Here is a 71,580-nt window from a genome sequence, read left to right on the forward strand (position 1 = left end):
AGGGTGGCCAACCTGAGCCTGAGAAGGAGCCAGAATTTACCAATGTGCATTGCAAAGAGCCTCAGTAATACATCAGCAGCCCCGCCGATCAGCGCCTTCCCGATCAGGTGGGAAGGGGTGGAGTGGGGTCAGGGACTGTGGCAGAGCCAGGGGTTGAGCAGTGAGCACCCCCCAGCACATTGGAAAGATGGCACCGGTAGCTCCAGCCCCGGAGTCGGTGCCTATACAAGGAGCCGCATATAAACTTCTGACGAGCCGCATGTGGTTCCGGAGCCACAGGTTGGCCACTCCTGTCCTACTCACTGGGCCTCGCAACATCTATTTAGCCTACTCCGATCTTCCCCAACTTCCCCCTCACCTCCTTTTTCCTCTCCTCCATAACCCCCCTCCAGCAACAGAATAAAGGACTTGGGCTCCAGGCCCCACAGTCAGAGGGAGCCCGATAGAAGAGAGAGTCAGTGCCAGGGTAGCGGGTAAGCCACAGGTGCAAGCCAGCTCCTCTCTGATGTGGGCAGTTTCACCTGGGAGGAAGATGAATTGAGCAGGCAGAGAAGAACGGATCACTGCAGTGGTCCCCTGTCACTGGGCTCCCATTCAGTAGTAGACCCAGGTTTAGGTCCTTCACCTTCAAGGCTCTCAATATGCTCAGAAGCAACTGCTGGGGATCGCGTCTCCCTCTGCTCTACGTGATCAACAAGAATACTAATATCGATGGCACAGAGATGAGCTTCCTGAGCAGGGGACAAGGTCTCTCCTCTTCAGTAGGATTCTCTGCTGCACGTCAAGCTGTGCTCAGGTTGTCTCCCCTCCTTCAGCTCAGAAGCAAGACACGACCCTTTCTCCCAATGGAGGCAACACACTGATCAGTACCAAAACTGCACAGGGGAAAAGGAGAGACTTTATTCTAGACACCACTGCCAGAGGTGCACTAGACTACTGCATGGGACATGCAAGGAGGACTAGAAGAAATCCATCCTCCCGACTTTGGCTCTTATGTTGTGTTTGCTTCATAAAACATTGGGCATGTTGGGTTGTAAGTGAGGTGACATCTCTAGAGAGAAGCTAACAGCCAGAATTACCCTGGCTACAGCCAGGGAGGCAGAGACACTGGATCCTCAGCTTGCACCCTGTGCACGCTACAAGTTCCACATAATTTTCTGCCACCTGTGGATAACGTTTCCCCATCCTCCCTCACCCACCTCCCTTCCCCTTCATCCACTCTCCTCCTTCCCCCATCTCCCTTCACCCTCATCTACCCCCCTCTTCCACCCTCTCCCTTCCCACCCTCTCCACCCCTTCCACCATCTCCCTTTCCCTTCACCCACCCGCTCCACCCCTTCCACCGTCTCCCTGCACCCTCACCCACCCTCCCCTCCTCTTCCACCATCCCCCTCACCCACCCACCCTTCCACCATCACTCTCTCTCCCCTCCCTTCCACCATCTCCCTTCTCCCTCATCACCCTCCTTTCCTCTTCCATCTCCCTTCTCCTTCATCCACCCTCCTCCTTCCACCATCTCCCTTCACCCTCATCAACCCTCCATTCCTCTTCCACCATCTCCCTTCACCCTCACCCACCTCATCTCCCCTCCCATATCTCCCTTCCCCATCAGCCTCCTTCCCCTCCCCTTCCTTCCATCATCTCCCTTCCCCTTCATCCACCCTCCTCCTTCCACCCTCCCCTTCCACCCTCACCCACCCTCCTCTCCCCTCCCATCTCCCTTCCCCATCAGCCTCCTTCCCCTCCCCTCCCTTCCATCATCTCCCTTCCCCTTCATCCACCCTCCTCCTTCCACCATCTCCCTTCACCCTCATCCACCCTCCATTCCTCTTCCACCATCTCCCTTCACCCTCACCCACCCTCTTCTCCCCTCCCACCATCTCCCTTCTCCATCACCCTTCCTCCCCACCTCTCCCTTCCACCATCTCCCTTCCCCTTCATCCACCCTCCTCCTTCCACCGTCTCCCTGCACCCTCACCCACCCTCCCCTCCTCTTCCACCATCCCCCTCACCCACCCACCCTTCCACCATCACTCTCTCTCCCCTCCCTTCCACCATCTCCCTTCTCCCTCATCACCCTCCTTTCCTCTTCCATCTCCCTTCTCCTTCATCCACCCTCCTCCTTCCACCATCTCCCTTCACCCTCATCAATCCTCCATTCCTCTTCCACCATCTCCCTTCACCCTCACCCACCTCATCTCCCCTCCCATATCTCCCTTCCCCATCAGCCTCCTCCCCCTCCCCTTCCTTCCATCATCTCCCTTCCCCTTCATCCACCCTCCTCCTTCCACCCTCCCCTTCCACCCTCACCCACCCTCCTCTCCCCTCCCATCTCCCTTCCCCATCAGCCTCCTTCCCCTCCCCTCCCTTCCATCATCTCCCTTCTCCTTCCTCCCCACCTCTCCCTTCCACCATCTCCCTTCCCCTTCATCCACCCTCCATTCCTCTTCCACCATCTCCCTTCACCCTCACCCACCCTCCTCTCCCCTCCCACCATCTCCCTTCCCCATCACCCTCCCTCCCCTCCCTTCCAGCATCTTCCTTCACCCTCACCCACCCTCCTCTCCCCTCCCACCATCTCCCTTCCCCATCACCCTCCCTCCCCTCCCTTCCAGCATCTCCCTTCACCCTCACCCACCCTCCTCTCCCCTCCCACCATCTCCCTTCCCCATCACTCTCCCTCCCCTCCCTTCCAGCATCTCCCTTCCCCATCACCCTCCCTCCCCTCCCTTCCAACATCTCCCTTCCCCCTCACCCACCCTCCCCTTCCACCATCTCCCTTCCCCATCACCCTCCCTCCCCTCCCCTTCCACCCTCCCACTTCGCCCTCACCCACCCTCCCTTCCTCTTCTAGCATCTCCCTTCCCCTTCACCCCCCATCCCAGGTACGGGCCGGGGGGTGGGGGCCGAGGTCTCTCCTCCCCCTGCTGCTGCGGGGCCCCTGCCGTTTTGCCGCAGGGCAGGGAACGGCTGCCCCGGGGCTGCTGGGGAGCCGCGGCCCTGGCTGGGCGGTGCCTGGGACCCGGCGCTCCCTGCACACAAATCTCCGGAGCTGCCCGGCAAGCAGGACCCGCCCAGCATGGGGCCGGGGGCCGATCGGCAGGGGGAGAGCGGGGCGGGGTGCGGCTCCTCCACGTGAGACGCTGGGCAGTGACAGGAGCCGATCGCCGCCTGCACAGCGCCGGGGACCAGCTGGGCTGGGGCTGCCTGTCCGGACCTGCCCCGCGCCCGCCAGCGGGTCCCTCCCGGGCACGCACTGGAAGCAGGGAGAGGATGATCTTTGCTGCCCCGCCTGCCAGCAGCAGCTGCCTGTGAAGGAGAGAAAAACAAGCGCAGGGAGAGCTGGGTAAGACCATCCTCTCTTTCCCACTGACCCTGGGGGGCTGCTGCGGGAGACAAGAAAGAAAGTGTCAGCGGTGGCTTTTGATTTCTCAAGAGCCCGGGGCTGCAGAATCGTTTCTGGGCGGAGGCAGGCGAGCTCCGCACGCGTTCGGTATAGAACAGGGTCCCCTGCAGCAAAGCCCGCTGCATTCAGCTGGAGGAATTTGTTTTTCCTTTAAAAGAATTGTGAAAGATTTGATTGTCTCCGACTCCGCTACGCAAAGAATTTCAGAGTGGAGGGTAACAAAATCTGGGCTGGCCCATCCACCTTAATTCACGGCGGTGCGCCAAAAAAAAAAAAAAAAAAAAAAAATCGGATTGAGGGCTAGTCTGTACCTTCAGTCCTAGGCTGCTTTTTAGCAGAAATATGGTAAGAAAAACCAGTATTTTTAGACTTGAATGTGTATAGCAGGGGTGTTTTTGTAGGTATGTTTTGTAAAATATTACTATATAAAAGGCCAGATTCTGACACCCTACTCTTACTCTGCTGGGGTCCCACTGATTTCAGGTTAAAATGTCAGCATCTGCCCCTTACAAATGCCTTCATTAGCTGTGATGGGCTATAGTGTAATTACATGCTTTAAAATATTATCATAATTTACTTAGAATTGACCTATAAATTGATCTATAAACTGACTGATATGCTCTCTCTGAAAGATGCAGTCCTTCTGGATGAGGGTGAGGCACATTGGTAGTGGAGTATGGGGAAGTTTCTACTTCTGCTTACTGTGCTAGATCTAGAGACATACCACATCAACTACATGCTTTTAAAAATTGCTTTTGAAGTAAAAAAGAAAAGGAGGACGTGTGGCAGCTTAGAGACTAACAAATTTATTTGAGCATAAGCTTTCGTGAGCTACAGCTCACTTCATCGGATGCAGCTTATGCTCAAATAAATTTGTTAGTCTCTAAGGTGCCACAAGTACTCCTTTTCTTTTTGCGAATACAGACTAACACGGCTGCTACTCTGAAACCTGTCATTTTGAAGGAGAGTATCCTGTCTGGCATTTTTCAGCAAGGCTTCCCCATATCTTACCCCACCCATTCCTGTGTGCACACGGGTGCACACACCCACTGCCATTTCCCAGAGAGCATTTTCGCTGACATCCTAGCAGTGCTGTGAAGGGATAACCTCATCAGTGCATCAACAACCTCAGATGAGTTCCAGAGCCATGAGGAAAATCTAGGAGCTCTCCTGGCATCCTGGCCATAGTCTCAGGCAGGAGAAACTCTCCAAATCCTGCCTGAGGTTCTAATTCCCAGCACTGTACCCATTTTATGAGACACACAGTTCTTGCCCAGGTTCCTTGGACTCAGCATACATACATGCCAAATGATCTGACGTGGCAACTCCTCTGGGTGGGCAAACCCCAATTTGAGAAGCACATCAAACAGAATATTTTGTAACTTGCACCGTACTCAGGGGTCAGACTGTTGGCCAAATTCAAGCCTGGTGTAAAGGAACTGAACTGAAGTGAGTGGAGTTACACTAAGAATGAATTTAGCCTACTGCATTTGCCCGGACTTTAACTTCTGTTTCTCAATAGTCGGACTCAACCCTATTTGATCCTTGTTGACTTGATTTTCCATTATGCAGAGGAAATGTAGGTGCTGTCAAATAAGACCTAGAAAATATGGTATGCAGAAATTTATCAAGATATCTGAAAAGTTATTTCTGTCTTGTAATAAATGTTCTATCAGACTCTCATCAAAGGATCTCACTTTGCAAATGTTAATTTTAAAGTCTCACATGACCATTGTGTATAGGATAATAGATGAAGGATTTCTCCCACTGCTATATAATGGAGCCCTGTCTGCAGGAGAAGATGGGAGCTGTTGATAACTACACAATGGATCACATCAGGAATAAACAACTTATCCAGTTAAAGCTGGCCTGATGTTTTAGGAGGCCGAATGTAATTATCTGAGCTGCCGTTCAACTCTGGGACCGTGCTAGGGGGGAAAGTCCCAGAGCCCAACCTCCAGCCTGAGACCAAATGACTACAGTGCAATTTTATAGCCCTGTAGCCCAAGCCCTCCCGCCCACGCCAGCCCAAGTTAGCTGACATGGGCCAGCCACAGGTGATTTATTGCAGTGTTGACATACCACAGAGCCCTAGGAATTATCCATGCTTTTTTACATTTATGATCTTGTTACTTTTTACTTGATTGAGTAAAAATGTTAAATATATTGTAAATTCTAGCTGTAGTCTTACAATGTGATTTAACACTATTCTGACTTTGCCATGGCATGGGGCTCACCACTTAACTCTTAAAACATTATCAAAGTATTTTCCTAGTCATTTTCACAGCACACTTTATTAGGAGTCTCTAATTCCCAGCTAGAACCAGAACTCAGGTTTATTTACCTGTTTTATGGAATCACATACGTACAACAGATTATTATAGGGATGCTTATAAGTACTGTGCTCCCAACATTGACTTTGTCTTATAAGGTGAACAAATGAACACTGAAAGCACAAAGTACAACATGGATTTTGCAAACATTTATCTTTTTAAGATACTTGGGAGACACTCATGTACTACCGTGTAAAGGGCCATGCAAATACTTACATAAACGATTAGATCAAATGAAAGGTTGAAATTTAGACTATCATCCTTGATTATAGTTAATTTAGCTGGCATTGTTTCTGTTAGTTCTGCTGTGGATTTGGGCGTGGGCTCTGACGCAATGTTCTGGTAGTTCCAGTTTACGAGCTGTGCTGGAAGAATACTAAGGAAGGAACAATTAAAAGAATCTTGCAAAAGAAATGGACTGAATAGTTCTGTGCCTTAGCCAAGCAACTAAACTTTCTAATTAGAGGCTGGGCACTGTCTGTTTTCCCTGGAAAAGTGACTGCTGTATAACAGACAAATTTTGTAATTGCTTCCAGATGTTGACAGCTTGGATGGGTAGCCAATTTTATGCAGCTGAATGTGGAAATAAGTACAAAGAGGGTGTCTGTATTCATGTGCTGTTGAGTCACAGCGTATGCATATAAAGAGTTATTGCAGTTGAAAGTAACTAGTTGTATAATGTGGCAGCTGAATATTGGTTGTGATTTGTCAGCATAGTCTTTTATTCCCACAGAAAGTTTAAAGTCAGAGGGGTCTTTGTTGGTTAGCAGCACGATAACTTTTCCATTTGACATAATGATCAATATTGTTTCCAAGTTCAGCTATTTCCAACAGCCTGGCATCTTACCTGACATTTCAAAATGCTTCAAAATAGTGAAGTCAGAAATAAATGAAAACATAGGATTTCATGATATACTTAAAATGACCTTAGGAAAGTTGTGAATGAATAAAGGGCCTGACAACAAAGTCAGTGGAATTATACTGGGCAGGAATTGGACCCAAATGATAAAATCCTGGCTCCACTGAAGTCAAATGGAGTTTTGTCATTGACTTCAGTGGGATCAGGATTTCACCCAAAATGTTAAAACTGCCTTAAAAGTGAGAGCTGCCTTCAAAAGAGACATTAGACTAGGAATAATCCAGTTTAACAATAAGCAGCTGTAGATCTGTCAGATTTTGGAGTTGAAAGGGTCCCAAGTATGGTTCTGCTCACTATGGTTATAGTTATGGCAATTGTTCTGTGCCAGGAGACGGAGAGTTTGTTCTCTGCCTTGGTGTCCAATTAGAGTCATAGTCCTGGTCTACACTTAAAGTTAGGTCGAGATAGGTATGGTGCTTTGGGGTGTGAAAAATTAACACCGCTGAGTGCCGTCATTAAGCCAACCTACTCCCTGGCGGAGACACAGTTAGGTCTATGGAAGAATTCTTCTGTCAACCTAGCTACTTCCGCTCAGGGAGGTGGAGTTCCTGCATCGACTGAAAAACTCCTTCTATCGCTGTAGAAAGAGTCTACACTAAGGTGCTACAGCGGTATACTTGCAGCGTTGTAACTGTGTGGCTGTAGCACCCATGATGTAGACATGGCCATGGAGTTTAAGGCCAGAAAGGATCACAAGACCACCTACTCTGACCTCCTGTACATCACAGACACTTAAGGCCCACTCATTCACCCTTGTACTGAGCCCAATAACCTGGATTAGGCTCGAGTCCGTTCTTCAGGTAGAATTGCTCCCTGAGAACTGGGCGTTGGTGTTGGGATGAGATTCCTGAAAGAGAGGAATATAAAAGGGAAAGTCTGATATATGTGTAAATAAAGCAGTTACAGTTACACTTAGAAGATATCCAGATGTCACTTCATTGATTTTCTCCTCCACAGGGAAGCCAACCTGAAAGGCCCTAGACATCTGCTACTGCTTGGCAGAGGGGCAATGCTGTTATCAGAACAGGAGACTGGGGTCAGGAGAAGGGGCAACAATAAGTACCTCAAAGCATCCGAGCGCCACAGTGGTTTTGCTCACTTTAGTGTCTCTGGCTTGGAAAGCTGAACCATGTTTTAGTGAGCCAGGACATCAAAGTCCAAGGATAGAAGTCACGAGAGGAGAGTTGGGCAGAATGCAGTCCAGCTCCATCCCGTGCAATGCAGGATGCTCGATATACTGAGCAAGACTGTCCCCAGCCCTTGCACAGGTCACAATGGGTAAGAAGGGATGGAAGTAGACTTCCTTCCTTGGTAGAACCTGTGGCCAGAGCAGCACAGGAACTAATCCCTTCCTGTACTCCCAGGAATATATGCCACTTCCAAGGGGCCAGGGAGGAGGTGGGGCCATCATACCCCCTCTTTGTACTAGCCTTCCTAGCACACTAGCAGAACAAGTGGCATCTTCCTAAAGGATGTTCACCAAGGCGAGCCCAGGCCTGCTTGAAGCACATTCCTTCGCTGAGCTCCTGCGTTTACGTGCAGCCTTGTGTCTCTGCACCATTATCAATACAAGGCTGTGCAGAGACGCCCCAGCCCTCACAGCTGTCCAACAAAATGAATGAAGATGACATCATTTTTAACTTAGCTGAGCCGGGTCTGTTTGTCTTGATATAGCTGGGACATAACTTCGTTACAGTCCAATCATTGGCAATTAAACTACATTATTTTTAACAAGGCAGCTCTCTCTGTGCTTCTTATTCCACATTGGTTTTATCTATCTGCAAGCTGTCTTCTGCTTATCCGTTTGGATGGCATTCTCTTCTGTTAAGTCATGCACATCCAGCCCAAAAGGGGATGTGTTGTATTTTCTTTCGAAGATGTTTACACCATCCGTTCTTAGGGCCTCCAGATGGAAGCACAGGCTTATCTAATACAAGGTAGCTTAGTTTTGTAAATAGATTTTCTTCTATAGTTCAACACCCAAGGGCCTAATTTTCCATTGCCTTTGTGTGGTCATGCAGAGCAGCAGTAAAAAGCTACCATTCTGAGGCCTTGTGTACACACCAACTTGACCCTGTTTAATTCAACTGGATTAGTTAAACTGGTGCAAACCCCTGTGTGGACACTCTTATTTCAGGTTAAGAGTGTTTTATTTCAGTTCAGTTTAATCTTCATAATCAATTTAAGGTAAACCACAAAAATTCTGGATTACAGCAAAATTAGTGTCCACACAGCTTTTGCACTGGTTTAATTAAATTAATTTAAAATCTTACCTTAAATTGAACCAGTGCACCACTGTGTATAGACAAGCCCTGATTGGGCAGCATTTTACACCCATTTTTCACAGGTGTAAATGACTACAGAAGGTGCAGGGCATTGGAGAATCAGGCTTCTTTCCCTACCTGATCCAGACCAAAATTTTATCTTCCAGAAGGCCAGAATACTCCCAGATACTTTGCCTTGCATCTGCTTCCCAGATCACTATTTCATCTCTGTGAACTGTTATCTACTTGGTCGTCCCCCCCCCAGTAAATTATGAGAATTTATTTTGCTTTCAGTTGTCAGTAGCTTTCTCTTCTGTAAGCATGGCTCTCCCGTTCTCCAATGGCAGTATTCACCATGTTTATTTAATCATACCCAACAACTCCCACCCCCACCTTAGTTTCTCATGCAAAACCTCAGTATAAGAGCCAGTCAATGAACTGTACTTTTCTGATGTTTCTTCAGTAATGTGACACAACCCTTCATAGATTATAAAGCCATAAGCAACCACTATAATAATCTAATCTGGCCTCCTGTATAACACAGGCCATAAGACTTCCCTGAATTAATTGAGTATTCTAGAGAGGTGCCTGCCATTGTCTGTCACCGTTTGTATTTTAAAATGCAGGCTTTTGGGGTGGTAGCTAACTCCATAAGGCTTCCACACATCTAACTCCACCAATCTAATTTAACACTGTTTAGTGATTAGTCATGGCCAGGAGCCCATTGTGCTAGGGACAGAATCAAGATAACAAAAAGACAATCTCTGCCTCAAAGTGTTTTCAGTCTAGAAGATGCAGATTGTGTTTTTCAGCCAAGATATAATGCTGCAGCCCAAAACTGCACTGAGGTCCGTCCCGCTGTTCATAAATTATAGCTGCTACATAAAATATCCAGAGATTTCAGCTTTCTAGGCCAGATTGCGGAGCTTTCGCTTATATTGCTGAGCACATCCATAAGAAGTGCTATTGATTTCCGGAGGGCTGTTTGTGAGTGTAATTGTTCGCCATTGCAAATGCTCTACAATCTGTGCCTTTTGTGTATTCTTAGATCAAAAATGGCTGACAAAAATGAGTCACTCCATCAATTAGATTAATTACTTCTGCCATTAAAAACTTTAGAAATCATCGGTTTACGTTTCAGCCATATCTAGAATGTAGACGTAGTGGGAATAAAAAGCTTGTTGGGAGAAAGAAAAGTAGATTGCAATATTTTTACAGGATATTAGTGATTTACACTAAGATATTGTGAAGCAAACATTGACTTGCCTTGTTCGTGTGAGCTAATGCACTGTTGGGCACTGAATCAAACCTTCCCCTTGGCTAAACTGCAGGAATAAATACACCTAATGTTATAGACTAGAAATAGCTAAATCATTTCTCTCCATTTTAATTAGGGAAATGTGGTTTTTAGCTCATTCAGTTGCAGTTTCTATAAGTAGCAAGGTTGAATTACTCAATTTCTCTCTATTACATTGATTTCCTAAGGGCCAAAACCTGATCCCACTGAACAACGGGACTCCAAACTGCAGAACATAATGTCCAGTATTTGTGAGCTGTTTAGTGTTTATCCACCTCTGAAGAGCACTTGCTGCTTTTGAAAGTCTGGGGACAAATTCTACTCTTCTCAAATGTTACTATTATTCCTATCTAGATATTGGAGTTACATTGGATTTACACTACTGTAACTGAATGCTAAATGTGCCCCACAAGGTCTATAAAGGTATTTTTACACTGCAGTTAGACACCCATGGCTGGCCAGTGCCAGCTGACTCGGGCTTGCCAGGCTCAGGCTGCAAGGTTACTTAATTGTGGTGTAGACTGTTGGGCTTGGGCTGCAGCCTGGGTTCCGGGATCCTCCCACCTTGCAGGGTCCTAGATCCTGGGCTCCAGCGATTAAACAACCCCTTAACCCAAGCCCCACTAGCCTGAGTCAGCTGGCACGGGCCAGCCATGGGTGTCTAATTGCAGTGCAGACGTACCCTAAGACAGTGGTTCTCAACCAGGGATCCGGGGCCCCCTAGGGGACCTTGAGCAGGTTTCGAGGGGGCCTCCAAGGAGGGCCAGCATTAGACTCGATGAGGCCCAGAGCAGAAAGCCAAAGCCCCACCACATGGGGCTGAAGCCCAAGTCCCTGAGCCCTGCCACCCGGGGCTGAAGCTGAAGTCTGACCAATGTAGCTTCTTGGGGGCCCCTGTGGCATGGGGCCCCAGGCAATTGCCCTGCTTGCTACCCCTTAACGCCAGCCCTGGCTTTTATATGAAGAAACCCAGTTGCTATGGCACAGGTGGGCCGTGGAGTTTTTATAGCATGTTGGAGGGGCCTCAGAAGAAAAAGGTTGAGAACCCCTGCCCTAGGAGAGTGAAAGAAGCTCTATCACCTGGCCAAATTGCTTACACTTTCTCAGATTGATTGGAAGTCTGCAAGCCCCAAACTGTTGTTCTGGGTGCACTCATAAGAAAGCATTGGAGCAGTTCATATGTGTAGAGCTGGACTGCTTTAATAAAAAATGTCATTTTATTTATTCATTTAAAGATATTGGACAAGTCTAGTGTCTTCTATGTATTAGGACAGGCTGTGAGAGACAGCTCCTAAGCTGGTGTAAAGTGGTGCAGCTTCTTAAACTTCAGTGGAGCTTTGCTTGTTTACACCAGCTGAGGATCTGGCCAAGGTAACTTAACCCACTTTTCTATTTATTTGGAAAGACAGAGTAAAATAAAACTTAATGCCAACAAACTGTTTATGAAGTTCTTGAGATCCTTGCATAGAAAGCACTATGGAAGAGCAAGACATTATTACTACTAATGGAAACACACCGTATATAACTTTAAACAATCTTTATAGCAAAGGTGTTTTGCTACAAGCAGGAACATAAAAATTACTCATAAAACACTTTGCTTTCAATCCACCCTATCGCTTCAATTACAAGACATTGGACTAGATTTGAAAATAAAAGGTTTGAGAAACACAATTCTAGGCCCCCAAAACTGATGTCTGAAATAATTGATACCTCATTGGTACAAATTCTGGAGTAGAGCAATGGAAAGGTTAAAACTGGCCAAGATGTTTTAGAATTACAGAACTGCAACATGAATAAGTTTTTTAAACTGGCTTCAAACTTTTCTATCTGGCTCTAGAGCAGTGGTTCCCAAACTTGTTCCGCCACTTGTGCAGGGAAAGCCCCTGGTGGGCCGGGCCGGTTTGTTTACCTGCCGCATCCGCAGGTTCAGCCGATCGTGGCTCCCAGTGGCCGTGGTTCGCTGCTCCGCGAACCGCGGCCACTGGGAGCTGCGATGGGCCGACCCTGCGGCCGTGGCTTCCAGCAGCTCCCATTGGCCTGGAGCAGCGAACCGCGGCCACTGGGAGCCGCGATTGGCTGAACCTGCGGATGCGGCAGGTAAACAAACCGGCCCGGCCCACCAGGGGCTTTCCCTGCACAAGCGGCGGAACAAGTTTGGGAACCACTGCTCTAGAGAAAGTAATTGGATTAAATTTAAAAGCATTTCTGGAGGGGATTAGTTTCTAAAGCACACTAAGCCCCTTTTCTACTTTATACAAGAAATGATTTTAAACAGCTCAGATGCTTAACTTTTAAAATTAGTGATTGAACATGCTCAGTAGCAATTCCTCATAATGTTTGTATGCAAACAAAGCTTCCAATAAAGTGCAATAGAGAGGCACAGCCACAGATTGTAAGGTGGGGGAGGTAATAACTTTTATTGGACCAACTTCTGCTAGGGAAAGAGACAAGCTTTTGAGCTTACACAGAGCTGTTCTTCAGGTCTGTGTAAGTTCAATAGCTTGTCTCTTTCGTCAGCAGAAGTTGATCCAATAACAGATATTACCTCACCCACCTTGTCTCCCCAATATCCTGGGACCAACACGCTACAACCCTGCTGCAAGCAATAAAGTGTGTGGAAGAGAGAAAGGATCCAGTAACTTGAAAGAGTGGGTGTGTTATGGAAATCCCAGTTAAGGTTAGTTTTGTTAGAATAGGGGGTGTGTACATATCGGGTGTGTGTGTAATTAGGCCACTTGCTGTGTAAAATAACCAACTGACCTGGTTCAATATAATGCCCATAAATATTCATTCAAATTGTGAGTGGCTGTTTGGTTGAGCCCTGTTTTTGCCCCATTCATTTGTGAACATCCACACAAATATTTTTTGTTCTCACGGATGTTTGGGAAGTGGCTTTTCTCTGTATGAATGTCCATCTTCTTGTGTGAATATCCATCTTGTATTTGTGCACATACAAGAGTAGGACTGGTCCAAAAGTTTTGAATTAAACATTTTCCATCGAAAAATGCAGTTTCATTAACATCAAAACTTTCTGCTTGAGAAGATCAATTTTGGTGGAATTTTCTGTTGGTAAAATCAAAATGAATCTCTATCTTCCATGAGGCACAGCAGCAGTTCAGGCACAGGGAGAAACTTAGGTGCATCATGGGAGATGTAGTCCAGCCAAGAGTAGGGCCCATAGAGAAAAAGGGATACAGGAGAGGCCAAGAACTACATCTCCCATAAGGCACCATGGTGGCTGAGGCACACTGAGAAATGAGTGTCAACCTAACTCAAAATGAAACATTTCAATATTTCTGAATCAAATTTTTTCTGAACAATGTTTTGATATTTAGACTTGTCATCCAGATTCAGGAAGAAAACAAATATCAAAACATCACAATTTCCTGCAAGACAGAAATTTTATTTTGTATTAGCTTTATATTCTTTATCCTCCACCTGCCATTCACTTTGTTTGAGAAGTTTCAGGCTTCCAGTCAGGGGGCAGGAATAATACCATGTGATTTAGGTTTCAAATCACACACCAAAAGTAGCATGAAAAAAAAGTGAACAGTCCTTAAACAACCTGTAGCCTGAAAATTGTTCCACCAGACTCTTTGGTGAATACTCATGCACACGTTAGCAAGAAAGCTGGATTGACTTGCAAACAAGTTGTAAACACAACGAAGGGATACCTTGGATAATTTATTCACAGTAAATAATTTGGCCAGCTCTAACAGAAAAGCCCATTTTGTTACGCCAAAGTAACATTATTATTAATTGTTCATGTTACAGCAGCACCCAGAACGCCCTAGCAGGATCAGGGCCCCATTTTGTTAGGTTCTATTTAAACACATAGTAAGACAAGAAAGTGAAAGTGTGGGACCCTTACTGAATGGGGGAGGCAACCTAGTGACAGATGATGTGGAAAAATCTGACATACTCGGTGCTTTTTTTGCCTCGGTCTTCACAGACAACGTCAGCTCCCAGACTGCTGCACAGGGCAGCACAGTATGGGGAGGAGGTGAGCAGCCTTCAGTGGTAAAAGAACAGGTTAAGGACTATTTAGAAAAGCTGGACATGCACAAGTCCATGGGGCCGGATACAACGTATCCAAGAGTGCTGAGGGAGTTGGCCGATGTGATTGCAGAGCCATTGGCCATTATCTTTGAAAACTCGTTGGCGATCGGGGAAGGTCCCGGACAATTGGAAAAAGGCAAATATAGTGCCCATCTTTAAAAAAGGGAAGAAGCAGAATCCGGGGAACTACAGACCGGTCAGTCTTACCTCAGTCACTGGAAAAATCATGGAGCAGGTCCTCAAGGAATCCGTTTTGAAGCACTTGGACATGAGGAAGGTGATCAGGAACAGTCAACATGGATTCACCAAGGGCAAGTCATGCCTGACCAACCTGATTGCCTTCTATGATGAGATAACTGGCTCTGTGTATATGGGGAAAGTGGTGGAAGGGATATACCTTGACCTTAGCAAAGATTTTGTTATGGTCTCCCACAGTATTCTTGCCAGCAACTTAAAGTATGGATTGGATGAATGGACTATAAGGTGGATAGAAAGCTGGTTCAACGGGTAGTGATCAATGGCTCGATGTCTTGTTAGCAGCTGGTATCAAGTGTAGTGCCCCAGGGGTCGGTCCTGGGGCCGGTTTTGTTCAACATCTTCATTAATGATCTGGATGATGGGATGGATTGTATAGCTGTTTCTTTGAGAAGCTTTAGCCCCTTCATGGTTTTGAGCAGAGGCTTGAAATTTGGTAGGACTATTGCTTGGTGCCAAGCATGTGCCTTTTTTAGATCCCAGGGAAAAGGGACCAAATTTGGCCAAGCTATAAGCCTTTGCAAATCTCAGATCGCACACACTCATTAGAGACTAGTTAGAGCTTCGAAGCTAAGATCTCTGGAGATTCAGTCTGCACCGAGCATCCGCCAACCTAGGGCTGCAGGAGCCAAGCAGGACTTCCCTTGCAATTTGCACCTCCCAGCTGCTGTGGTATTGGGCACTGGAACTGTAAACAGGGAGACTGCTTTTCCTGTGCTCACAATAACTCCCATGCTGGGCCCAGACTATGTGCTGGAGGAAGAATAGCATGACTCAGATGCAGAGGGAAAAGACCTGGACCATAGGGAGTGATGAGAAGCTAAGATCAGATGAGGAACTGAGATAGGGAAAGACTGGAACTGGCTAGACATGGAGACTGGACCTGGGAGTTGAGGGTGGAGGGGACTGAGATCTGAGGAGGAAGGGACTTGAACTGACGAGTGGGCCAGGAGACTGGTACAAGGAGGACAGACCAGGATGAGTTGCCCAGAGATGGAAAGTAGGACAGGGCACTGGGTGAGAGGAAGACTGGGACTCAGATGGGCAGCCCAGAGTGGGAGACAGACTGGCTAGGCAACGAGACTGGGACAAGGAGCCCAGGGGTCGGGGAAGTGACAGGAGTAGGACAAGCATAGGCCAGAGGTGGCGGGGCAGAAGGATCTGTGACCACTAGCGAATAATCTCTTCCAGAACCTAGGGTGACCAGATGTCCCGATTTTATAGGACTATTTGGGGCTTTTTTTATATGGGCTGCTATTACCACCCACCCCCGTCCCAATTTTTCACACTTGCTATCTGGTCACCCTACCTGGAATAGAACCCAAAACTGCTGAGCTCAACGGTTCCTCTGCTGTCAGCACATGCCTATGAAATGCCAGAATTAAGGTTGCCTGTGCATTGTGATACAGTCTTTAATTACATGATCACATACCATTTTTTCCGGAGGATCCCTGCCTCATTTAGTGCACAGGATGGACATGCCTGGGGATAAATCAGGATTGTGCAGTGAAGGAGGCTGTGGTCTGTAGGACCCCTGTCTCATTTCTTGGAGTAGTTGGAAAGTGTGTAGTGAGTGAGAAAGGGGATTGAAAGAACAGAAAAGAGGATGGTCTCATGGTTTATTTAAGCAGTTGAATGCTGTCCTGCAGAATTAGATTCTATCACTACCTCAGCCACTCCTGTGTAATGCTGGGCAGCTCACTTGAACCAAACTTTTCACAGGTAGCCACTAACAGCGTGTTCTTCATTTCCTGAGTACCTAACTTGAGAGTCCAGGGGTCTGATGTACAGAAGTGCTGAGTCCTCACAACTGCAACTGAAGTCAGTGGAAGCTGTTTTTTGAACATTTAAAGTGCCATATAACGCTAAGTACTTTGAAAAATCAGGACCGAGGCTTCTCAAATCGGGCACGGAAAATTTTGGATGTAATATATATGTATTCAGAATAAATAAATAATAAATATCAGCACTACCCCACTGGTTCTCTGTATTGGCATTAGTAGTTGGCATAAGCACATCTGTTTGAAAGTAATTTGTAAATGTTTTCCGTCTATATTAGGATTACTGTGTTCATCACTCAATATGTAACCACTGATGCTGTTTTTTCTGGATACTTTTGTAATCTCCATTCCAAGCTGAACAAAGCCCAAAGTGTTGCACTGAAGCAGAAGATCCTTCTGTACTGCTGCATGTACCCTCCTGAAAACAGGATGTCTTCTCTCACAACGTTTTCCTAGTTAAAAAAAATGCTGATATTTTTAACTATGTATCACATTTAAAGCAGACATTAAATAGAAAACCTCTGCCAAGAAGCATGCATGTTCTGGCAGCAGTAAAGCCACTGCAGCTAGTCCTAATTATCCATCAGATAAAGAATTTTCCCAATTTGTTCTTAAAAGGTTCCATACATACAGAGTATATTTTACGCAAAGGTGGTAGGAGAAATAGTTGTGAGGAGGAGAGGGCTGTAGTGTTACCAAGGTACAAACACATCCAGAGGTCGGAATTTCCTTGCTTTTCATGGTTTTCATCTCCAAGGGAACTAGGGAAGTGAAAGTAGGTAGAGAGATTCAGGAAGTGGCACAGAGAAGAATTGGCTTTACAGCCCTATGTGTTCCTCCTTGAGACTTCCTATTCCTTATGTGTTCCGAATGCATTGTTAAGGCTACAGTTATGTCATGGAGGTTGCAGGAGTCATGGAATTCGTGACTTCCAGAGACCTCTGTGACATTGGGTCCCTGCAGCAGCCCAGCCACCGGATCCTCCCCCAGCTCCCAGGGGACCCAAGAGCTTTCCAGTCGCCACGGGCAGCAGGCCCCTTCCCCGCAGCTCCCATCTGCTGCAGGGGGATCCTGGAGCTCCCCAGCCACTGTAGACAGCAGGCTCCCCCCGCCAGCTCCCGCGGGCAGGGCGGGATCCCCCCAGCTCCCAACCACTGGGCAGGATTGAGAGAGGGGCTGTAGCTCCCAGCCGCTGCATGCCGTGGGGCAGGGTGCTGGACTCCATTTTGTCAGGGATGTTTTTAGTAAAAGTCTGAGACAGGTCACGGCATCCGTAAATTTTTGTTTATTGGCCATGACATATCCCTGACTTTTACTAAAAAATATCCATGACAAAATCATAGCCTTATGCATTGTTCATAAATGAAGAAACAAACCAGACTGATTTTAGATAGCCAGATATCAAACCTAGGAAATACCCCATCTTCACTATTGCCTCATAGGCCATTCCCCTCTGTCACCCAACCAACTACTCTAAGGAGTTTCCTGCCTCTTTGCCAAGTAGGCACTGTGCCAAGGAAACCATGTTCCTTCCCTTCTTTGCAGTTAGAAGGAGTTGTACCCCCTCAGTTTCCTCTCCATGCACATTTGGAGAGAGGACACTTAATTTAAATAGCTCCTCTAGTACCATGGTTGGCTCTGATTGCTGAGGCATTGGTTCAGCGCTCAGTCAGAGGGAAGACCTGACCATCTCCTGAAGCACCAAGGTTACTTCTTGCAACACCCTATAGCTTTTCCCTAGAACTCTCTTAAACAAGTACTGACTCAGTCTGACCTGGCTTACAGCTTAAGAAACACAGTGACTCACATTCCTGTGCCATTACTAAGGACTGGGTAGCTTACCACGGAGAGGGTTATGGAGATAAATATTACTTCTATAACTCTCTGGCGCTAGTCTGTTCCAGTGTTTCACAGCAGGTCAGTCTTCTGCCTAAATCACCCAAACAGAACACTGCTGTTGCATTTGCTGAGTTATTGGGCCTGTGCCAGCTGGCAATGTGTTGTGCATCTAGTTTCTAAAATTCTTAGCACTCGACCTACAAGAACAATCTGAACCACTTGGATGGTGCTGATTAGTCACGTAAATCTACAGTTGCAAGACGACACTGATTGCTAGAATTCAGAATAATCCAATTTTTAAAGGCAAAATTGGCTTTTTTATATTTAATTAGTTTATTTCATTTCATGTATCCATTGTGTAACCAGACAATACAGTAAATTATGAGGCAGCAGTGAAGATGCCATAGTTCAGTGGTTCTCAAAGCCGGTCCGCCACTTGTTCAGGGAAAGCCCCTGGTGGGCCGGGCTGGTTTGTTTACCTGCCGCGTCCGCAGGTTTGGCCGATCGCGGCTCCCACTGGCCACGGTTCACCGCTCCAGGCCAATAGGGGCTGCGGGAAGGGCGGCCAGCACGTCCTTCGGCCCATGCCGCTTTCTGCAGCCCCCATTGGCCTGGAGTGGCGAACCGCAGTCAGTGGGAGCCGCGATCGGCTGAACCTGTGGACACGGCAGGTAAACAAACTGGCCTGGCCCGCAAGGGGCTTTCCCTGAACTAGCGGGGTACCGGCTTTGAGAATCACTGCCATAGTTAAGGATTCACTGGGCTTTTTGCTTAAAGCAACATTAAAATCTCTCCGTTTCACACAGCAGTGATTGAATTAAATTACCAAAGCTTACCATAATTACTGCTCAGAGAGCAGGTACATTTTCTGCAAGAGCTTTTGTAAAAAATATTTGCTAACTATTCCCAAGACAACAATTAGAAATGAGTCACTCTTGAAATTTAGCCTTGATCGTCTCACATTTTTGGCTAAACAACCTCAAGTTCAAAAACTTCACATGCAGACACAGGTCCATCCTCATCATCACACAGTGGAAGAGACATCTGTAGCAGGCAAATTTGCCAGACAAACAGTTTGAGCAGCTTGCAATCAGGCCTGGTCTACACCTAAAACTTGATTGACTTGATTGACTTGACTTGATTGACTTATTTATGTAACTTAAGGCTGTGAAAAGTTCATGTCTGAGCACCGTACTTAGGTTGACCTAACCCCTGGAGTAGGCAAAAGAATTCTTCTGTCGATCCAGCTACTGCCTCTTGAGGAGGTGGATTAACGACGTCAACAGAAAATCTCCTTTCCATCAATGTAGGAAGTGTCTACATTACAGTGCTATAGACTGACTATGGGAGAACTGAAGGCACTAGGGCAGGGGTGGCCAACCTGAGCCTGAGAAGAAGCCAGAATTTACCAATGTACAGTGCCAAAGAGCCAGAGTAATACGTCAGCAGCCTCTCGTCAGCTCCCCCACGCACACACTCCCAGTGCCTCACACACACTGGCAGCCTCGCTGATAAGTGCCTCCCCCCTTCCTCCCCGCACCTCCCAATCAGCTGTTTCATGGCACGCAGGAGGCGGGGGGGGGTAAAGGAGCGAGGGCACCGCAGGCTATGGGTAGGGGGCGGGAAGGGGTGGAGTGAGGGGTAGGGCCTGTGGCAGAGCCAGGGGTTGAGCACTGGGCACCCCCTGGCACAGTGGAAAGTTGGTGCCTGTAGCTCCAGCCCTGGAGTTGGTGCCTGTACAACGAGCCACATATTAACCTATGAAGAGCCGCATGTGGCTCCGGAGCCACAGGTTGGCCACTCCTGCACTAGGGGTGTGTCTACATGTATGTCTATACTACAAGCCGTACCATGGCACAGCTAGACTGCTGTAGTGATGCAGTGTAGACACGTACTACTGCGACAGCAGGGCTTTTCCATCACTGTAGTAAATCCACCTGCTGGAGAGGTGGTAACTAGTGCGATGGAAGAATTCCTCCATTGACCTAGCTGCATCTACAGTGGAGGTTAGGTTGACCTAACTGCGTCACACAGGGTGCTGCTCCCAGCCCAGCTACCTCATTCGCAGGGTCAGGGAGTGGACGGAGTTCTACGCAACCAGTGGAGTTGGAGAACCAAGGCAGCAGCAATTTAATGTTGAGCTGAGGTTTTCTTCAGCAGCCGGAACATGGCATAGAATTCACCAGTAGGAGCAGGCCCCTTTGTAAGCAATGTTAATCTTGATGAGGTCCTGGCTTCAGTGTGATTTTGAGCAATGGGATCAGTGCACTGTGGGAGACTATTGCCTATCATTCTGACCAGTATTGTCTCATTGATGCCTTGTACGCTCTTATCTGTCTAGATCTATCTGTTGTCTCTTGCCTTGTCCTTGGACTGGAAGCCCCTTGGGCAAGGACTGTCTTTTTGTTGTATTTGTACAGCTGTCAGCACAGTGGAGTCCTGGTCCATAATGAGTGATCCTAGCCACTAAAAGAATACAAATAAATAATAAAATAATAATTATTATTATTATGTTGTGGAGCTGAGGCTTGCATAAGTTCAGGTAGCTATTATAATGCAAGGCCTGTACATTGAATTTGGTCTGGATTTTAATGTTGTCTCAACTGGTGATCTCTTTGACGACTGTTATTAGTATTTTTTTGTATTGCACTAGTGCATCAGGGACCCAGTGAAGAATCAGGGACCCACTGTGCTAGACTGTAAACACAGAAAAACAGTGCCTGCCCCAAAGAGCTTGGAAACCATGTATAAAACAAGAGACGAGAGGTGGCTACAACAGACAGATGGCGTAGCAATGAGATGACTATGATCAGTTCAATAAGCAGTGATCACAGCATACCAGCTGCCTCACCCTTATTGAGATTTTTGTAGGCATCCCAGCAAAGGCGAGTTTTAGAGGGAGATTTAATTGAGGACAGTAGGTGGCTTTGACTGTTAGGCCTTGTCTACACTAGAAAGGGGTTGCTGGTAGAGCTATGCCAGTTTTGCTATATCGCCAAACCCTCTTAGGGAGACATACCTTGTACTGTCAGAAGGGTTCGTTTGCCAGTATAGCTTATATCTGTTCTCTGAACAATAAGGCTTTTTTTTTTTTACAAGTATAACTGCATCTACAGCCAGGCGTTTGCTGCCACAGCTATGTCAGCTGGGGTGTGATTTTTCCAATCCCTTCATTGACAAAGCTATGCAGCAAAGCTTTGAAGTGTCGACCAGGCCTTAGTGGCTGTGCTGATAGGAAGTTCACTAGGGCAACTGTGATACATTGGGGGTAGGGGGGCAGTAGCTCCCTTTGATGGACACCCAGCCAGCCAGTTAGATGTAAAATCCCTCTTGGTAGCTGTTCTCTCCTTGCTTTACCTGTAAAGGGTTAAAAAAGTCCCCCAGGTAAAGAAAGAAAAGGTGGGTACCTGACCAAAAGAGCCAATGGGAAGGCAAGAACTTTTTAAAATTGGGAAAGAAACTTTCCCTTTGTCTATTTTCTCTGGGCTGCAGGGACACGAAGCAGGAATGCTATGTAAGGTTTGAACCAGGTATGAAAAAGTATCTTCCATACCTAGAAGAAATAATTTGGATAGGGAATGTTTAGTTAGACACAATCAGGTTTACTTCTTATTTTGGCTTGTGGATCTCCTCTGTGCTAACCCCGGATGCTTTTGTTTGCTTGTAACCGTTAAGCTGAACCCCCAAGAAAGCTAGTTTTGGTGCTTACTTTTTGGAATTGCTCTTTTAAAATCTAGCAAAAGCCTAAATTCCAGATGTATTTTCTTCCTTTTTGTTTTTAATAAAATTTACCTTTTTTAAGAACAGGATTGGATTTTTGGTGTCCTAAGAGGCTTGTGCATGTTGTTTGATTAGCTGGTAGCACAGTTAATTTCCTTTGTTTTCCTTCTCAGCTCTTGCCCAGAGTGGAGAATTCCCAAGTGTTCCTTCCTGGGTCCAAGGGTTGTTTTTTTTTTTGGATTGGGTGGTGGCAGCGTTTACCAAGCCAAGGTCAGAGAAAAGCTGTAACCTTGGGAGTTTAATAAAAGCCTGGAGTGGCACGTATTAATTTTTAGAATCCTTGCAGGCCCCCACCTTCTGCACTTGAAGTGCCAGAGTGGGGATTTAGCCTTGACAGCAACCTTAACTCCAAGCTAACTAAGGCCATGTCTACACTACAGCTGCTACCGTGGCATAAATACGGTACTACAGCTGTGCCACTGTAGTGTAGATGTTTCCTACATTGACAGAAGTGGTTTTTCTATCACTGTAGTTATTCCATCTCTCTGAGTAACAGTACCTGGATCGACAGAAGAATCCCTCCATCAACCTAGCCATGTCTATATCAGAGGCTAGGTCGACCTAACTATGTCAGGGGTGTGAGCTAGGTCAAACTAATTTTTAAGTGTAGACCAGAGTGGAAATTCCCCTGTTTCTTTTAAACAGGCAATACATAATACAAGTAAAAAAGGGATTGGGGTGTAAAGTCTGCAGATGAGAGGATTTTGCTACTTTTCCATCACAGATTAAAATAATGTTAAAAATGGAAGTTGCTTGAAACTGCCATCATAGACTCATCACAGCAGACAGAGCATGGTCAGTGTATTCGCAGCGAGCAGCCATACTGGCAGTGTTGGAGACACCTGGAAGGAACATGTCTGACTGAAGAGCCACAGGCTTGGTGTCAATTTTTTAACTCCTGCCCTGTCCCCTCCATGTCCCTTCATTGGCAACGTGTTCCTGGTGCAGGGAGAGAGAAATTGCAATCCATCCAGTGGCAGTATGTCAGCAGCCAAAGAGCTTTTGGATTAATTTGTTCCCCTCTGTGCCATTTGTTTTTGGCACGATCACACCAGTTCAGGATTAAACTGAGGTCTCCTGGCAGTTGATATCCCTTTAAATTTCTTCTTGCAGCAGTGAGGGATGGAATTTTAAACATCAATATTCTTTTCTGTGTCTTTTTTTTTGTCAACATAATCTACTGTGAAACTAATTCTGCTTTAAGAATCGGCTCAGCAGCCGACATTGTCAGGATTTGTGGATTACACCTCTGGAATGAGCCTAACATAAAACAAAAATGCATTTACTGATGTGAAATCCATCAGGGATTAACATTTCTCCTCTGTTATATAAATAAAGCCCCAGACTGTTTCCTACAGCAGGATGGAATGCTTTGCAAAGTCATTTCCCTGCACAGTGAATTATAAGGGTGAAACTGCTCATCTTAGAACGTGCCTGGGCCAAATTCAACTCTGGCTAAAATAGGCTGACTTTAGCCTAAAGGGCCAGTTCCTCAGCCAGTGTAAATTGGTGTGTTTCTATAAGTCATTTTATACCAGCTGAGGATCTGGTCCTTCATGGAATATGAGACAGATGTTTGCAGTATGAGATCAGCAGAATTTATACTATGCTCCAATTTCTGACTTTTATCATTCAGCGATACGGGTTAGATAGGGGCGCAGGGGGGAATAGCACTCAAACTACAGTCACAGTCCATAGCCCCAGAGTAGCTGGAGGCTTCTGCTACAATGATCAGTCAGTAGTGAAACAGTTAGTGTTACGTCCAGTGGCACCTTAAAGACTAACAGATTTAATTGGGCATAAGCTTTCATGGGTAAAAAACCCAAGAAGAAGTGGTTTTTTACTCACAAAAGCTTATGAAGTGGTTTTTTACCTATGAAAGCTTATGCCCAAATAAATCTGTTAGTCTTTAAAGTGCCACCAAACTTAACACTAACTGTTTTTGTGGATACAGACAAACAGGGCTACCCCTCTGATAGTTAGTGTTGACATTTAAATAGCCATTAGGCTTCAGTTAACTTGCAGTGAAATCATAGAATATCAGGGTTGGAAGGGACCTCAGGAGGTCATCTAGTCCAACCCCCTGCTCAAAGCAGGACCAATCCACAATTTTTTTCCCCTCAGATCCCTAAATGGCCCCCTCAGGGATTGAGCTCACAACCCTGGGTTTAAGAGGCCAATGCTCAAACCACTAAGCTATCCCTCCCCTCCAAAGAAGGAAATAAGAAACTTTTCAGTAATAGTGTGCTGTGACACTTTTGTATTTTTATGTCTGAAATGAATGGGTGCATTCCATACCTTTAAGAGCTATTGTTCCAGACTATCTCCAACTACACCTGCTCACATTTGAGAGGGTTTTTGTTCGCAGGCACAAGGGACTAGAAACTTTTTCTTTCAAAATTAGACATTAATTTCTGTAGAAGCTGATTCGACTACAAAAGAGATACGGGCATAAACGTTCAATGCATTCCAGCTCAGTCTGACTCCTATGTGCACAGAAATAACTGTAGGATTCCAATATTCATGTACCTGGCTAATATGCTCATTGTCTAAATGCTGGATATGTTTACATGATGTTTCTAGCTGCAGACTCCAGAGAAGGTGTCATAGTCAGCCATCATCATCACTATAATACTCTGCACATAAATAGAGCCATTCATCCAAAGATCTAAAAGCACTCTAAAACCTGGTCTACACCTAAAATTTGGGTCAACCCAAGACCCCTGAGAGATGTAGTTAAGCCGACCTAAGCCCCAGCGACCTAGATGTTACGTCTGAAGAGAGTGGATTTACTACAGGGACAGAAAAACCCCTTCTATCGCTGTATCAAGTGTCTACTCTACAGCGGTGTCATTGCAGCGCTGAAGCTGTGCTGCTGTATTGCTTGTCGCGTAGACAAAAACACCCCTGTATGGTAGGTATTATTTTTCGGATAGGGATGACGCAGAAAGGAATTTAAATGACATTCTGATGTGGATCAGAGAGCAAAACTGAGCCCTTCCTGTAGCTTACATGAAAGGCACGTGCTTTCTCTCATCAGAAGCTTTATAAGAATGGTATTTACATAAACATAAACACCGACATCCTGTCACGCTTTCTGATACAGCGCAACTTTCAGACACATTCAGGGATTAAGCCTTTATTAGCAAAAGGTTGCTTGGCACAGAGCAAGAATGATGGAGCTTTGGAAGTGAAAGTTTACACAGCTTTTTTAAAGGAAGCTGATTTGCTTCAGTGTAAGAAAAAGACCACAAAATGCTTTGGCTTCAGCTATTAGGCACATGAATTCCCTCCTCTCTGCCAATTTTACCATCCTCTTTTGCAAGGAGCAAAAATGCTACCAACGATGCTCTGTGGCACTAGTTTTCATAGCTGGTCCTGCAACAGCTTCCTGCTGAGATATTAATATAATTGTCTTAGAAAGTTACAAAAGCATTTTCCATGTTGCTGGGTAAAACAATTTCTGTTCTTCACGTGATCAAAAAATTAACTGTTAACAAGTTGCATCTTGAAATGCCAGATGGCTTAAACTTTCTTACGTGTAAATTAAAATTCTCCTGGGGGTGGGGGAGGAGAGAGAGAAGGAGTGTGCTGGGAAGAAAGGGGTGTGTGTGGAAAAGAAGGAAGGAATCAGATTATACCTAGTCGCTAGGGATAGAAGGAAGGAAGGAAGGAAGGAAGGAGTGTCTTAAGGAGTTAAGGGGTGTGTGTGCTAATGGGGCAAAGGGTGTGTGTTTCATTTGTGATCACTTTAGATAAGCTATTACCAACAGGAGAGTGGGTCTGTGTGTGGGGGGGGGGGGTGGAGAAAACCTGGATTTGTGCTGGAAATGGCCCAACTTGATTATCATGCACATTGTAAGGAGAGTGATCACTTTAGATAAGCTATTACCAGCAGGAGAGTGGCGTGGGGGGAGAGAAAACCTTTTGTAGTGGTAAACACCCATTTTTTCATGCTTTGTGTGTATAAAAAGATCTTCTATACTTTCCACAGTATGCATCCGATGAAGTGAGCTGTAGCTCACGAAAGCTTATGCTCAAATAAATTGGTTAGTCTCTAAGTACTCCTTTTCTTTTTGTTTCATTTGTGTTACTTCAATCATTATCATCTTCTCCTTCTTCCAACACCAAGGTTAAGTAGGGCCGAGCTTGTTCATTTTGTTGGTATCTTGGCTTGAGTAAGTACCTAGACTGCCAGACTCCTCAAGGGTTTGCAGTCCCCGCCTATTGACTACCCATTAAGGGTACCTGGGTTGCACTACAAGGAGGTTGGGATGGGATGTTGGGTTTGTGGACTGGTTGGCTGGTACCCTGCTCCCACTTAAGGTACCATGGGTTTGACCCTGCCAGTATTTGAGCCTCCAGCAAGATCAGCTAGCTGGAAATCCACTCACCCTTTGCAACCCTGCTCATTCAAGCGAGCTAGTTTAACACAAGCCCCTTCAAGATAACACATTTGAAGCCCTGTTAGCTAGCCAAGTTGCAGACAGACTCTTCCAAATAGAATGGGAGGAGATTCAGGTCCATCATAGAATCAAAGAAGATTAGGGTTGGAAGAGACCTCAAGAGGTCATCTAGTCCAACCCCCTGCTCAAAGCAGGACCAACACCATCATGCCTGCGGAAGTTGTTTTCAGAAAGCCTAGAGCCATAATTTATTTTCCTTTAAGTGACTAAGTAGTCTGGCATGCTGAAAAAGAAAAGGGCTCGGCCTGTTTTCTGTGGCTGGATGAGCATGGGGTTTGCATAGAAGAAAACCATATAATTAAAATTCACTTAGAGTAGTATTCTGAATGCTCTCAATACGCGCAGGAGGACTTAGAAGGAAAGATCTGTGCCTTTAAAAGGAGCTGCCACTGTTCTCAGTTCAGAACAAGAGGGAGCAGGAGTGCTCTGGACTGAGCAGGGAACAGAGCCAAGAAAAGCAGCACTTAGCACTAAAAAGCAGCACTAAAATCCACTGATCAAGACAAGTCAAACCTTGTGGATCTCAGTGCAGAGCTTCTCCTTCCCTGCTCACCTCCCAGTCCTCCAGCACAGGAAGCAGCATGGCTGGCAGTGTTTCTTTCTGTGCTGCCCTGGTTTTCTTAGCAGAGCACATGGCCCCTCCTCCCATGTGGTTCACAGATCCCCAGAGTGACAGTCACCATGGCGGGTAGTTAGAGCCGCCTGTAGCCACGGTGCTTTGGGCCAGCAATGTACCGGAGGAGGCTCTGATGGTTACAATGGCATAGTGCAGCACGTTACACCCAAGGGCCTGCTCCAGGTTGTGCTGTGCTGGCAAACTCCAGGCCCCTGGCTGTGGGGATTGTGGGTGGCTTGTGGGGTTGCATCCACACTCCTGTTAGTCTTTCTGACATGGGGGGTTCAGACCCGGCTTTCAGGGAATGAATCAGACCAAGAAACAAGTAGACCAAGTTCGGCCTATAACTTCCCATCCCCGTCAGTTGATAGGAGAGGTCCCAGCTGCCCTTCTACATGACTTTATTCAGCTGTGACACCCCTCCCCCCTTCAGCAAGACATGTAATTATTCAGAGCAGATCCTCTGCTATGTAGCTCCAGTCTCCCCAAGTTCAAAACCAGAAGGAAGTGTTTACTCCCCCACCCCAGTTACCTCCCATAGACAGTGATGAATAAACTCCCGGTCAGTCACTGGTTCATATTAAAGAGAATGTGTGTTAGCACAGTACACAGAGGATTCCTAAGTATTAGTCAGAGGGGAAGAACAACGGGGTAGTTGGTTCAACAAGCTGGGTTGGATGGATTCAGAGCACACTTAGCATCGCCTAATGGCTTTGCAGAGCCCACTGCTCAAGGACACCATCTGGCACCATGAACCACATCACCATCCTAGACAAGCGCAGGAGGAGGAGCACTGTGGTAGCTTGGCCTTTCCCAATGGAGGTTCTTTACATCCTAGTATTTCTGCACTGACACTTCCCCTGCGAGCTTCCTCTTGCATGCAAGCCTAACCAGCCTTACAGAGCAAGACGTGAGATCAGGACAACTGCATTGATCAGAATGGAATATTCTGGGGCTGGCTAGAGGTGCTCTGGAAGGGCAAAGACCCTAGGAGAATGCTTCCTGGAACTCAAGGGGCAGCCCACTGTATACAGCGTTCCTCACATCCCCAGGCACCTGCTGCCCGATGCTAGCAGTATGGAGTGTGGGCCTCTGGTGCACTAACCCTGCCCTGCCCGGCGCCCAGGAAGCACTACTGTCCTCATCCTGCCTGGGTCCACACTGTGAGGGGCAGGAAGGAAGAGATGAGCCTCCTCTCTCCTTCATCCCCTCCTCCACACAGAACAAGGCAGAACTGAGTCTGGTACATTGTCTCCTTTCACAGGGAATCTTCTTGATCCAACCAACACAGAGCTCAATTTCTTCTCCCTAGGACATGAAAAACATGTCCTGCCCTGTAAAGGGGCTAAGCCAGGGCTCGACCCTCTCTGGGGCGGCGGGGAGCCTCACCGGCTCGCTACACACAGTTAACTTTGGGGAATTTGTCCGACCACCGGAGTCTCCCTCAGCAGCCCTTGCAGTAACTGGACTGAGCACCGTAGGTCCGGGCCCTGAGTCAGGGCGGGGCACCAAATAGTCAGTAGCTCAGGCCCTCAGGCAGGGGCTGAGCAACACAGCATGTGTGAATTAGCCCAGGCCTCCACGGACCTGGAAGAGGCGGAGACTGCCACCCACGAGTTGGGTGGCAGGGGAGATGCAGGGGCCCACCCACTCCACTGCGTCCCAGCCCGGGGACCTAGCAGCAGCAAACGACCTGCTGCTGGGTCATTGGGGATCCTGACCACAACACACTGACATGGATTCTGGCAGAGTTACAGCCAGACTAGGGTCGGCTGCCCCCGGGCTACTTCCTAACTCCCCTCCTTCTGGTACCTGGCTCCCGGCAGTGTTCTCCAAGGGGTCCAGCACCATGGGTTCCTCGGGGCAGTGGACAAGCGGCCAGCCTTGTAACTCCCCTGGAGAGCTGGCGCAGGGCAGGTCCGGTAACTGCCCTGGAGAGCTGGCGCGGGGCAGGTCCGGTAACTGCCCTGGAGAGCTGGCGCGGGGCAGGTCCGGTAACTGCCCTGGAGAGCTGGCGCGGGGCAGGTCCGGTAACTGCCCTGGAGAGCTGGCGCGGGGCAGGTCCGGTAACTGCCCTGGAGAGCTGGCGCGGGGCAGGTCCGGCCAGTCTTGGCGTGGACCTGGGGCCACGGGGTTTTCCCAGTCACAGGCTAGGCTGCCTACGTCTGGCCTCCCCAGCAGCCGGTCCTCTAGTGAGCTCTGAGGCCCCCCCCATTATACTTCCGGGTCGCGCCTTTCTACTTCCGGGTCGCCGCCTGTCCCTCTGAGGGGCGGGCTCAGAGCTTCCTGGCTCCGCCCACTCTGGTGTCTGGAGGGGCTCGACCCTCTCCAGGGCGGCAGGGAGCCACAGCGGCTCGCTACACACACACACACCCCAAGTCCGGCTCCCGCTCGTCGGGGCCAGACTCTTCCATCCCTCCTAGGCGGGACAGGGCAAGTCTGCAGGGTCCTTACCAGCCCTGTGCCGGATGATTAAAGCATAGGGCTGTAAGGCCAGATACCACCGCAGTAATTGATTGTTGTCATTTTTCATTTTCGTTAACCATTGGAGGGGGACATGGTCCGTGACTAACGTAAATGGAGCCCCAAGGAGGTAATACCGCAGGGCATCACAGGCCCACTTCACGGCGAGTGCTTCCTTCTCGATCACGGCATAGTTCTTCTCGCGAGGGAACAGTTTTCAGTTGAGGTATATGACCAGGTGGCCATCTCCATCCACGTCCTGGGACAGGACAGCCCCGAGCCCCACGTCCGAGGCGTCGGTGTGGAGGATGAACCCCTGGTCAAAGTCTGGACTGTATAGGACTGGCTCCTGGCAGAGACATATCTGGAGTGTCTGGAAGGCATCTTCACAGTCTTGGGACCATTGCACCCGCCAGGGACTGTTCTTCGTCAAAAGTCCTGTTAAGGGGGCTGCGATGGAAGCAAACTATGGAATGAACCGCCAATAGTAGCCGGTGAGCCCCAGGAACTGTCGTACTTGGCATTTCGTAGTAGGTGGCAGACAGACTGCCAGGGCTTGCACTTTCCCCACGAGGGGTTTCACTCGTCTTTCCCCTATGGTGTACCCAAGGTACGTGGCCTCCTGCCACCCGATGCGACACTTTTTCGGGTTGGCTGTCAGTCCCACCTGCCGCAGTGATCTCAGGACCGCCGCTACACGTTCCAGGTGGTCCTCCCAGTGGTGGCTGTATATCACGACATCATCCAAATAGGCTACCGCATAGGCTTGATGGGGTCGCAACAGTCGATCCATCAGTCACTGGAATGTCGCCGGGGCCCCGTGGAGGCCGAAAGGCGTCCGGGTAAACTGGTAGAGTCCCAAGGGGGTCGCGAATGCCGTCTTCTCCTTAGAGGTGTAGTCGAGCAGGATCTGCCAGTACCCTTTACTGAGGTCGAGGGTGGTAATGAACTGGGCCTCCCCCAGGCAGCCAAGCAGTTCATCTACATGGGGCATAGGGTAGGCATCGAACCGTGAGATGGCGTTCACCCGCCAGAAGTCTATACAACCACCGGGTGCCATCGGGCTTGGGCACCAAGACCACTGGACTACGCCACTCACTCTGCGACGGCTCAATGACTCCTAAGGCTAGCATGGCCTGTACCTCTTCCTCCACATCCTGTCACATTCGGTATGGCAGCGGCCTGGTCGTCTCCCGGATTACCTTCCCCGGCTCGGTCTGGATGGAGTGATGGACCAGGGTCGTATAACCGGGTAGGGCCGTAAAAGTTCTCCGGAACGCCTGTAGGAGACATTGAGCCTGCTTGCGCTGTTCCTCCATGAGGGTATCGCCGAGCTGTGGGCTGGCAGGGTCCTCAGTCAGGGGCGCGCGGAGAGCCAACTCTGGCTCTAGCGGGCAAGGGTTAATCCGCAGACCCTCCCGCTCTCGCCACGGTTTCCACAAATTCACATGATACCGTTGGGTCTTCTTGCGCTAATCGGGCTGGTGGATCTCGTAGGTGACGGGCCCGATCTTCCGAGCCACCTCATAGGGTCCCTGCCAATGGGCTAGCAACTTCGACTCGCTCGATGGCAGGAGGAGCAGGACCCGATCCCCTGGTTCAAAGGCATGCACCTGCACGTCCTGGTTATAGGTTTGTTCCTGTATCTCCTGCGCGGCCTTCAAGTTCTCACGAGCTAGGACTCCAGCCTGAGCGAGGTACTCCTGCAGCTGGAGGACATACTTCAGGAGGCCTTGGGTTGGAGAAGGGGACTGCTCCCAAGTTTCCCATATGAGGTTCAACAGGCCCCATGGACGGCGTCCATATAGCAGCTCAAACAGGGAGAACTTTGTCAACGACTAGGGTACCTCTTGGATGGCTAGCAGCAAGGGAAGGAGCAGCTGGTCCCTTTGGGGGGCGTAGCTCCTTTGGGGGGGACTTCCGCAACATCTCCTTTAGGGTTGTATTGAACCGTTCCACCAGCCCGTCCATCTACGGGTGATAGACGGAGGTGCGTAATTGTTTCACCCCTAGGAGCTCGCATATCTGCTGCAACAACCGGGAGGTGAAATTGGTGCCTTGGTCCGTTAAGATTTCCCAGGGCAGGCCCACTCGGACAAAGGTTTTCACCAGTTCACCGACGATGGTCCGGGTGGTGGTGCTCCGCAATGGCACGGCCTCCGGGAACTGAGTGGCGTAGTCAACGATGACCAAGTCAACGATGACCTGAAGGACTTTTCGGGAGCGGACCCACCAGGCCCATGGCCACTTGCTTGAATGGCATCTCCACTATGGGCATGGGAACTAGAGGGGCCCTGGGTACTCGCGGGGGAGTGGCCAACTGGCACTCCAGGCAGGAGCTACAATAGTCTCTCACCTCCTGGTGAACACTGGGCCAGAAGAACCGCGTCAAAATCTGGGCAAGGGTCTTTGCATGGCCTAAGTGCCCAGCATTGGGGATGTCGTGCACAAGCTTCATCACGGCCCGTCGGTGACACCGCGGTACCAGCAACTGCGTTCGTGCTTCCTTCGTGCGGGGATCATTTACCTGCTAATCTATCCTTGTGGCCAGGAGATACAAGGAAAATGAGGAGCTCTTTAAAGATGAGGCTAAATGAACTTAAAGAACTACTGGTGCTTCACAGAAAATATGGAAAGACAGTCTATTTATAACATCTCACCAATGCTATCTGTATTAACACGTTTATCACATCATCGGTATAATGGTACCATCTTTTCCTCTCTGTTTGTTTTCTTCCCATTTATATAGCACATTTTTGGATATTTATTCCCTTCTTTTTATGACTAAAGATGTTTCCACAATAATAGGCACTTTCTTCCTTATGGAAAGAGTTTATTCTCCTGGTAATAAATTGCAGTTAAAGATGAGAGTTTATTTTAATCAATCCAGACTTTTCAGTCTAATGCACAACCACGAGCCTTTATTCTTTTCAGATGCACCTGTTTGGAGTTGTGCTGAGCACGTCTTTTCTGCAGATCTGTTTAACGCAGGTGGTGAGGAAGGCAAAGTGCTGATAAACAGGAAGCTGTAATCAGGATTTCCTGTCTGTGCCTGGAGCTGGTGTAGCTTCAGATATTAACTTGAAAATATACCAAAAAGGCAGCACAATTCTGTTATCTTCAGACTTTTATGGATGATTTTAAATTGATTTTATAACAACAATGTATTTTGATTAGGGCTGTCGATTAATTGCAGTTAACTCGCGATTAACTCAAAGAAATTAATCGCAGTTAAAAAATTAATTGTGATTAATCGCAGTTTTAATCACACTGTTAAACAATAGAATACCAATTGAAATTTATTAAATATTTTGGATGTTTTTCTACATTTTCATATATATTGTATTCTCTATTGTAATTGAAATCAAAGTGTATATTATTTTTTATTACAAATATTTGCACTGTAAAAATGATAAACAAAAGAAATAGTACTTTTCAATTCCCTCATACAAGTACTATAGTGCAATCTCTTTGTCGTGAACATGCAGTTTACAAATATAGATTTTTTTTTGTCACATAACTGCACTCAAAAACAAAACAATGTAAAACGTCAGTCTACAAGCCCACTCAGTCCTATTTCTTGTTCAGCCAATCGCTAAGACAAACAAGTTTGTTTACATTTACAGGAGATACTGCTGCCTGCTTCTTGTTTACAATGTTAACTGAAAGTGAGAACAGGCATTCATTTACATGGCCCTTTTGTAACTGGCATTGCAAGGTATTTACGTGCTAGATATGCTAAACATTCGTATGCCCCTTCGGCCACCATTCCAGAGGACATGCTTCCATGCTGATGACGCTTGTTTAAAAAATAATGCGTTAATTAAATTTCTGACTGAACTCCTTGGGGGAGAATTGTATGTCCCCTGCTCTGTTTTACCCGCATTCTGCCATGTCTTTCATGTTATAGCAGTCTCGGATAATGACCCAGCACATGTTGTTCATTTTAAGAACACTTTCACTGCAGATTTGACAAAACACAAAGAAGGTTATGAAGATAGCTACAGCACTCGACCCAAGGTTTAAGAATCTGAAGTGCCTTACAAAATCTGAGAGGGACAAGGTGTGGAGCTTGTTTTCAGAAGTCTTAAAAGAGCAACACTCCAATGCGGAAACTACAGAACCCAAACCACCAAAAAAGAAAATCAACCTTCTGCTGGTGGCATATGACTCAGATAATGAAAATGAACATGCATTGGTCTGCACTGCTTTGGATAGTTATCGAGCAGAACCCATCATCAGCATTGATGCATGTCCCCTGGAATGGTGGTTGAAGGGACAAATGAATCTTTAGCACATCTGGCACATAAATATCTTGTGATGCCAGCTACAACAGTGCCATGAGAACGCCTGTTCTCACTTTCAGGTGACATTGTAAACAAGAAGCGGGCAGCATTATCTCTTGCAAATGTAAATAAAATTGTTTGTCTGAGCAATTGGCTGAACAAGAAGTATGACTGAGTGGACTTGCAGGCACTAAAGTTTTACCTTCTTTTATTTTTGAATGCAGGTTTTTTTGTATATAATTCTACGTTTGTAAGTTCAACTTTCATGATAAAGAGATTGCACTACAGTACTTGTATTAGATTAATAGAAAAATACTATTATGTTTTTTCACAGTGCAAATGCTTGTAATCAAAAATAAATATAAAGTGAGCAATGTACACTTTGTATTCTGTGTTGTAATTGAAATCAATATATTTGAAAATGTAGGAAACATCCAAAAATATTTAAATAAATGAAAAGGAGTACTTGTGGCACCTTAGAGACTAACCAATTTATTTGACAGGTTTCAGAGTAACAGCCGTGTTAGTCTGTATTCGCAAAAAGAAAAGGAGGACTTGTGGCACCTTAGAGACTAACCAATTTATTTGAGCATGAGCTTTCGTGAGCTACAGCTCACTTCATCGGATGCATACTGTGGAAATTGCAGAAGACATCATATACACAGACACCATGAAACAATACCTCCTCCCACCCCACTCTCCTGCTGGTAATAGCTTATCTAAAGTGATCATCAAGTTGGGCCATTTCCAGCACAAATCCAGGTTTTCTCACCCTTCGCCCCCCCACAGACAAACTCACTCTCTTGCTGGTAATAGCCCATCCAAAGTGACCACTCTCTTCACAATGTGTATGATAATCAAGGTGGGCCATTTCCTGCAGAAATCCAGGTTCTCTCACCCTCTCACCCCCCTCCAAAAACCATGCTCTAATAAATTGGTTAGTCTCTAAGATGCCACAAGTACTCCTTTTCTTTTTGTGAATACAGACTAACACGGCTGTTACTCTGAAACCTGTCATTTAAATAAATGGTATTCTGTTATTGTTTAACAGTGTGATTAATCACAGGTTTCGGAGTAGCAGCCATGTGAGTCTGTATCCGCAAAAAGAACAGGAGTGCTTCTGGCACCTTAGAGACTAACCAATTTATTAGAGCATAATCTTTTGTGGCTACAGCCCACTTCATCGGATGCACAGAATGGAGCATATAGTAAGAAGATATATATATTCATACAGGTAAGTTGGAAGTTGCCATATAAACTGTGAGAGGCTAATTAGTTAAGATGAGCTATTATCAGCAGGAGAAAAAAACTTTTGTAGTGATAATCAAGATGGCTCATTTAGACAGTTGACAAGAAGGTGTGAGGATACTTAACTTAGGGAATAGATTCAATATGTGTAATGACCCAGCCACTCCCAGTCTCTATTCAAACCCAAGTTAATGGTATCTAGTTTGCATTTTCTTTGTTGGGCCTGTCCTGTAGTAGCTGACTTAGAACAATGCTTCCTTAGCTCTCGTCCCCTAACACCCCTGCTCTACTTGCGCTACATTGATGACATCTTCATCATCTGGACCCATGGAAAAGAAGCCCTTGAGGAATTCCACCATGATTTCAACAATTTCCATCCCACCATCAACTTCAGCCTAGACCAATCCACACAAGCGGTCCATTTCCTGGACACTACTGTGCTAATAAGCGATGATCACATAAACACCACACTATACCGGAAACCTACTGACCGCTATACTTACCTACATGCCTCCAGCTTCCATCTAGGACACACCACACAATCCATTGTCTACAGCCAAGCTCTAAGATACAACCGCATTTGCTCCAATCCCTCAGACAGAGACAAACACCTACAAGATCTCTATCAAGCATTCTAAAAACTACAATACCCACCTGCTGAAGTGAAAAAACAGATTGACAGAGCCAGAAGAGTACCCAGAAGTCACCTACTACAGGACAGGCCCAACAAAGAAAATAACAGAACGCCACTAGCCATCACCTTCAGCCCCCAACTAAAACCTCTCCAGCGCATCATCAAAGATTTACAACCTGTCCTGAAAAATGATCCCTCACTCTCACAGATCTTGGGAGACAGACCAATCCTCCCTTACGGACAGCCCCCCAACCTAAAGCAAATACTCTCCAGCAACCACACACCACACAACAAAAACACTAACCCAGGAACCTATCCTTGCAACAAAGCCCGATGCCAACTCTGTCCACATATTTATTCAAGTGACACCATCATAGGACCTAATCACATTAGCCACGCCATCAGGGGCTCATTCACCTGCACATCTACTTATGTGACATATGCCATTATATGCCAGCAATGCCCCTCTGCCATGTACATTGGCCAAACCAGACAGTCTCTACACAAAAGAATAAATGAACACAAATCTGATGTCAGGAACCATAACATTCAAAAACTGGTAGGAGAACACTTCAACCTCTCTGGCCACGCAGCAAAAAAATGTAAGGGTAGCGATTTTGCAACAGAAAAGCTTCAAAAACAGACTCCAGCGAGAAACTGCTGAACTTGAATTAATATGCAAACTAGATACCATTAACTTGGGTTTGAATAGAGACTGGGAGTGGCTGGGTCATTACACATATTGAATCTATTCCCTAAGTTAAGTATCCTCACACCTTCTTGTCAACTGTCTAAATGGGCCATCTTGATTATCACTATAAAAGTTTTTTCTCCTGCTGATAATAGTTCATCTTAACTAATTAGCCTCTCACAGTTTGTATGGCAACTTCCAACTTATCTGTATGTGTGTATATATATATATATATATATATATATATCTTTTTACTATATGTTTCATTCTATGCATCCGATGAAGTGGGCTGTAGCCCACAAAAGCTTATGCTCTAATAAATTGGTTAGTCTCTAAGGTGCCAGAAGTACTCCTTTTCTTTTAGTGTGATTAATCGTGATTAATTTTTTTAATCGCTTGACAGCCCTAATTGTGATAGCTAAAAGTAAAAATATAAAAAAATAACAGCATTAATTTCCAGGCTTACTATCAAAGGGTTTAGTGCTGTGCGAAGAACAGAAAAGCTATTTAGTCCTGCTCTAAAAGAAAGTAATATTAACAGAGAAAGAGGAGGGTGTAGAGAATCAGCGGTTGCTTCTGCTGCCTGGAGGCTGAACGGCACAGAACTGCAGTCAGCTCTTCTGTGGAGTCAGAGAAAGGATTTCATTCCCTCAGCCCTGTGGAGATCTCCAGTGCAAAGCTTATGTTCCAGGCTTTGCACAGTGTAGGAGCTTTGGCTCTGCACTGTATATACAGGGTTAAATCTTGAAGCCCTGGTTCAAGCAAAACTCCCATTAAAGTCAATGGCGCTGATTCTTCTCTCCTTTGAGAGCAGTTTTACCCCACTGTAATTTCATTGACTTCAGTGAAGGAATATGTTTTGATTTACACTGGAGTAAGGAAGAGGAGAGTCAGACTCTGTGAGTTAGGACAGAGGAAGGACTGTACAGTTTGAGCCTGCCCTACACATGTATGTTTGTCCTAAAAAAGGAAATTATCAATCACATTTTGTAAACATGCTGCATTTTACTGAAATATTTCAGAGTAACAGTCGTGTTAGTCTGTATTCGCAAAAAGAAAAGGAGTACTTGTGGCAGCTTAGAGACTAACCAATTTATTTAAGCATAAGCTTTCGTGAGCTACAGCTCACTTCATCGGATGCATACTGTGGAAAGTGTAGAAGATCTTTTTATACACACAAAGCATGAAAAAAATACCTCCCCCAACCCCACTCTCCTGCTGGTAGTAGCTTATCTAAAGTGATCACTCTCCTTACAATGTGTATGATAATCAAGTTGGGCCATTTCCAGCACAAATCCAGGTTTTTTCTCCCCACCCCCCACCCCCCCACACACAAACCCACTCTCCTGTTGGTAATAGCTTATCTAAAGTGACCACTCTCCTTACAATGTGTATGATAATCAAGGTGGGCCATTTCCAGCACAAATCCAGGGTTTAACAAGAACGTCGGGGGGGGGGGGTAGGAAAAAACAAGGGGAAATAGGTTACCTTGCGTAATGACTTAGCCACTCCCACTCTCTATTCAAGCCTAAGTTAACTGTATCCAATTTGCAAATGAATTCCAATTCAGCAGTCTCTCACTGGAGTCTGGATTTGAAGTTTTTTTGTTCTAATATCGCAACTTTCAGGTCTGTATTCGCGTGACCAGAGAGATTGAAGTGTTCTCCGACTGGTTTATGAATGTTATAATTCTTGACATCTGATTTGTGTCCATTTATTCTTTTACGTAGAGACTGTCCAGTTTGACCAATGTACATGGCAGAGGGGCATTGCTGGCACATGATGGCATATATCACATTGGTGGATGTGCAGGTGAACGAGCCTCTGATAGTGTGGCTGATGTTATTAGGCCCTGTGATGGTGTCCCCTGAATAGATATGTGGGCACAGTTGGCAACGGGCTTTGTTGCAAGGATAGGTTCCTGGGTTAGTGGTTCTGTTGTGTGGTATGTGGTTGCTGGTGAGTATTCGCTTCAGGTTGGGGGGCTGTCTGTAGGCAAGGACTGGCCTGTCTCCCAAGATTTGTGAGAGTGTTGGGTCATCCTTCAGGATAGGTTGTAGATCCTTAATAATGCGTTGGAGGGGTTTTAGTTGGGGGCTGAAGGTGACGGCTAGTGGCATTCTGTTATTTTCTTTGTTAGGCCTGTCCTGTAGTAGGTGACTTCTGGGAACTCTTCTGGCTCTATCAATCTGTTTCTTCACTTCTCAGGTGGGTATTGTAGTTGTAAGAATGCTTGATAGAGATCTTGTAGGTGTTTGTCTCTGTCTGAGGGATTGGAGCAAATGCGGTTGTATCTTAGAGCTTGGCTGTAGACAATGGATTGTGTGGTGTGTCCTAGATGGAAGCTGGAGGCATGTAGGTAAGTATAGCGGTCAGTAGGTTTCCGGTATAGTGTGGTGTTTATGTGATCATCGCTTATTAGCACAGTAGTGTCCAGGAAATGGACCGCTTGTGTGGATTGGTCTAGGCTGAAGTTGATGGTGGGATGGAAATTGTTGAAATCATGGTGGAATTCCTCAAGGGCTTCTTTTCCATGGGTCCAGATGATGAAGATGTCATCAATATAGCTCAAGTAGAGTAGGGGCATTAGGGGACGAGAGCTGAGGAAGCATTGTTCTAAGTCAGCCATAAAAATGTTGGCATACTGTGGGGCCATGCGGGTACCCATAGCAGTGCTGCTGATTTGAAGGTATACATTGTCCCCAAATGTAAAATAGTTATGGGTAAGGACAAAGTCACAAAGTTCAGCCACCAGGTTAGCCGTGACATTATCGTGGATAGTGTTCTTGACGGCTTGTAGTCCATCTTTGTGTGGAATGTTGGTGTAGAGGGCTTCTACATCCATAGTGGCCAGGATGGTGTTATCAGGAAGATCACCGATGGATTGTAGTTTCCTCAGGAAGTCAGTGGTGTCTCGAAGGTAGCTGGGAGTGCTGGTAGCGTAGGGCCTGAGGAAGGAGTCTACATAGCCAGACAATCCTGCTGTCAGGGTGCCAATGCCTGAGATGATAGGGCGCCCAGGATTTCCAGGTTTGTGGATCTTGGGTAGTAGATAGAATATCCCAGGTCGGGGTTCCAGGGGTGTGTCTGTGCGGATTTGATCTTGTGCTTTTTCAGGGAGTTTCTTGAGCAAATGCTGTAGTTTCTTTTGGTAACTCTCAGTGGGATCAGAGGGTAATGGCTTGTAGAAAGTGGTGTTGGAGAGCTGCCGAGCGGCCTCTTGTTCATATTCTGACCTATTCATGATGACAACAGCACCTCCTTTGTCAGCCTTTTTGATTATGATGTCAGAGTTGTTTCTGAGGCTGTGGATGGCATTGTGTTCTGCACGGCTGAGGTTGTGGGGCAAGTGATGCTGCTTTTCCACAATTTCAGCCCGTGCACGTCGGCAGAAGCACTCTATGTAGATGTCCAGTCTGCTGTCTCGACCTTCAGGAGGAGTCCACCTAGAATCCTTCTTTTTGTAGTGTTGGTAGGGAGGTCTCTGTGGATTAGTATGTTGTTCAGAGGTGTGCTGGAAATATTCCTTGAGTCGGAGACGTCGAAAATAAGATTCTAGGTTACCACAGAACTGTATCATGTTCGTGGGGGTGGAGGGGCAGAAGGAGAGGCCCCGAGACAGGACAGCTGCTTCTGCTGGGCTAAGAGTATAGTTGGATAGGTCAAACTGGACAGTCTCTACGTAAAAGAATAAATGGACACAAATCAGATGTCAAGAATTATAACATTCATAAACCAGTCGGAGAACACTTCAATCTCTCTGGTCACGCGATTACAGACATGAAAGTTGCGATATTACAAGAAAAAAACTTCAAATCCAGACTCCAACGAGAGACTGCTGGAGACATTTTTATGGCTGACTTAGAACAACGCTTCCTCAGCTCTCGTCCCCTAACGCCCCTACTCTACTTGCGCTATATTGATGACATCTTCATCATCTGGACCCATGGAAAAGAAGCCCTTGAGGATTTCCACCATGATTTCTACAATTTCCATCCCACCATCAACCTCAGCCTGGTCCAGTCCACACAAGAGATCCACTTCCTGGACACTACAGTGCTAATAAACGATGGTCACATAAACACCACCCTATACCGGAAACCTACTGACCGCTATTCCTACCTACATGCCTACAGACAGCCCCCCAACCTGAAGCAAATACTCACCAGTAACCACATACCACACAACAGAACCACTAACCCAGGAACCTATCCTTGCAACAAAGCCCGTTGCCAACTGTGCCCACATATCTATTCAGGGGACACCATCACAGGGCCTAATAGCATCGGCCACACTATCAGAGGCTCATTCACCTGAACATCCACCAATGTGATATATGCCATCATGTGCCAGCAATGCCCCTCTGCCATGTACATTGGTCAAACTGGACAGTCTCTACATAAAAGAATAAATGGACACAAATCAGATGTCAAGAATTATAACATTCATAAACCAGTCGGAGAAGACTTCAATCTCTCTGGTCACGCGATTACAGACATGAAAGTTGCGATATTACAACAGAAAAACTTCAAATCCAGACTCCAGTGAGAGACTGCTGAATTGGAATTCATTTGCAAATTGGATACAATTAACTTAGGCTTGAATAGAGACTGGGAGTGGCTAAGTCATTATGCAAGGTAACCTATTTCCCCTTGTTTTTTCTAACCCCCTCCCCCCCTCAGACGTTCTTGTTAAACCCTGGATTTGTGCTGGAAATGGCCCACCTTGATTATCATACACATTGTAAGGAGAGTGATCACTTTAGATAAGCTATTACCAGCAGGAGAGTGGGGTTGGGGGAGGTATTTTTTCATGCTTTGTGTGTATAAAAAGATCTTCTACACTTTCCACAGTATGCATCCGATGAAGTGAGCTGTAGCTCACGAAAGCTTATGCTCAAATAAATTGGTTAGTCTCTAAGGTGCCACAAGTACTCCTTTTCTTTTTACTGAAATATAGGAATGAGAATACAATACGAGTTTTCACTTTCAGCTGAGGATCTCAAAGCACTTTACAGATGCTTAGGAATTAAATCTCAAAACACCCCAATGAGTTAGGAACGTATTATGGTCATTTTACAGGAAGAGAAACTGAGAATCAGAAAGATCACTGACTCAGCCACAGACACACAGAGCAAGGAACAGGACTCCTTATTGCTAGCCTCTGCTTTGGTCATTAGACCATTCTTTCCTCCCAGGAGAAATGCTATGTGCAGAACTAGACGTAGACAAACATTAAGGTGTGGGTAGCAATTACTGGTGCCAAGACAAAGTTGCACACATAACAGTTTGAATTCTTCCAATGGTTTCACACACCTTAGCTCCAAAGCCATTCCTCACGCCCTTCCCCACCCAAAGAGACACTGCAGCAGGAAATGTGCTTGAGGAAAACAATTGCCCATTAACATTGCTCTGCAGGCAGAGGAGGCAGTCTTGCTTTTATCTGCTTCGATATAAAACACTGACATCATCTGGCAATAGGGAGAGGTGCTTTTATTTATTTACTTCCCTTAGCCGCCTCCTCCTCCTGTAAAGCTAGAGGGCCCTGCCTGCAGTGAGCACCTGGTCTAGAGCTCATTGAAGTCAGCCAGCTGGATCTGGCCTTCTCATGGGCTTGGCATCAGACCCTAGAAGGAGTGTGGTTTTCATGCAGAGCATAGGGCAGGATTTGAGGCACATGGGAAATGGGTTTGCTGCATCCCTGCCTGCATCAGAGCCCTGCTTCCTGGGGAGTTCCTTTGCAGGAAGAGAACAGGCAGTGACAATAAATCCACTGTGCAGCAACGCCACTGGTAAGAGGGCTACTTCTGCCTCAGGGCTCTAGCAGGGACTGCATATAGCTCCACAGCTTTTGGGGTGGGGGAGGATTTTTTTTCTTCCCCTCCCCCACAGATCACTGCTTTGTGCCAAGCCCAGCTTCTTGTACTTAGTACAGCGGGAGAGAAGCTTCATCCCAGTGAATTTAATGAGGCTTTTGCCCAAGTTAGGGCTACTGCAGAATTCAGTTGTTAATGGCAGATCATAAAAGTCTGGCTACACTTGGAATGGATTTTTGGTTTGTGTATTTTTTAGCTATCCAGTACATGCCTAAATGGCTCATTCGCTGCTTCACATTTTCCATTGTTACTGTAATTTTTTCAGTCAAACAGAATTGAGAGTGAAGGGGACGCAGACTAAGTGGTGCTGAAATTTCCTCTGTAGCTTCAATAAACATTTGATATCCGGAACTTTTTCTGTAAAACTCCCCACAGTGACACCACCCCTTTTGACCCCTCACCCAGTTTTAAAGTGGTACCCATTGACTTTAGTGTGGCTGGCAAACCTGCATGATCAGAGCTATTTTCTTTTTGAAAATAGCGGTCAATCCAAATGCAAAAGTTCTGAAAAGCTAAAGCAGTTACAAGTCTAGTACATTCCATTCCGATGAGACATCCGTACTGCAAGGAGACACACTTTAAAGCAACAGCTCCACACCTTAAATGCCTGTGGCTGGTGAATAGACACACTTATGCATAGGTTTCCAAAGGCCTCCTAACCCTAAACTAAACGGTGATGGAGGAAGGGGGGGAAGGGAAGGAAGGGGAGAGTAAATAAAGTTCCCTCTGAATCTGAAAACCTGGCTGTATGTACAACAGCATAATGGACACAGGGGTAATCACTGCTATTGTCCCAAACATTGAAAAATCACAAGTCAGGCACCAGAAAATCGTGAGATTGGCTTTAAAACCACGACACTATTTTGGAACAATTATAAATATGGGTTTCTTTTTATTTGTCTTCTGAACCTTTTGATACACTCAGTTCATGCTTTCAAACTTTTCTTCACAACCAGAAGGGCTAGAAACTTACTGCTTCAGTGGGGTTATTTTAATGGAAACTGAGATTCTTGTATAATCACTTGACTTCAGGAGCTGGGACTTTAAGAAAAACCTCAAATATTGCAAGACATGATAAAAATCACAGGAATTGGTGGTCCTGGGTTACTGTTATAGTTCAGCCATTTGCTCATGGGACTGCTGTTTCTAGCTGCCCTGCAGTTTACGTGTGGCCTGCGCTGCAGAACATTAGAGAGTGAGGATCCGAAACGCTAATTACTGTAACCCATGTGACTGTTTCATCCATTATTATAGAACCACTAGGCCACTGTTGTCCTGCCTTTGTCAGCGGAGGGGATGAGCTCCTGGTGGACTGAAGCAGGAGCAGCATAGACAGTGGTGCTACCTTTGTGCCGTCTTTCTCTCCACTCCCATCCATATGGAAGCCTATCTTTCGATGTTGCATTGAGTTGATGCTCTGTGGCTGAAGGGAACTATCAGAAATTAGAACAGGAGAACTCTCTTCACATCAGTCCACCCTTCTCCTATTTTGTGGGCCTGACTCCACTAATTTACCTTGGTTTCCTTTGTCTGTATGGAATTCCTTACCCAAGAGAGGTGGGATTCTGGGAGCTGTAGAGATTCCCTGGCAGCACAGCGGTGTTCTTAAGGGAGCTGGCGGGAGGGGAGGTGCTCCAGCAGGCCAGGTGAGGAACCAGAAGCCAGCAGAGCATTGAGGCTCAGGGCCTCTGTGTGGAGGGCTCTAGTCTCTGAGATCGGCTGAGTTTAGGGACTGAACCCTGGCCTCTGCTGGTTCAATTGTTCCTGACCTCCAGGAGCAATGCCAGAGAAACTCTATAAGGCAAATTTTGGCGCTTGTAGCGACCTAGATGGATAATTCCCTTATTATTTTGATTTGAACTGTCCTGTTAAAATGCAGCATAATGACATAAACCCGCTTGACAGGCTGTCAAGAGTGACTTGACTCTAGTTTGACATTGCTTTCAATCCCTGTGCCTCCTTGCTGCAAATAGAATGCCTGTTGCAGACTAGACCCTCATGGTAGAGGGGCCTTAAAATAGGGTACCTCATAAGATGTACTGCTGTTATAATAGCCTCACACCTCAGTTCTTCTGCACACAACCCATCACACTTTCACATATGCAGGGCCGGATTAAGACCTTTAGAGGCCCTAAGCACTGAAACGATTATGGTGCCCCCCCCCCATGTAATTCAAAATAAAAACAATACACCTCTACCCCGATATAACGCGACCCGATATAACACGAATTCGGATATAATGCGGTAAAGCAGCACTCCACGGGGGCGGGGCTGCGCGCTCCGGTGGATCAAGCAAGTTCGATATAACGCGGTTTCACCTATAACGCGGTAAGATTTTTTTGGCTCCCGAGGACAGCGTTATATCGGGGTAGAGGTGTACTATACCGTAAAATAAAATTTTATTTTTCGAAATGACACAAAACTTACATGTATGCTGAAATTAAAATAGCTTCTTTCTAGATTTTCTGATTGCAAAATTCTGGATAAGTTCATCGAAGCTGACTCGACGAAGCATGTCCGCTTCCATACACAATAGGGAAAGCGAATCAAGTCTGTCCTGACACATTGTTGTTCTCTGAGGGTTTTTTATTCTTTTCAGCTGAGAAAAGATGTTTCCCATGATGACTATTTCGATGCTTTTTTTGAAATATCAAATTTTTTCAAAAAAAAAAAATCTCTTTTTTTTGGTGCCCCCTGCTTTGCTGGTGCTCTCAGCACGTGCTGAGTCTGCCTGCTGGGTAATCCAGTCCTGCACATATGATATGCAAATAGCACATTTTGCAAGTGATGTCCTATTAGAATGGAAGAGGAAGACATTAGGAGGCTGTTACCAAATTAACCTCCACATCAATCAAAAGGAAACAAAAGAAAAGAAAACATTTGTGATAGGATGTGCTTAGGAATAGGATCTGATCAAACTGAGTTCAAGAGCATGTTCTGAACACTTAGAAATTTTAAAACAGTTCAGCTATGGTGAGATCTAAAAAAACAGTTAAAGGGAAACTCTCAGATGCCATAATCGCATATTTTTAAACATATTATTAATTATACATGTCTGGAAATAAAGCCAGAGATTTGTGCAACTAAAAGAATTTTTAGAAAACTAATTTACTCTCCATTGTTTATGAATGCATGAAAAGACAGACAGACAGAGGATAGGTCTTTGTCAGTTGTTTACATTGTGTATTTGGTTTATCTTGAACAATGAAGACAGGTTTATCAGGCTGACTGTTCTTTCTGGCAAGGAAGCATGAACCTTTCAGGGTTAAAGATTTTGAAAATCTTCAGTTGATGGGGCTCAGTCCTCTGCTATGTCTAATGTCTGCTGCCTGCCGCAGAGGGAGGGAAGCCGTAAAGGAAGTGGTTGCTACTCCCCGGGCCTAGGGCAGCTGAGAGCCAGTTTTGCCCTCAGAGTAGATTAGAACAGCCATGGAGTTGCCCTAAACTATCTCAAAAATACAGTGACCATCAGACCAGGGTCTGCCACAGCACAGCCAGCCAGCCACACTCCCTTGCCCTAGCACATCCCCAAGAGATCCACTTTGCACCATGCTGATATTCTTCCTACATCAGGAGAATCCCTGGCTAGCAGTTTAAGCACAATGGAGCTGTTTGTGAATCTCAGGATTCAGCCTGTGTGTTTCCCAAGAGTGGTTCAATTAAAAAAAAAAAAAGGCAAAAGAATGTTGCTCTAGCTGAAGGGAAGCCTGTGCTAGGTGTCAGGAGGCAGGGCTGGATTTACACCTTACGTGCCCCTAGGCACAGCATCTTCCGCGCCCTCCCGCCCAGAGACCCCTCCACAGATCCCCCACCACAACTGCACAGCACCCTGCACACCCCCACCCAGTGCTCCCCCGCCCTCAAACCCCCCCCCACTGCCCAGCACCCCCCCACACAGCCCCACCACCACAACTGCCCAATGCCCCACATAGACCCAGCGCCCCAACACACACAGACCTCCCCCATCCCCCACGGGCCAGCACCCTCCACAGACCTCCCTACTGCCCAACACCCCCCCACACAACTCCCCCCCACAACTGTCCAGCGCCCCAACACACACAGACTTCCCACACCCCCACTGTTCAGCACTCCCCACAGACCTCCCCACTGCCCAGGACCCCAACACACAGAGACCTCCCCCATCCCCCTACTGCCCAGCACCCCCACACATAGCCCCACCACCACAGCTGTCCAGTGCCCCACACAGACCCCCCTACTGCCCAGCACCCCAACACACACAGACTTCTCCCACTCCCTCACTGCCCAGCAACCCCCACAAGCCCCACACTGCCAGCGCCCCCACCCCCTCACTGCCCAGCACCCTCCCACAAACGCCCCCCAGAGACCCCCTTTCTTGTGCCCTACCCCCCGGCTGCATTCACCAGCCCCGCTGGGAGGTGACTGTTTCCGCCGAGCTGAGCTGGCAGTGCGGCCGGGGCTGGTGGGGATTGCTCTGGCCTCTCAGGAGCGGCACGATCAGCCACGCTGGAGCAGGAGTGGGGCCTGACCAGGCTGGGCTCCCTCGGACCCACTTACCTAGCAGGGCCCCCTGCGTTGGACTGCTGAGCTCTTCCCCTGCTGCTTTGCCTTCCCTGCTGTTAGGAGCACTCCAGCAGGGTTGTGTGGGGCCGTCTCCCCCTCAACCGGCCCCGCACCCTGCCCGGACCTGCGAGCGGCAAATGTTGAATTTTTAGGCACCGTTAGAACTCGGGTGCCCTTAGGCATGTGCCTATTGTGCCCAACTGGAAATCCAGTCCTGTCAGGAGGAGAACTCCTTCTTCAGCACGTGTCCTTTAGAGGCAGTGTATTTAGTTTTTCATGAGAATGTTTCCATCACTCTCTCTCTGCTCCTCTTTCCACTGTCTCCTCTAAGGAGAACACGAACCCCCTAATGTCCAAAACTCATGATGCTCCATATGAGGTACAATAGCTTCACCCCTCTCCAGTACCTACCTGGCTTCATTTCTCATTCTCTTGCACCATGCTGCAATGCTGGGGTTGGAAACACCACAGGGGGATGTTTAAATCCATACACTAAACCTCTGTGTATATTGAATTAAGAAAAAATTAATAGAAACTATTATTAGCTTTTGAATTTTTCTTTTCTTTTCTTTTTTTTAAACAGTGTAGACAAATCCAACAGGAGGGCTGGTCAAATTTTTGCCATCCAAGTTATTTAATGATGGAAAATCGGGGTTTGACCAAAGATTTTTTGGGGGGTTGCAAAAACAAGGGTTTGTTTTTTGTGGAAATTTCTGATTTTTTGTCAAAACAAAAATCATCCAACCCCCATAGTGTTTTGGTTTTCTGCCAAAATCTTTCAGTATTTGAATTTTTGCCAAAGAGTAAAGAAAATTTCTGTGGAAAATTTAGATGAAACATTTTCTGGGTGGAGGGGTAGGAGGACCCAAACATTCTTCAACCAGTTCTGTTCAACAAAACCTAGGAGATCGCCTGATTTCATCTTCTTCAAGCACACAGAGCTAAAGGAAAATACCAAGCCCACACCTGATAATACAGCACTTACACCACCATCCTTTCCATTGTGTGAAAACTAGCAAGTGGTTATTGAGTGATGTAAATTAAATTACTTTTAAAACTATGGATTCCTGTTCTAATGGTTAAACCAGTCTGGACAGATTGCAGTGATTGGTTGTGATGTGAGTGGATTAAATGCAATGGTATCTTCTTTCAATAGCTGGAGGGCTACTCTTCCAGTTGATCAGAGTACCTGCTGGGCTAGACAGACCTTTAATATCTGTGATTTAAGTCTCTGATCACTATGGGAAATGCCCCTTCATTTGAGGAGATGTTGCCAAATCCAAATATTTCTCACTTTGCCTTTTCGTTCCCTTTAAAGGAGAGATTATTCATGATGTCTGTCAAGAAGGAAGGTGCCCAGAAGAAATGGGCTGCCGTAAAGGAGAAACTTGGGCCCCAAGAGACTGACCAGTCAGAGGCCAACCTGGAAAATGCAGAGCCAGAGCTATGCATTCGCCTCCTACAAATGCCCTCAGTAGTGAACTACTCTGGTCTCAAGAAGCGATTGGAGAGCAGTGATGACACCTGGATGGTCCAGTTCCTTGAGCTGAGTGGCCTAGATCTGCTCTTAGAGGCCCTGGACAGGCTGTCTGGAAGAGGAGTATCCAGGATTTCTGATGCCCTGCTTCAGCTCACCTGCATTAACTGTGTGCGAGCTCTCATGAACTCCCACAAGGGGATCGAATACATTGTCAGCAATGAAGGCTATGTCAGGAAACTCTCTCAAGGTAAGAACACTTACTGTTCCTTTTAAACACACACAAGTCAGCTTCGCAATAAGGCTTCTTATTGCTTAGTCACCAGCTACATTCTGAACATATTATTTCACAGATAGATATTAAAGAGTTTTTTATATTTTTATCATGCTGTTTTCTTTTAAATATCATAGGGCTTTAGCAGCTTTCTCACAAGGACATTAGAGGCTATTCTTATGCCTACTCATTTAATAAAAGAGGGATTTTTTACTCTAAAAAAACCTACTGCTTTTAAATGCCACTTCCCCCAATTTTTGGCATATGGCAGAGAAGAAATATTGGACCCGTTTCCACACAGAAGTCTTTTATGTTTTGCCATCAAAGTGTAAAACATTCTCTGTCTTAGGATAACATAGGAACTACTGGTTCCTTACCTCTCTGACTTCACCTTGCAAACAGATATCTGTCACTTATTGTTTGTCAAGTCAAAAAACAGAGTGTGGACAGTTAACCAAATGGACATCAACAGCTACAATTGACAAAGAAGAAGGGTGTCTCTGTGGTTAAGACTCAGGACATCCCAGTTCTATACCTGGTGCTGCCACAGATTTCCTGTGCGATCTTGAGCAAGTCATTTAATTTCTCTAGGCCTTAGTTTCCATCTGTAAAATGAGGCTAACGCTGCCTTCTTTCTTCCATCCTTTGTGTGTCTTGGTTGTTTAGATTTAAGTTCTTCAAGACATCTCTTACTATTTGTATAGTGCTAACCAGAATGAGGCCCTGATCTTAGCTGAGGTCTCTAAAGTTACTCAATGCCACATGGATCAGCGTTCATGTCGTGCTCCCTGTCAGGACCTGGCCTGGGCCGGGGAAGCTAATGATCCAACCAGTGGACCAAATTCGGTGATGAATCCTAGTCAGATGTTGCGCATATGCTAAGAAGAATTGCCATATCTACAAACCCATTATTTATAGCTATTTAAACCCTCCACTGTTTGATAAGCTTTTCTATTTTAAAGTGATCTTCCTTTTTCTCCTCCCAAAAAAGAAAAGACTTCTCTTTCCTAACAGCAATAAAATATAGGAATGGGCATTTTTCACTGTGGAAGTAGGAGCATTTGTAGGGTTATTCAGTAATGCAATCTCTTTGCTTCAATGTAAAAGATCAATAAGGTATATCCTGGCCTATGCTCTGTGGAACACACAGGGAAAGGGGAAGCAGAAATATAGGATGGTTGATGAGAGCAATTCATAGTGCACCCATTTAAACTCAAAGAATAAGACTGTTCAAACAAAAACCTGCGAAGTGTCTCCTGCTTTTCAAGAAACTGAACCGTTTTTGTGAATTTGCAACAAAATGTGTAATTCTTACGTGTCCAGGTATTTGAATCTCATTGCAAATACTTCCTGTAACACGTGCACACATGCAAGCCACAAGTACATTGCTTATGTACGTCACAGATTATGGATGTTGATGGAGTTTCAGAGAAGTATACACTAATATACATTTTCTCTTTTTGGCAGCACTGGACACATCTAATGTCATGGTCAAAAAACAGGTGTTTGACCTGCTCGCTGCACTCTGCATTTACTCCCTGGATGGGCATGCCCTGGCTTTGGACGCTCTGGACCATTACAAGGCAAGCGCATAGTCAGAGTACTATATAGTGTTATTATCTAGTTCCCTGCATGATAGGTAGACCAGTGTGCTCTATTATTTTGGCTCTGATCCTGCAGCTGGATGCACATGGGTGCATCCCTCCACCTGGGGGCACAGCGCAGGCATAAGGACCAAGTTGCATCATTCTGGCAGAGAGTCAGGGACTTAAAGACAGAGCTTTGTAGCAAGTTAAAAAAAAAATAGGTGCCTTGCTTGTCAGCAGAAGTCTGAGTGGCTGCACAATGACTCAGCTAGAGACAGCTGGCTGGCATCCGTAAGGATCTATGTGGCAGCCCTACCAGCATCAGTGGGAAACTCACAAAAATCAAAGGTACCATGCCTGTGGGTTTCACAGCCCTGGATGGCTGTACCAGGGAGCAGGAAGAAGTCTCAGGTCAAAGAGGGAGCCTTTCCAATGCAAGTGATCAGTTTCCATTTACTTTCCCTGCTGACTAGATGTCTGCTCAGTGATTGAAGGAGCTGTCTCTAGCACACATTTTTCTTTCTCATGTTTAGTGAGATATGCTGATGAGGAGTTCAGATACTGACTTTGTTTTAGAGTCTGTTTTTAAAAGGGAAAAAAAAGTTTCTGAACTGGAACATCTGCAATATCACCTGTGTGTTAACAGATGGTGAAGAACCAGCAGTACCGATTCAGTGTCATAATGAATGAGCTCTTCGCTACGGATAACGTGCCTTACATGATAACACTGCTAAGTGTTATTAATGCCGTGATCCTGGGGACTGAAGAACTAAGAATCAGGACGCAGCTCAGAAATGAGTTTATAGGTAAGAAAGTTGGTTGGATCTGACCTTATCAAAGGAATTAAACTCTTGAACTCAAGCCACTTCTGTGGTAGGTTTTCAAAATACCAGTAAGATAGTGAAATGAAAAAAAAGTTGTGCAAATTGCAATGTGTCATACCTGAGATACCAATAATGAGCCTAACTTACAGCCAGAGTAGTAGCCTTTGACTCTTGTTTTATATTTGATAAACTTTCTTTAATCCCATTGTTTCAAGCTTTGTTCTTCTTTTTCACATAAACTTGATCTTTTCTCCTTGTATGCTAACAGAATTCCAGCTTAATCTACCCTATAGATACACTGTATCCTCTATTCCATGAGCTAGTTTAATCAACTCATGTCTGTAGCAACCCAGTCTTTATTCAGGCCTGATCTACACTACACAGTTATGGCAACATAAACTGCCTTACATTGATCTAGTTGTGGAAGTGTCTCCACTTAAATTTGGCTTGCGCCGATTTAGTAACAGTACCCAAGCGGCATAGAGTCACGGTTGATATGATTAGGTTGATGCAGTGTCAGTGTAGATACTACGTTGCTTACATTGACTGTGGCTTTCAGGAGCTTTCCCACAATGCCCCTTACTGACCGTACAGTTGATACAAGCACTCCTGGTGAGGACACGCACCACCAACACAAAGAGCCAAGTGTGCACACACCCAAGCGATTTAATAACTGTGGTGGCTGTATGCTGATGTAAATTAGGTCAACATAATTTTGTAGTGTAGACATGGCCTCAGTAATCCAGGGCCAAACTGAGATCTGATGCAACTCCTCTCACAGTTAATGGGAGTTGTGCTTTCTTTCACCAGGACTCAGTTTTAGCCCATCCAATGTAGCACGTGATTTAAGAAAATAGTAGTCTCTAATTCCTTGAACATAAGGAATGTTGGGTACAATGAGACCGATGTTCAAATATTCCGTTTTAAGAAACTTCATGTGCAGTTGAGGATAATACACCTATGTTTTTCGTAACATTGTAAACTAAAGTCCTGATCCTGCAGATATTTAGCTCCAGGGTATTACGCACCTGCACAAATATTTGCAAGATTGGGATCCAAGCTCTTTTTAATGAACATTCTCCTTTCTATGTCCCAATCTTGCAAACATTTATGCATATGCTTAACTTTACTCATTCTGAGTAGTTCTGTTGAAGGCAATGGAACTGCTTGCAGTAGTAAGTAGTACTAAGCATTTGCATAAGTCTTTGCAGAACAGGGGTCTTAATTTATTTTTTTTTTTAATTTTTTGTACAGCCTTGCAATATGCAATGATTCAAGGTTCCAAGAGGAGAATTAAGTCATCTTGGTAATAATAAAAAAATGTAACTTTAAATAGCAATTTAATCCTTTGCACCTGGGAAATGTTTGATGTAATGCATATACAAACTCCTTACAGAAGTGCTTAACATCTAGTAGATTAGAATGACAACACTTTTTATTTTCCTCTGTCAGGTCTTCAGTTGTTGGATATTTTAACCAAGCTAAGGTAAGGTTTTCTTCTTTTAAACTTTATTTTATAATGTGATTCATTTTGATACAATTGTAAAAATATTTAGTGCTTATTTTAGCAATTCTTTCACTTTATAAAAATTTCTATTTTTATTTTATTTCCTTTTTTAAAAACATGTTTGGCTTATCTATATTTTTTTACTGCTTCCTTTCTGAGTTCTCTCCTGGTTAAAAATATAAAAAACAGACTCCAGCGAGAGACTGCTGAATTGGAATTAATTAGCAAACTGGATACAATTAATTTAGGCTTGAATAGAGACTGGGAGTGGATGGGTCATTACACAAAGTAAAACTATTTCCCCATGTTTATTTCCCACCCCCCACTGTTCCTCAGACGTTCTTGTCAACTGCTGGAAATGGCCCACCTTGATTATCACTACAAAAGGTTTTCTCTCTTCCCCCCTCTCCTCCCCCCCCACCCTTCTCCTGCTGGTATTCGCCTATCTTAAGTGATCACTCTCCTTACAGTGTGTATGGTAACACCCATTGTTTCATGTTCTCTGTGTATATAAATCTCCCCACTTGTATTTTCCACTGAATGCATTCGATGAAGTGAGTTGTAGCTCACGAAAGCGTATGCTCAAATAAATTTGTTAGTCTCTAAGGTGCCACAAGTACTCCTTTTCTTTTTACGAATACAGACTAACACGGCTGCTACTCTGAAACCTGTATTTCACTGCACTTTTTCCTGTGGTATCTCATTTTTTTCTCCCTTTATGTTAACCATGGGCCAGAACCAAAACCCAAGAACCACACCCCCTCCCCAAACTTTCGCAGTGTTCCGAATCTGAATCAAGATCTAAATTTTGTAAATAGCTCCTTTTTCTAAACCAAAACCTAGGATCCAAGCACCCCAAATTTTGGAGTGTTTGAAATCTAAATCCAGATCCAAATTCTGATGCTTGAGCTCATCTCCATGTTGTAGGGCCCTGATCCTGCAAGTATTTGTGCACATACCTAGCTTTCAGCATGTGATTGTAGTCCTGTTGAAGTCAAGTGAACTACTCCATGCTTATCTTCAAGAATATGTTTAAGGGCCTGATCCACATAGCACATTGATGTCAAAGTGAATCTTTCCATTGACTTCAACGGGCTTTGAATAAGGCCTGATGTGTGTTATTGGACTGGAGCTAAAGTGATCAGCACCTTTCAGAGTAAGCAGGGCCGTCCTTACCCATACGCAAAGTACGCAGCTGCGTAGGGCACCAGGAAATTTGGGGCACCAAATTTCCTGGTGCCTTGCACAGCTGCATGCTGCTCCAGCCCCTGCTCCGGCTCTGCCCCAGGCCCCCGCCCCTGCTCCGCCCCCAGCCCCGCCCCCATTCCCCATAGCTCTGCAGCAGGGTCGGGCCTGCAGTCACTGGCGGCGGGAAGTGCAGCAACCCAGCCCCAGCCGCACCGCCGGTGATTGCCGGGGGATGGTTCCTCACTGCCCCCCAAGCCAGCCCCCCCCCCACGGAGGCCTGGGCCCCCCTTCTCCCCCGCAGGGGCGCTGTGTAGGGCCCCAGAACAGCTAGGGACAGCCCTGAGGGTAAGCCCTAAGCGACGGGAGGCAGATGCATCAGTGTTTTCCATGTGACAACTGGATTCTTGCTGTAGGCAGCCCTTGATATATATTTGTGTTTCCACATAGTTAATCAAAAGGATGGATTAAAAGATCAGGTCCAAAATCTGATTTCCTTTAAAAGATTTCCCCCTCCCATACACACACTCCAACTCCCTTTTATGGCTTGTTTCTAATTTATCAACACAGTTATGCTTTAAAACAGTGGTTTTCAACCTGTGGTCTGGGGACCCCTGGGTCTGCAGACTATGTCTAAGATTTCCATAAATACTACAGTGGAGGTGCCAGATTCAAACTCTTTCAGGTTTCCATGGCACAGGAGCACTAAAATCAGTCTCGGTGACACAGAAAGCCAACAGTGGTAGTAAATTAAATCTTCGTTTTACCATATTTTTTTCGTTATTGGAGGCTTTTGGAATCCATTTTTTAAGCGACAATTTCATTTTAGCGTTGTTGAAAGATAAGCTAAAAATCACCACCAGACACAGAATTACCAACTAGCTGGGAAGTGAAAATTCACAGGTGTGGGTAAGGTGAGAAACGTGTTTTTTTTCCCCAGTAGGTTTGTAATACATCTAGCACATTGAATATGAATGCTACTGCTACTAATAATAATAATAATAATAATGTAAAATCCATATATCCAAGGGTTTAGACCGGGGTTCTCAAACTGGGGGTCGCAACCCCTCAGGAGGTCATAAGATTATTACCTGAGGGTCATGAACTGTCAGCCTGCACCTGGCGGGGTTCGGGCTGACAGCCCCATGCCCACGTTAAATTAAATAAAAAATTAAAATTTCCATTTTTAATTTATAAGGGGGGGGGTCGCACTCAGAGGCTTGCTGTGTGAAAGGGGTCACCAATACAAAAAGTTTGAGAACCACTAATTTAGACTCTTCGTATAGATATCTACAATTCTCTAGACTGGAAGGCCCATCCAACAGCTATCACCATGGTCAAAAACAGTTGTTTCTGTGGATTCGGTCACCCTGACTGGAGTGTACAGGAATTTGTAGTCAATAATCATATAATCCGGGGGGAGGGTGGGGGAGGAATCATATGGTATTAAATGCTATTTCAAACATCTTCAATCTACAGTAACCATTTAAACATGGTTTGTCTGGGAAGTGTAGAAAGGGTGCAGCTGTTTTAAAATGAAACTTGAGAAGTTTTAGGCTGACATGGCTTAAAGTCTCGCTTACCTGGCATTTTTGGTTTTTATTTTAGGTCAGGGGACGCGTTAAATAAAACAAGTTTTGCCTCATCCACACTGACCACCGCTTTAACAGGGGCAGTTTCCAAGATTGTTTTTGCAAAGAGTTTGCAGACTTAATCCAAACAGGTCACTGTGGATCAATGTGCTGTTGTCTTGTTGAGTCTGTATCTCAGCTCAGCTTACGGTATCAATAGCTTCTGGTCATTGTACAGTTTGAGGACATTTTACCGTTTGATTGCTGATTCTTGTCCCAGAAACATCCAGCTAAGACACATGGCTGGACGTGCCTGTCTGAACAAATTGTTCATTTGGAAGGACAGTCCATGAGGAAACCATGCCAAGTTTTAAGATATGTGCATAATAAATGTCAGTTATTCACACGGTTGGGATGTAAGCTCCAGTCCTTTAAAAATTAAGAGATAAGTGATGTTTCCATTGCCATCAGCTAACAAGGGTTGGATGCCTGTTCTGTGAGTCCTGCAGGTTGTGATTTCCAATTAAAAAAAAAACATTTTTGATCAGGGAGTTGAAACAGCAAATAAATCATTTGAATGATCCTCCTTTGTCTGAATAAATAACTAGTGTCAAGTGAAGAGGAAGAATTAAAAATGGGAAATGCCATGATCCTGTCAAAACTCCCAGCAGATTTTTCTTTTCCCTGCTCGCAAAACACATCCGGGGTCAGGTTCGGCCACACTTCTTTTCCTTGAGTAACACCTTCTCTGGAAGCTGTCCCGTTGATTTCAGGGAGTTACTTGCAGAGGAAGGTACTCCGCAGCAGGGGAGAGAATGGTGGGATTGGCTCCTTTATAAATAATAAGGGAAGGGTCATTTCAGCAGTGAATAGTCAGGTTAGTGGGTGAAGAAGTACAAGCGACACCAACACAGAAGTTTCAACTGGAATTGGTGCTATACGCTTTCCAATTAAAATGGGTGCTGTGATATTGTAGAGATATTGAGGACGAGGACCTGTTTATCCAATGTGAGACATTTGAGGAGTCCAAGGCCGAAGACGATGAGGAGTTGTTAAAGATATGCGATGGGATTGATATGAACAATCACCAAGAGGTCTTTTCGTGTCTTTTCAATAAAGTGAGTAGGACCTACTTTGGGGATACCATTCTGCACTGGGAGTGACAGCAGCCAGCCCTGGAGACCAGAAGTGGGTGCTGCAGTGATGTTTGAAAGGGAAAGGATGCAATTAATAGGAAACTGTCTTGTATTTCAGGTGAGCAGCTCTCCAGTCGCCATCCAACTGCTGTCCATTCTCCAGACCCTTTTGCATTTGGAACCTTCTCATCAGTCCAACCTGTTGTTGTGGGAATCTTTGGAAATCTTAGTGAACAGAGCCATTTTGCTTGCAAATGACAGTAAGAACTTGTCTGCTATTTCAGGCTTTGCATGTCCCCCAGCCCCAACTTCCCCAAATCAAATGTACATAAATTACTTCCATTATTGAATCCACTCAGAATTAAATAGAACCCAAGGAAAACAAATAGGTAGTCTGTGCTGAAATCCTTGGGTGAAATGCTGGCCCTATTAAAGTCACTGGAATCAGGATTTCACTCCTTGGCCTTGTCTACACTAGAGAGCCTTTAGCTACAACAGCAGAGCCCCCTACTGGAAATATGGCATAAGTCAACAGAAGGAGGTCTGCCACCGCAGGCACAGCACCTCCCTGAGAGCCATTACCTTAGCCACCATTACCTGAGCTTAGGTGACATTACCTTAGCTAACACAAGCACTCTTCTGCTGGCACAGTTGCATCTACCCAGGTTTTTTGGCCAGCATAGCTATGTCGGCGAGAGGGAATGATTTTTTTCACTCTCCCAGCTGACGTAGCTCCACTGGCAAAACATTGCAGAGTAGACTAAGTCCTTGTCTCTACAAACGAATCCCAGGGTTTATTCTGATCCAAAACCTGTTGAAGTCAATGGGAGCCTTTCTATTGATTAAAGAAAAGGAGGACTTGCGGCACCTTAGAGACTAACCAATTTATTTGAGCATAAGCTTTCGTGAGCTACATCCAGTGAAGTGAGCTGTAGCTCATGAAAGCTTTTGCTCAAATAAATTTGTTAGTCTCTAAGGTCCCACAAGTCCTCCTTTTCTTTTTGCGAATACAGACTAACACGGCTGCTACTCTGAAACCTTTCTATTGATTGCAGTTGGTATTGGATCTGGCCTTCATTGCTGGGCAGGGCAGCACCATTTACATACACAAAGGTGTTGTTAACATGTGAGACCCAGCTCCTGTGGCGAGCTCAGTGGGAAAAGCTCGCTGCAGCAGAGATCAGTTCCAGAGGTTTCTGTAACATAACCGACGAAACCTGTGGGATGCTCCTGTCGCTGCTGATCAGTTGCTCAAAAAGGGATCTGGGTAGTCTTTAATAATGTTTAGTTTACATTTGTTTTCCCCTCACCTGATTGTTACAGTCCAAGGGAACAGCATTGAAGAAGTCCTGGAGAGACTGATATCCATAAAGAAGTGCCCAAACCAACAAAACTTAGAGCGAAAGCTATCAGCTGAGAGAGTGAGCGAAAGCACTCAGACTGACACAGATTTAGGGGAGTCCCTGAGTGCAGCTCAGAGCTCTGCTACGACAGCCTTCCCTCAGGTGACAGCAGCACCTCCACCGGGGCCACCAGGAGCCACAGAGAACCTCTCACCCTCCCAGCTACCAGCCTGCTCCACTTCACCAGGGCAGTGCATATTCCCGCCTAGTTCTGCTCTTCCTCCTCCCCCCCGCCCACTGCCCGGCACGGCACCTGTGCCAGCCCCTCCTCCCCCACCACCACTGCCCGGCACGGCACCTGTGCCAGCCCCTCCTCCCCCACCACCACTGCCCGGCATGGCACCTGTGCCACCCCCTCCTCCCCCACCACCACTGCCTGGCCTGGGAGGCATGCCTCCGCCTCCTCCCCCACTGCCCGGCCCGGGAGGCATGCCTCCGCCTCCTCCCCCACTGCCCGGCCTGGGAGGCATGCCTCCGCCTCCTCCCCCACTGCCCGGCCTGGGAGGCATGCCTCCGCCTCCTCCTCCACTGCCCGGCCTGGGAGCCATGCCACCTCCTCCCCCACTGCCCGGTGTGGGAGGCATGCCACCTCCTCCCCCACTGCCCGGCCTGGGAGGCATGCCACCTCCTCCCCCACTGCCCGGCCTGGGAGGCATGCCACCTCCTCCCCCGCCAGGAGGCAACATGGAAGAAGTAGTGGTTGCCCACGTTGACTGTGCTTTGGGCTACGCCAGGCCTTTCCCCAAGAAGGTGAAGACTCCAACCCTGAGAATGAAGAAACTCAACTGGCAGAAGCTGCCCTCCAATGTGGTGCGAGGTAGGTGTGTCTAATGGCTGCACTCAGTCATTGTTTTTGTAGCTGCTGTAGCGAGACACATGCACACATAGCTGCCCCAGTGTGTCCTACGCTATCCATTTCCACTGGATTTTGTTGGGTTGGGGGTGGGTGAATAGTGTTTTCCTTATATCTCCCTTCCCCTCCCCTCCCCAAAACAGCCTGAGGTGCCCTAGCACTGAGTCTTCCCATCGGCTTCATTGGGTTTTGGCTCCAGTCCAGGGGTGCTGAGAGCCATTGAACCAAACTGTAAACCCTGTATATGATGGAAGCCACTTCAAGCCAGGAGGTGCTGCAGGACCCCTAGTTCCAGCACCTATGGTCCAGTCTTCAGAACCAGTTACCCCACAGTGTCTATCGCTGCACATTTAGTAATTCATTGCAACAATAGCCAGAAAACGAGACTAGAGAAGCAAAATGGCCTGACTGTGGCCAGTGCCCGTGCATGCATGCGAGGAGATGGGCTGGGTGCTAGCCACGGAGCCATGCCTCCCCCCCACCCCACCCCACAGCCCCCCCAATCACTCTAACCCAGCCAGCTACACAGGAGAACATCATCTGTATCCTTTAAGGAACACGGCTGTGCTGCCCCTCCATGCCTGGTAGCTCCTAAAAGCATCTTGCCCTCATCACAGTGCTTTGGTGTAAAGTCACAATTTAGCCCCCAAACAAATGAAGGTTCCCCTTCTGGCATATAGCAGAATTCTCTCTAGTATAACTAACACTGTGGATAGCTTCACATACTGGGGAGCCAAGGAGTTATTTAGAGGGTTCCTAATGAGTCTGGCGCTGTTACTGACCTTCGGGAGCCCTTACGTAGTAGGGCTGTTTGCATCTCTGTAGGCAGAGATGATAACCTAACCCGAGCTCAGTGTCCCATGGACACCTGTGATTTTGCAATACATAGCCTATCAGCTAGAGCAAACAGAAGTTAGTAAATCCCATTTAGCTTGGCTGCTGCCTTCAGCTTGGCTAAATCGCGGACGGCTGTAGATTTCCGGGTTTAATTCACCTTCAAACCTTTGGGATCCTGTCTGTGGGAGAAGCCACTCTTAAATAATTAGCACAGGTCCAGCGCTAATCTGTCTCTTTTCTTATTTATTACATTCATCTTTCTGAGTGTTTCCCTTTCAGTAAGTAGGGTTGCCAGTTTTGGTTGGACGTATTCCTGGGGATTTCATCACATGACCTAATCTTTAATTAACGATTAATCTTTAATTCCTGGAGACTCCAAGACAATCCTGGAGGGTTGGGAACAGTGGTAGTGAGGAACATTACCTTGATGTGCTGAGTTTTGAGATGCCTCTGTAGCATTCTTAGTGCCTCGTCTCTTTCAGAAAGTCGCTCCATGTGGGCGTCAGTGAGCAGCGGCAGCGATGAAGCTATAGAGCCAGATTACATGAGCATTGAGCAGCTTTTTTGTTTTCCGCAAACAAAGCCCAAGGAGAAAGCAGCTACCCCAGGGAAGGTGGAACCAAAGGAGGTAATGGGCTATTTCTCATAGTTTGAAGATTATGGTAAAAGGCCACTGCACATGGCTTATCTAACATAAATTATTATTTCTTAAACAGATCACATTCTTAGACTCCAAGAAGAGTCTCAATCTGAACATATTTTTGAAGCAATTTAAATGGTAAGCTATGAACTGGTTTCACGGTTGTTGAATAAAGCAACAGTTTGGCAAGTGAAATTAGCATGGCCTTTGTAGCAGACAGTTCTGTGAGGGGCTGAAAAATCCATATGACTCCCAAGACCCCGGTTAATCCCTGAGCCACTTGGCCATTCTTCCTCTGAGGACATCCAGGGCCTGGTCATACAAATAATTACAAACAAGTAATTTTATTCACAGCAGCAGAGTTCAGTGGGACTATTCACTGTTGGAATTATTTGCAGGATCACACCCTAAATTTTTGTAGTGAGAGACAATACAATAAAGATTGTATTTGAGATTTAAAATGAAAGGACGACACAGGGCAGTATATTTCCCACAGTTCAAACACATCCTGGATTCTAAGACATAGAGCAAGTGACTGACCATCCAAGGAGTGACTATAAAATGACATACCTAAATACAAACAAGGAAGACAGCTAGTTCAATCTCATCTATTTATAATTTTTCTATATTTTCTGTAATTACATATCTATTCATGTCCACAGTTACTGATTTTAAAGCATCTCGCTTATGTTCCACGGTGTGAAAAATGATGGAAGGTAAACACAAGAGGGGAAAATAGTAATTTTATTTGAGACAGTGGCCACTTACTCCTACATTATCAGTCCCTCTTATCTTCAGTTTATTATAGCTATCTACTGAAGATAGACTTGTAAATTTTTTTAAAAAATTTAATGTATTTATTGTCACAAAACCCCAGCAGGGAAGAGCAGTGCTATTTATACCCCATTTTACAGAGGGAAACTGAGGCACAGAGAGACAAAGGGCCAGATTTTTAGGTGCCTAAAGATATGGACAGGTACCTGATGTGTAAACTTTGGTTTTTGTGTTCCCAACTAGTAGTGTAAAGATAATAAATAAAACCAAACTGAATTCTGTAAGGTTTGAGCCTTCAGGGCAGTTGCAGATAGTTTAATTCAGTGGAGGCCTGTGAATGACACGAGTGATAACATTTAAAACTTGTTAAAATAAACTGGTTGGTTAAAGCAAACAGGTCTTGCAATATAACCATGCACTGCACTGATACTCACAGGCGAAGGTGGAATGATGCCTCCCGGGGTGATCAGTACTTGGATGGGAAAAATACCCATATCCCTTTCTCTAATGGTACCCTGAAAGTGAATGGGTGCACCCCATCTAAAACCAGCATGCTACCCTTTTTATAATTCTGAGTGCCAGGCTACTGCACTAATCCAGAGAACAATCTTCCTGTCAGTAAGGCCTAATTATGCACCACTCACTAGGGTCTGTAGGGCCTAATCAATAGCATATGGTCATAGGGAGCTGTCCAGTGCTGTTGTTCTGTTGTTGCTTCTAATTACATGCCTGTTCTCTGCAGCTCAAACAAAGAGGTAGCTGACATGATTCAAAAAGGGGACAGGACCAAGTTTGACGTGGAGGTTCTGAAGCAGTTACTGAAGCTGTTACCCGAAAAACATGAGGTTAGATGGAAAGACTCTTTTCATTCAATCCACAAAGACTGCAGATATGATGCAGTTCTGGGGTCTTGAGTCTTGTGTTTTCTTTTTAGATAGAAAACCTGAAAACCTTCAAGGAAGAAGAAGCCAAGTTAGCAAGTGCAGATCAATTTTATCTTCTCCTGCTCAGGGTTCCCAGGTAAGGCAGATCATTAGCAACTTCAGCCTGATCTTTTGCTTGCATATTGTATTCCATAACAACAAGCTTCACTTTTTGATCCAATTGGATGTAGCACTCTGTGTCATTTAAAAGGATACTAAAAGGACTCTAAATTAGAGCATTACTCTGCAAAACGTTCTGAATGCCAAGACGTTGGCTGCACTTAGGGAAAGTCAGCTTTAAAGAGTCTCTTTTATTGTGATAACACTATAGAAAGGCCATCTTAAAAAAAAATCTTTCTTTTAATGGATTTGTTGCTTTAAACTAAGCCTTTCTTAAAATGCTTTTAGTGTACGCCATAGTTGTTGGGTTTGTTTGTTGGCGTTCATATTATAATATTGCACTTGTATATTTATTTGCATTTCACATGCCTCTTCCATCAGAGACTCTCAAAGTGCTTTACAAATATTAATCATCCTCACCCATGTGAGGTAGTGGAGTAGTCTCTGTGTCAGAGAGGAGCAGACACACTGGTACAGTGAAATGTAAGTTATACATTGCTGGGCCAACCTGGCCAGTTACTCAAGGTTAGTAAGACTGCTGTACTGAAGGAAGGGATAGCACCAATGCCCTTCTTCTGGGTTTGCAGCCAGAGGAAACAGTCGTAAGGCAATCGGAATCCCTGCCAGCAGATTGTGATGAGAGGATGTGATGGCCATACCCTTCCACAGTTAGTGCTGCCTCTTTTTCAGGCTGAGGGGGATGTCTGTGGCCTTGTAGAATGTGGCTGCTCCCGCACAATCTTCTGCACTGAGATGGCAGAAGCTGGCATAGGCCCTGGGTGTGGCCGGCTGGTTAAGTAACTTGCCCAGTCACACAGGAAGGCTTTTGGAGTGTCAGGAATAGAATCCAGATCTCCCAATAGCCACGTGGCCGTCCTCCCTCTCCACGGAGATCAGTGTATCCTCTACGGCAGGAGCCACCATCTCCGTGCTGCCAGTTATGGCCTGCCATTGAGAAAGAACCGCCCCAAGCCACAGACAGAGCTGTGCAGTATCAATGTGATGCAGATGTGGTAGCTGGTCACGAGCCTGGATGTGGCTTTTGGCAGAGGTTAGAGTGTGATGGTTTGGGGAATGGGTCAGGAATCTTTCTGTTGGCAGGGTCAGGAATCTGTTAAGCGTAACTGTATATTTGTGCCGACTCCCTCTCTTAGCTACCAGCTGCGGATTGAGTGTATGCTGTCATATGAAGAGACCGCTGTCATGCTAGATATGCTACAGCCAAAAGCAGAAGCAATCAGGAAAGCCTGTGAAGGTAAATGGGACGGTGTCACCCCTCAGCGTGTTGTGTTCAGAGCCATGTGAGGCCTCATTTCGGCTTGTAGTAGTATATCTATCTTACCTGAGAATTTAAGGAAGAAGTGGCCTTTTGTTGTCTCCATCTCATATATATGCAAATCTGCAACTAGCCAGCACATTGCATGCTCATCCTATCAGACACAGATCTGGCCAGGATGGCCCATGCATTCATGGCCACCAGGTTCAAATTATTGCAACTCATAGCTAGGAATAGAGCCACAAGCCTTGAAAAACCTCCAACAGATACAAAACTCAGCAGCCTGTCTGCTTAACACCACTGGCTACTATAAATACATCACCCTAGTTCTCCACTCTCTGCCCTGGCTCACCTATGAACATAGAGTGTAGTTCAAGCTGTCTTTCCTGATGTTCAAAGCCCTACCATGGAGCTGGCACTGGGTACCAGAGAGAGGACACTTCACCCTCTATGACCTCCCAGGATACAGTACACTTCAACAATGACTTTGTCAACCAGTTGGAGGCTTGTTAGTGCAAGTGACACAGCTTTCAGAGAAGCAGGTTTTAGACTATAGAACTCACTCTTGCATAGGGTGACCAGACAGCAAATGTGAAAAATCGGGATGGAGGTAGGAGTAATAGGAGCCTATATAAGAAAAAGACCCAAAAATTGGGACTGTCCCTATAAAATCGGGACATTTGGTCACCCTACTCTTGCAGAAGTTAAGAATGACCAAATTTAGAAGTTAATGCTAAACAAATTCATTCAACTGAGCTTTCCCTCAATAAATTCCTCACACACAATCCTGCCTCACCTCACAAAAAATTCCACTCCCAAATCCTCCTATAAACTAATCAAAACTCGAGATTTTGGAGGACAAGAAAGTTTGTTATGTTTGCTTTTCTAAATAGGAAGTGCTTGTATACAGCAGCGATGTAGGCCATCACGGATATACCTTGGTAGATCACGTGGTAGCCCTCACCATGTGTTATGCTTCCTTTTTTGGAGTACGTGAAGTTGTTTAGGGAGCACAGGGCTGATATGAAAAGAACAGAATGGGAAATGCTTCTGGAAATAAGGTGGCGGGGGAGGAAGGAAGGAATAAAATGTATTGAGCGATTCTTAGGGTAGGTCTACACTACCTGCCGGATCGGCGGGTAGCAATCAATATATCGGGGGTCGATTTATCGCGTCTAGTCTAGACGCGATAAATCGATCCCCGAGAGCTCTCCTGTCAACTCCGGAACTCCAGCGCAGTGAGAGGCGCAAGCGGAATTGACGGGAGAGCGGCAGCAGTCGATTCACTGCCGTGAAGACGCCGCAATAAGTCGATCTAGGTACGTTGACTTCAGCTACACTATTCTCGTAGCTGAAGTTGCATACCTTACTTACATCGACTACCCCCGCAGTATAGACCAGGACTTATTCAAGATCTCCCACTAGTGGAAATAAAGTCACTAGCTCCACTTTTAGGGCACTTTCCAGGCTGGCAGCCCCAGCATCTTTACCTCCTAGCTGTAAGTGGCTTCCCCACACATGGGGGTGGGGACAGGCAGCCCAGATGTGCCTACCTTTAAGATGCAAATACTATACTGTGCCTGTATTGCTTTTTTTTTTTTTTTGGAGGGGCGGGGGGGAGGGTGTCTTCCAGTTTCACATGGTGTCTGCTTGTAGTCCATAACTCTGGTGTTTGAGGGTCTTTGAGGTTCTAGTATATGGAAATCCTGCCTTGGTACAATGGAAATTCTGATCCAATTTGGGAAACATTCAGTTTTGAAGCTGACCCTTATGTAAAGGATAACTTTATTTTTCAGATCTTCTAACGACCCATCGCCTGCCAGTTTTCTGTCAACTGATTCTCAAAGTTGGAAACTTTCTTAACTATGTAAGAAATCTTTTTTGTTGTTGTTGTTAAGAGATCACTACATTTTATAGATGAAAATAACTTTTCTTCTCTCTTTTGCGTGTATAGGTTATAAATACAGAGTAAGTATTTGAGTTTGACATGGGTTATTCCTGCCTCTTCTTTCTGTCTTTCAGGGAAGTCACACTGGAGATGCTGATGGCTTTAAAATTAGCACTTTACTCAAACTAACTGAAACCAAAGCAAACCAAACCCGTGTTACTCTTCTCCACCATATTCTGGAGGTACTACTGCAATTTCCTTTGGGAATTTTGGTTGGACATGAACTATTTTTCCAGCCATACCTTCAGTTGATGTTATGTACTTGTGTTTATATGCTCCTCACTTGTTTGTGTAACCCACACACCTCCTGGGTGTGCTGCTCTGTGCCATCTAGTGGCACCAAGACCACTTAGAGAGAGATTAATGAATCTGCTCTAGAGCCTTAGCTAAGAGCCATATCGCTTTTAACTCATGCAGAAGAGCAGTGGTTCTCAACTGTGGTCCATTGCTTGTTCAGGGAAAGCCCCTGGCATGCCGAGCTGGTTTGTTTACCTGCCGCTTCTGCAGGTTTGGCCGATCACAGCTCCCACTGGTTGCGGTTCACTGTTCCAGGCTAGTGGGGGCTGCAGGAAGTGGCACAGGCCGAGGGATGTGCTGGCCGCCCTTCCCGCAGCCCCCATTGGCCTGGAGCGGCGAACTGCGGCCAGTGGGAGCCACAATCGGCCGAACCTTCGGACGCGGCAGGTAAACAAACCGGCCCGGCGTGCCAGGGGCTTTCTCTGAACAAGTGGTGGACCACAGTTGAGAACCAGTGCAGTAGAGGCTCAGGCATTTAGCTCCAGAGGTCCCAGGTTCAGTCCCGCCCGTTGATGATCTGGGTCTGTGGGTGTTACATTTGCATAGTACTGGAGAGATTGCTTAATTTGCTTGGGCTCATAATACTTGGGCTGCAGGTGCTACCTAGCTTTAAAAGAATTCTAAACAAAGAGTTGAGAAAGCAAAGAATCTCATCCAAGCCTTAATCATTTTCCACCTTGATTTCTGTAAGTTCCTCCTCTCTTGCTTCTTTGACGCCCATCTCACCCCCATCCAACCCATACGAAATGCAGCTGCCAGGAACATATTCCTGGCCCGTAGCTCCAGTGAAGTCCCCTCCAGTGTTGGCACGCTGGATCTCCCCTTTCTACCAGATCACATTCAAACTTCTTGCCCAAGCTTTAAGCTCTTTCATAGCTTTCTCACTGCCGCTTAGCTGCCCTTATATTTATTTTTTGTATTACCATAGTGGCTAGGAGCCCTAGTCATGGACCCATCGTGCTAGGTGCTTGTACAAACAAAGAACCAAAAAAAACCAGTCCCTGCCACCCAGAGCTTACCACTTCTCCCTCTCCTCTGCCAATGATGCCAGTCTTATTGCCCTGTTCATTGAGCTCTCCCCTTGCCAATCCTATGCATTCAAACCCTTTTTTGGGGTCCCACTTTTACCGTGACACCTAAAAAAAAATTAGCCAACTCCTAATTGCTATGCTGAGGTGCTCAGACACTGTGGCAAAGATGGTTGTATAAGTTAGTAGATAGATAGTTAGGCAGGCAGATAAACTAGAACACAGATATTCTTAATGCATAGACAGACCCGTAAGAATTGCCAGATTGGATCCGACGAGTGGTCCTTTTAGTCCAATATCCTGCCTTCAGCAGAGGCCTGGACCCTGCACTTCAGAGGAAGGTGAAAGAAACCCCGCAGTAGGAGATTCTGGGATAATCTATCCACTGGGAAAGTTCCTTTCTAACCACCCATCAGTTAGAGATCGCTCTCCGCCCTGCGGCATGAGGGTTCATACCCCTTTCAATACTCTTGTATATTTTTTTAATCTGTACTCTTATAATTCTGGATAGTCTTGGCAACCATAGAAACGGCTGGTCCCCTTTTGAATCCTGCTAAACAAACAGTGGGGGGTGGGGTGGGAATGAAACATTGCGCACACCAGTCATTCCCTCTGTTTGTAACCCTTCCCCTCCTTCCCCCCACTGTGCACCTGCTGCGTACGAAAAATAAATACAAAAATAACAAACGTTTCTGTTTTAGGAAGTAGAGAAAAGTCACACAGACCTCCTGCAGCTTCCCAAGGACCTTGAATGTGTCTCAAAGGCAGCCGGGTAGGATTGTGAACCTGATACTTTAAATAAAAAAAAGAAGAACCACCCAGATTCAAGAAATTAAGACATAAATGGCTGTTATTATAATCCATGCATTAACCGGATAGAGACTCAATTAGTTGTAACCAAAGGATTTCCTTTTGCAAATTCTGAAGCCGTTTTAAAATGCAAATCGGCTATATGCACAGTTCAGCAATAAGCAAGACAGTAACTAGGGTCAGAAATTGTTCTGCATTCAATTAATTCTGCTTTGCAGGAATTCACAGAAATGGTATGGCGTTCAAGGAGGCTCTGTCTTTTTAATCCTAGCTACCTATAAGCAGTGCTGAAGTACCTGTCACTGCTGTATTCAGGGACAATAGCCTAGCAGCTTCAGAAGAGCCCTGAATCTGTAGATTAGTCTCTCTAGTGTGTTAGTGAAGCCAAACAATTAAAGTCCGTATGTATCCATTTCCAAATGTACAATACACAAGATTCCAGTTAGACCTGGCCCTCTCTTCAGAAGTGCTGCTGGGGGATGTTCTCATGGCCAAAGAGCTGGCTTGTTAACAAAGGTGTTTGTGTTGTTGCCTGAAGGTTTTGGGGGGACTGTTTGGATTTTTCATCCATCTTACACTAGTGACCCTTTTGCTCTTGAGAACAAAACATTAAGCACAATAAGATACGTGTGGACAAATGTCCCCTGAGAATTTGCACAGCCAGATAATTTTGAGCAAATATTAGCATGGTCCATTCTAGCTGGTGATGCTTTGTACTATCAGGGGATTTGAAAAGCCCACCTAAAGTGTTTAGTGACTTAGTAGCACAGCCCCGTTGAAACACAAACACAGTTGAAAGTGAATGGAGCTGTGGTCCTAAATCATTGAAGCACTTTGAAAAGCCCACTCTAAATTCATGAATTATTTGCATCACAGTAGTACCTGAGGGCCTCAAATGAGAGCAGGGCCCCCTCGTGCTCGGCGATTGGTGGGCCAGTCAATGAGACAAGTGAAGTGATTTGTCCCAGGTACAGCAGGTCAGTGGCAAAACTAGGAATGGAACTCATGTCTCCTAACTCTGTCCAGTGTCCTAACCACTAGGCCATGTTTCCTTGTGGTGCTACCTAGAATGACACAGGCATAGTTCTGTGCTTAATACCATAGAGTCACTGGGAAACAGAAAAGGGGGAGGAGAGTGGGAAATCATTGCTGTTTTTCCTCTCTTCTAGCTAGCCCAGCTCTCCGAGAAGTGAACTGTGTTTAATCTCCTGCGGCTTTGTGTTCATTTTCAGAATTAACCTTGAAATCATACGTGCGGAGTCCAGTTCCAATTTAAAGAAGCTGCTAGAACTTGAGCGAAAGGTTTTGTCATCGAAAGACGACGTGAAAGCCCAGTATGAGACGCCCATCCAGGTCAGTGAAAGGAGTGCCCTCCTTTGAGGAGAGAAGAGCCGAGACTCTGCAAAGGCAGATTGTTCAGGGAGGAGTGAAGGGTGGAAACATTTGTCCCCTCATCGCCTCTCATATTTGAAAATGAATGTGAATGCCACACAACCCTTTTGTGTTCATTTGCCATGACCAGCAGGTACTGACTAGAAAGGCAGAGAGCAGGGATAAAGGAGAACCCAAGCCATCTTTGCACTTCTTCTCCTAACTGCCCCAGGAGCTCCTGGGTCACAGCCAAGGATCTGGGCCTTGGAACTGAACTCTAGTTACATTGTCATTCTAACTACTTTTTTCCATTAGTCTTTCCTTGCAATGTCTGATGCACAATGCTTTGTAACTTGGCCTAAATGCATTTCAGGACAGCATAAATGCATCAAAGAAGTTGGAGGAGGAGTTTGAAATCATTGAAATGAAGAAGGGGGAACTTGCAAATTATCTCTGTGAAGATGCAAACAAGCTGTCATTAGAAGATATATTTAGCACCATGAAAACCTTCAGGGATCTCTTCATCAGAGCACTAAAGGTTTGCATTTGTGAACATTATGCAGTAGGATCCAGGTGCTGGAACACATGCATCAGTTCAGATAGTAAATAGGACCTGATTTTCCCTTACATCTGAGCTCCATTTGGTGCATGGGGCAAGGGCAGGGCCATCAAGGAGCTCATTATGGCCCTTTGATTCAGCACTGGCCCAGCCCTGGTTTTCATTAGAGCAACCAAGTGGCTACTCTAACTTCTCCACAGGCATAAGGTCCCTAAGGGACTATGTGCAACTGGAGAACTGGTGTAACAAAGCTCTGCTCCGCCATACCCTCAGCCGACCCCCACCATGCTCCTTGCCCTATTCCATCCACCTCTAAGCATGTCCCCTAAGCCAGGTGGGCAGGACTGCAAGAAGTGTTCTCCACTGGCCATTTCCAGCTGGAATCTATCCACTTTGCACCATCTGATCACACTGGAGGATATGAACCTGAGGTCAGATCCTGAGCTAGGGCCTTCCCCTGCTAAAGTCCATGGGATTTTTGCCACTGACATTACTGGGTTCTGGGTGTGGTACTGAAACAGCCAGCTTGGGGATTTGACTGAGATCTGCAGGCAGCTTTCAGATTGTGATGTGCACTAACGAAGGAACCTCTTTGCCGAGTGAGGATGGAGAGCTCAGTGAGCTTTGCACTACCAAGCTAGAGCTGCTAGGCTAGAGGTTGGCATTAACCCAGAGTTTGAGTGATGGACCCAGGACGCTCTCTCTTCCAGGATAAGTTTGTAGAAAAGTTGTGGATTTATAGTGGGTCAGAAACTGATCCCTGAGTCCAGCCCAAGCAACCAGGTTTGACTCAGAGAGGGTTTTGCAGCAGCTTGGGAGGGTTGCAGAGTCCATTGCAGCCAGTTGGGGGAGATTCCTCAGCCTGCTGTACATCCCCTGTATGTGGGGCATCTGGACAATAGATCCAGTCACTGCCCGTCCCCACGGCACACTGCGGGATGGGGATGGAGCCCCAGCCAAGTACACTCACTGCCTCTCACCCCCCACAACGGGGGAGCACACAGCTCCCAGCTGCCTATTGGATCTCTCTGGGAGGGAGGAGCCAGGATTTCCCCCTTGTTTTGCACAAGCTGTGAATAGATTGAACCATCTTCCCTTTAGGTGGCTTTGCTACTAGATATTAAACCAAACATCCCCTGTGACTCTTCTCTGGCTCCAGGAAAACAAGGACAGGAAGGAACAAGCTGTAAAGGCAGAAAAAAGGAAGAAACAGTTGGAAGAGGAAGAGGCTAAGAGACAAAAGGGAGACAACGGGAAGATCAGTGAGTATTTGAAAGGGTTTATTTAAAAGGAGATGTACATACCTCACCCAGCTTGTCTCTCTATGGATTATAATACAGTATCTTTTATTGGACCAACTTCTGTTGGGGAGAGAGACAAGCTTTCGAGCTTACACAGAGATCTTCTTCAGGTCTGGATGGAGAAGTTTACTGGACTAGACGTTGGTCCAATAAAAGCTATTACCTCACCCCCCTCGTGTCTCACTAATATCCTGGGACCAATATGGCTACAATAACACTGCATACAATCCGTATAGGTGAGGACTGATAGAAGCTCCAAACTCTTCCTGCCTTAATGTTCCAATAATAATCATTCAGGGTAGATTTCTGAGTGTTCGATGGCTGAAGGCTTTTGGGTGCCTTAAAGAGGGTCCCTACCACAGTGCAGCAGAGAACAGCAAAGGAGAGAAACAAGATTAGCCCTCCCTCACTTTCAATAAAATTCAAGATACAGAACAGGAGCCATTTAAAGGCCTTGGCCTGCAGGGTGCCACAGGCATACTTTGGCATAGGGCAAAGCAGAGAGAATACTAGAGGCGCCGACCCTGGTTGGCAAGGGCTCTGGGCCAGGTTCTTCGCTGCCCTTCGCCTTCCATAGTCATTCACACCTGTGCAGTGGGTGTAGAAAGGTGCCAGCTCAGAGTGGCAGTGTTTGACACCCACTTTGCACTGGAATGGGTGATACCGCAAGGGGCAGGGCAATGGAAAATCAGGGCCTGCTCCCCAGCATATACCCTTGGTGGTAACCCCACCGCTTTCAACTATCACTGCCCATTCCCCCGGAGTGCAACGTTAGCCATTTTCCCATTTTTGTTTAAACACTAGTTAAGAAAGGGGCCGTGAAGCAGGACGAGGTGTGTGTTATTGATGCCCTGCTGGCCGACATAAAGAAAGGTTTCCAGTTGCGGAAAACGGCTAAAAACAAGAGTGCGCCGGACACTGCTCCTAAAGCCTCACCTGCCGAAACGCTGAAGGAGAGAGAGCCTGGTAAGACCAAAGACCCAACCATACCTGCAACCATTAACCTCTAGCCTGCTGCAAATATTGTAGCAAAACAAATACATATGTAACCCACACGTCTTCTGGGTGTGGTGTTCTGTCCCATCTAGTGGCACCGAGACCACTTAAAGATAAAATGAGTCTGCTC

At 46.1% G+C, this 71,580-nt stretch overlaps 2 protein-coding genes across 3 annotated transcripts in view; both read left to right on the forward strand.

The window, feature by feature from the left end:
- Positions 1-2,847: 2,847 nt before the first annotated feature.
- On the forward strand, positions 2,848-52,405 carry INF2 (inverted formin 2). The gene is made up of 5 exons (XM_074956339.1): positions 2,848-3,346; positions 48,073-48,481; positions 49,973-50,088; positions 50,738-50,897; positions 52,368-52,405. The coding sequence occupies exons 2-5, from the start codon at positions 48,085-48,087 to the stop codon at positions 52,403-52,405; spliced, it is 711 nt and encodes a 236-aa protein (XP_074812440.1). The 5' UTR covers positions 2,848-3,346; positions 48,073-48,084.
- A 5,633-nt stretch (positions 52,406-58,038) lies between these two features.
- Positions 58,039-71,580, forward strand: part of LOC141989530 (inverted formin-2-like) — a 25,658-nt gene continuing 12,116 nt past the window's right edge. The window contains exons 1-14 of one of the 2 annotated variants that reach the window (XM_074956337.1): positions 58,180-58,306; positions 58,343-58,534; positions 59,890-60,035; positions 60,124-60,185; positions 61,564-61,666; positions 61,756-61,841; positions 63,019-63,119; positions 64,937-65,007; positions 65,163-65,270; positions 67,115-67,185; positions 68,456-68,576; positions 68,968-69,132; positions 70,313-70,415; positions 71,259-71,420. In XM_074956337.1, the coding sequence (XP_074812438.1) occupies positions 58,186-58,306; positions 58,343-58,534; positions 59,890-60,035; positions 60,124-60,185; positions 61,564-61,666; positions 61,756-61,841; positions 63,019-63,119; positions 64,937-65,007; positions 65,163-65,270; positions 67,115-67,185; positions 68,456-68,576; positions 68,968-69,132; positions 70,313-70,415; positions 71,259-71,420 (1,612 nt within the window). In that variant the 5' untranslated portion in view covers positions 58,180-58,185. Of the gene's footprint in view, positions 58,535-59,889; positions 60,036-60,123; positions 60,186-61,563; positions 61,667-61,755; positions 61,842-63,018; positions 63,120-64,936; positions 65,008-65,162; positions 65,271-67,114; positions 67,186-68,455; positions 68,577-68,967; positions 69,133-70,312; positions 70,416-71,258; positions 71,421-71,580 lie in introns of both variants that reach the window. The other variant, XM_074956336.1, reaches the window with a different exon arrangement.

The sequence above is a fragment of the Natator depressus genome, chromosome 6, assembly GCF_965152275.1.
Source record: "Natator depressus isolate rNatDep1 chromosome 6, rNatDep2.hap1, whole genome shotgun sequence".
Lineage (NCBI taxonomy): Eukaryota > Metazoa > Chordata > Testudines > Cheloniidae > Natator > Natator depressus.

Bases quoted from the DNA above. Each gene is read 5' to 3' on its own strand.
- INF2 (XM_074956339.1), top strand. From the start codon at position 48,085: ATGATGTCTGTCAAGAAGGAAGGTGCCCAGAAGAAATGGGCTGCCGTA. The intron at 48,482-49,972 runs GTAAGAACACTT...TCTTTTTGGCAG, and splicing joins TGTCAGGAAACTCTCTCAAG to CACTGGACACATCTAATGTC. The intron at 50,089-50,737 runs GCAAGCGCATAG...GTGTGTTAACAG, and splicing joins ACGCTCTGGACCATTACAAG to ATGGTGAAGAACCAGCAGTA.